General features: G+C 42.9%; 3 protein-coding genes across 9 annotated transcripts; 1 reads left to right on the top strand and 2 right to left on the bottom strand.

The window, feature by feature from the left end:
• Positions 1–37,079: 37,079 nt before the first annotated feature.
• On the bottom strand, positions 37,080–40,471 carry LOC110530467 (ubiquitin-conjugating enzyme E2 variant 2). 3 transcript variants are annotated; one of them, XM_036986098.1, is made up of 4 exons: positions 38,912–39,052; positions 38,520–38,689; positions 38,087–38,212; positions 37,080–37,933 (listed from the first exon to the last, which is right to left on the bottom strand). In XM_036986098.1, exons 2-4 carry the CDS (start codon positions 38,583–38,585, stop codon positions 37,787–37,789), a joined length of 339 nt encoding a protein of 112 aa, XP_036841993.1. In that variant the 5' UTR covers positions 38,586–38,689; positions 38,912–39,052; the 3' UTR covers positions 37,080–37,786. The 3 variants fall into 3 exon arrangements, with proteins under 3 accessions (XP_036841993.1, XP_021469222.1, XP_021469223.1); XM_021613547.2 differs by lacking the exon at positions 38,912–39,052 and adding an exon at positions 40,055–40,471 and having other exon boundaries at positions 37,081–37,933; XM_021613548.2 differs by lacking the exon at positions 38,912–39,052 and adding an exon at positions 40,055–40,471 and having other exon boundaries at positions 37,081–37,933; positions 38,541–38,689.
• Positions 40,472–40,627: 156 nt separating this feature from the next.
• On the bottom strand, positions 40,628–51,267 carry LOC110530465 (DNA replication licensing factor mcm4). Of its 5 annotated transcripts, none has more exons than XM_021613543.2 (17): positions 51,126–51,267; positions 50,444–50,525; positions 50,201–50,356; positions 49,683–49,846; positions 49,456–49,557; positions 49,223–49,318; positions 48,978–49,073; positions 48,579–48,717; positions 46,366–46,586; positions 45,099–45,219; positions 43,867–44,126; positions 43,121–43,486; positions 42,740–42,867; positions 42,103–42,310; positions 41,538–41,766; positions 41,086–41,219; positions 40,628–40,930 (listed from the first exon to the last, which is right to left on the bottom strand). In XM_021613543.2, the coding sequence occupies exons 2-17, from the start codon at positions 50,505–50,507 to the stop codon at positions 40,838–40,840; spliced, it is 2,577 nt and encodes an 858-aa protein (XP_021469218.1). In that variant the 5' UTR covers positions 50,508–50,525; positions 51,126–51,267; the 3' UTR covers positions 40,628–40,837. The 5 variants fall into 5 exon arrangements, with proteins under 5 accessions (XP_021469218.1, XP_021469219.1, XP_021469221.1 ...); XM_021613544.2 differs by having other exon boundaries at positions 50,444–50,550; positions 51,126–51,254; XM_021613546.2 differs by having other exon boundaries at positions 50,444–50,508; positions 51,126–51,201.
• Positions 51,268–52,648: 1,381 nt separating this feature from the next.
• Positions 52,649–54,156, top strand: LOC100301812 (CCAAT/enhancer binding protein (C/EBP), delta). Its single transcript, NM_001160641.2, is given in 1 exon segment — positions 52,649–54,156. A coding segment is annotated over 1 exon segment (924 nt). The 5' UTR covers positions 52,649–52,874; the 3' UTR covers positions 53,799–54,156.
• Positions 54,157–72,089: the final 17,933 nt, after the last annotated feature.

The following is a 72,089-nucleotide window of genomic DNA, read 5'->3' as shown; positions in this document are numbered from 1 at the left end:
GTTTCATCAGCTGTCGGTGCGGTTGGTATCAGACGATCCCGCAGGTGAAGAAGCTGGATGTGGGCTGGCGTGGTTACACGTGGTCTGCTGTTGCGAGGCCGGTTGGACGTACTGCCAAATTCTCTAAAACGACGTTAGAGAAGGCTTATGGTAGAGAAATTAACATTACATTCTCTGGCAACAGCTCTGGTGGACATTCCTGCAGTCAGCATGTCAATTGCACACTCCCTCAAAACTTGAGATATCTGTGGCATTGTGTTGGGTGACAAACTGCACATTTTAGAGTGGCCTTCTATTGTCCCTAGCACAAGGTGCACCTGTGTAATGATGATGCTGGTTAATCAGTTTCTTGATATGCCACACCTGTCAGGTGGATGGATATCTTGTCAAAGCAGAAATGCTCACTAACAGGGCTGTAAACTAATTTGTGAACAACATTTGAGAGAAATAAGCTTTTTGTACATATGGAACATTCCCAGGTTCTTTTGTTTCAGCTCATGAAAGATGGGACCAACACTTTACATGTTGTGTTTATATTTTTGTTCAGTATAAATGTGTTTTTCAAATAATGTGGCCCGAATCAACTACTTCAATTGGAAGTATTTGAAAGTATTTTCAAATAATTTCCTATGAATAGCCTACAATTTGAAAGTATTTTAAAATACTTATTTGAAATACTATCTTCAAATACCTAGGTTACATGCATGATAGTGTATTTGAGTCAATGTATTTGAGTATTTTCAAATACATGCCAATACTTTCCAAGTTCCAAGTTACATTCCAATATTCTACTTGTCTGAAATAAAACTTATCTGAATACTTACTTTGAAATGTATGTAAAGTAATTTAGATATTAGAAATAGTATTTGAACCCAGGTCTGATTTCAATAGCAAGAAATCAAAGCATAAATGTATCAGTTGCCTATTTATGTATTCAGCATTTGTCTACTTTTGCAGATAATCCACAATAGGGTAGGGTTGACCTAATTTACAAGACAGATGATCTTGCATGGTGGGTGCTGGGGGCTTTTACAGTTAAACGCATTTCAGTTAACCAACAGATAAAAGCATTACTAAAAAGACACAGGGAGGACCCTGTCTATCAAAGGATTCTTTGAGTGCTTTTTTCAAAGTAACCACTGTCTGCACACGAGGCCCATCCCATCCTTCTGTCTGTTCTCTTTAAACCAGATCTGACTTCCGTCCAACCCCCCCACCGACCCCCCCACTCCCGGTGTGGGAGACATTCCTACAGCAGGATGGTTGAATGGCAGCCCTGTTGCATGTCAGCCTAGGCGGCAGCAGCAGGCAATTTACAAGGTCCCTGCTGTGTGGAACTGTGACCTGGCCCTCTGAGCAGCGCTCCCAGGTGACAAATAAAACACTATCCCCCACAGGAGTAGACCAGGCCCTAAAGACTTCACAATGCTAATCTAATTGTAGCTCGAACTCCAAGTGGCCAGCTAGCACTTTAGTCCCCCCCCCCCCCCCCTCTCTCTCCCCCCGCTCTCTCCGCTAGCCATTCAGAGGACTAGGTACTGCTAATTGGGTAATAAAGGTGTGAAATAAATAGGTGGTTTTAATGTGGGGCCTTAAATGGTCACTTAATGTTCATGTTTCTCACACAGACATTGTTCGGTAGAAAAAGAAAAAGTTTTGGACCTTTTTGAAATATTACAAATTAAACACTACGCATAGGTTGTTCAACACCATTAATGGTAATGGTGTTTCGATGTGTTCTGTTTGACTGCCAAAAGGTGCCTTTACCAATACAGCACAAATCAAATAACCTTTTATTTGTCACATACTGTAAAGCTCTGGGTGTAGTGGGTGAGAAGTCCGACGCAGGAAGCAGAGAGTACAGGGTAGTGCTATTTATTGCACACACAGCGAACATAAGCCTCCCCACAAAACACAGGGCACACACAAACCATATGCCCCAAACACAGGGACTCAAACAGTCCGGAGAAAAACCCATGAACGAAACACGTCAACATCGAACGTGCTCAGAGCAACACAAAACAATCCCGCACACAGAGCAGGCGGGCCTACTGGCTAACATAGCCCGACTAATCAGCCTACACACAAAACAGGTGAAACCAATAAACAGAAAGGGGAAAAGGGATCAGTGACAGCTAGTAGGCCGGTGACGACGACCGCCGAGCGCCACCCGAACAGGAAGGGGAGGGGACGGCTCTCCAGGTCTCCTTGGAGTGCAGCACCCACTCCTCCACCGCAGGAGCCTCGGTATGACTGATGCCATGGTGCCAGGACTGGCTGGTAGCCCAACACAAACTGATATGGTGATAGGTTCGTAGAGGAGTGACGGAGTGAGTTCTGGGCCAACTCCGCCCATGGGACGTACCTAGACCACTCCCCTGGCTGGTTCTGGCAATACGACCACAGAAACCTACCCACCTCCTGGTTCACTCTCTCCACCTGCCCATTACTCTTGGGGTGATAACCGGAGGTCAAGCTGACCGAGACCCCCAGATGCTTCATAAATGCCCTCCATACCTGGGACGTGAACTGGCGGCCTCGATCAGAGACGATGTACTCCGGCACCCCGTAGTGCCGGAAGACGTGGGTAAATAGCGCCTCCGCAGTCTGTAGGGCTGTAGGGAGACCGGGCAATGGGAGGAGACGGCAGGACTTAGAAAACCGATCCACAACAACCAGGACCATAGTGTTCCCCTGAGACGGGGGAGATCGGTCAGGAAATCCACTGACAGGTGAGACCATGGCCGTTGTGGAACGGGGAGCCTTACTCTGGGCGCACACCGAACAGGAAGAGACATAGAACCTAATGTCCTTAGCCAAGGTGGGCCACCAGTAAGTACAGATAGTAACGTTAGCATAAATCCCCTCACACGGTCCCCGCAACCGGACAACTTTCTCACTGTTTCTGGAGGGAAATGCTGTAGGAATGCTCAACCGGTGTCGCTCATTCAGCCAACAGAAACTTTCAACCAGTTTTCCCCATTAAGCAACGAGTCGGAGTCAGAGGCGGAGCCTTCTCGTCTCTACTACTTCCGTTACGGGGTCTGAGATGCCGAAGCTTCCCACCATTAGCTCTGACAAATTGAAAACTTTAGTCATTGGCGACTCCATTACCCACAGTATTAGACTTAAAACGAATCATCCAGCGATCATACACTGTTTACCAGGGGGCAGGGCTACCGACGTTAAGGCTAATCTGAAGATGGTGCTGGCCAAAGCTAAAACTGGCGAGTGTAGAGAGTATAGAGATATTGTTATCCATGTCGGCACCAACGATGTTAGGATGAAACAGTCAGAGGTCACCAAGCGCAACATAGCTTCAGCGTGTAAATCAGCTAGAAAGATGTGTTGGCATCGAGTAACTGTCTCTGGCCCCCTCCCAGTTAGGGGGAGTGATGAGCTCTACAGCAGAGTCTCACAACTCAATTGCTGGTTGAAAACTGTTTTCTGCCCATCCCAAAAGATAGAATTTGTAGATAATTGGCCCTCTTTCTGGAACTCACCCACAAACAGGACCAAGCCTGACCTGCTGAGGAGTGATGGACTCCATCCTAGCTGGAGGGGTGCTCTCATCTTCTCTACCAACATAGACAGGGCTCTAACTCCTCTAGCTCCACAATGAAATAGGGTGCAGGCCAGGCAGCAGGCTGATAGCGTAGTCAGTGTAGTCAGCTCAGCTATCCCCATTGAGACTGTCTGTGTCTGTGCCTCGACCTAGGTTGGGCAAAACTAAACATGGCGGTGTTCGCCTTAGCAATCTCACTAGGATAAAGACCTCCTCCATCCCTGTCATTATTGAAAGAGATCGTGATACCTCACATCTAAAAATAGGGCTACTTAATGTTAGATCCCTTACTTCAAAGGCAGTTATAGTCAATGATCACTGATCATAATCTTGATGTGATTGGCCTGACTGAAACATGGCTTAAGCCTGATGAATTTACTGTGTTAAATGAGGCCTCACCTCGTGGCTACACTAGTGACCATATCCCCCGTGCATCTCGCAAAGGCGGAGGTGTTGCTAACATTTACGATAGCAAATTTCAATTTACAAACAAAAAAATGACGTTTTCGTCTTTTGAGCTTCTAGTCATGAAATCTATCCTACTCAATCACTTTTTATAGCTACTGTTTACAGGCCTCCTGGGCCACATACAGTGTTCCTCATTGAGTTCCCTGAATTCCTATCGGACCTTGTAGTCATAGCAGATAATATTACAATTTTTGGTGACTTTAATATTCATATGGAAAAGTACACAGACCCACTCCAAAAGGCTTTCGGAGCTATCATCGACTCAGTGGGTTTTGTCCAACATGTCTCTGGACCTACTCATTGCCAAAGTCACACTCTGGACCTAGTTTTGTCCCATGGAATAAATGTTGTGGATCTTAATGTTTTTCCTCATAATCCTGGACTATCGGACCACCATTTTATTATGTTTGCAATTGCAACATATAATCTGCTCAGACCCCAACCAAAGAACATCAAAAGTTGTGCTATAAATTCACAGACAACACAAATATTCCTTGATGTCCTTCCAGACTCCCTCTGTCTACCCAAGGACGCCAGAGGACAAAAATCAGTTAACCACCTAACTGAGGAACTCAATTTAACCTTGCACAATACCCTAGATGCAGTTGCACCCCTAAAAACTAATAACATTTCTCATAAGAAACTAGCTCCCTGGTATACAGAAAAAGCAGCATTCCCCAAGAGAGGATGGCTTTCACTTCAGCAGTAATAAATTCATGAACTTCTTTGAGGAAAATATCATGATTATTAGAAAGCAAATTACGGACTCCTCTTTAAATCTGTGTATTCCTTCAAAGCTCAGTTGTCCTGAGTCTGCACAACTCTGCCAGGACCTAGGATCAAGAGAGACACTCAAGTGTTTTAGTACTATATTTCTTGACACAATGATGAAAATAATCATGGCCTCTAAAACTTCAAGCTGCATACTGGACCCTATTCCAACTAAACTACTGAAAGAGCTGCTTCCTGTGCTTGGCCCTCCTATGTTGAACATAATGAACGGCTCTCTATCCACCGCATGTGTACCAAACTCACTAAAAGTGGCAGTAATAAAGCCTCTCTTGAAAAAGCCAAACCTTGACCCAGAAAATATAAAAAACCATCGGCCTATATCGAATCTTCCATTCCTCTCAAAATTTTTAGAAAAGTATGTTGCGCAGCAATTCATTGCCTTCCTGAAGACAAACAATGTATACGAAATGCTACAGTCTGGTTTTAGACCCCATCATAGCACTGAGACTGCACTTTTGAAGGTGGTAAATTACCTTTTAATGGAATCAGACCGAGGCTTTGCATCTGTCCTCATGCTCCTAGACCTTAGTGCTGCTTTTGATACCATCGATCACCACATTCTTTTGGAGAGATTGGAAACCCGAATTGATCTACACAGACAAGTTCTGGCCTGGTTTAGATCTTATCTGTTGGAAAGATATCATTTTGTCTCTGTGAATGTTTGTCCTCTGACAAATCAACTGTAAATGTCGGTGTTCCTCAAGGTTCCGTTTTAGGACCACTATTGTTTTCTCTATATATTTTACCTCTTGGGGATGTTATTCGAAAACATAATGTTAACTTTCACTGCTATGCGGATGACACACAGCTGTACATTTCAATGAAACATGGTGAAGCCCCAAAATTGCCCTTGCTAGAAGCCTGTGTTTCAGACATAAGGAAGTGGAAGGCTGCAAACGTTCTACTTTTAAACTCGGACAAAACAGAGATGCTTGTTCTAGGTCCCAAGAAACAAAGAGATCTTCTGTTGAATCTGACAATTAATCTGAATGGTTGTACATTCGTCTCAAATAAAACTGTGAAGGACCTCTGCATTACTCTGGACCCTGATCTCTCTTTTGACAAACATATCAAGACTGTTTCAAGGACAGCTTTTTTACATCTACGTAACATTGCAAAAATCTGAAACTTTATGTCCAAAAATGATGCAGAAAAATTTATCCATGCTTTTGTTAGTTCTAGGTTAGACTACTGCAATGCTCTACTTTCCAGCTACCCGGGTAAAGCACTAAATAAACTTCAGTTAGTGCTAAATATGGCTGCTAGAATCCTGACTAGAACCAACAAATGTGATCATATTACTCCAGTGCTAGCCTTCCTACACGGGCTTCCTGTCAAGGCAAGGGCTGATTTCAAGGTTTTACTGCTAACCTACAAAGCATTAGATGGGCTTGCTCCTACTTATCTCTCTGATTTGGTCCTGCCGTACATACCTACACGTATACTACGTTCACAAGACGCAGGCCTCCTAATTGTCCCTAGAATTTCTAAGCAAACAGCTGGAGGCAGGGCTTTCTACTATAGAGCTCCATTTTTATGGAATGGTCTGCCTACCCATGTGAGAGACGCAAACTCTGTCTCAACCTTTAAGTCTTTACTGAAGACTCATCTCCCCAGTAGGTCATATGATTGAGTGTAGTCTGGCCCAGGAGTGTGAAGGTGAACGGAAAGGCTCTGGAGCAACGAACCACCCTTGCTGTCTCTGCCTGGCCGGTTCCCCTCTTTCCACTGGGATTCTCTGCCACTAACCCTATTACAGGGGCTGAGTCACTGGCTTACTGGTGCTCTTTCATGCCGTCCCTAGGAGGGGTGCATCACTTGAGTGGGTTGAGTCACTGATGTGATCTTCCTGTCTGGGTTGGCGCCCCCTCCCCCCTTGGGTTGTGCCGTGGCAGAGATCTTTGTGGGCTATACTCGACCTTGTCTCAGGATGGTAAGTTGGTGGTTGAAGATATCCCTCTAGTGGTGTGGGGGCTGTGCTTTGGCAAAGTGGGTGGGGTTATATCCTTCCTGTTTGGCCCTGTCCGGGGGTATCATCAGATGGGGCCACAGTGTCTCCTGATCCCTCCTGTCTCAGCCTCCAGTATTTATGCTGCAGTAGTTTATGTGTTGGGGGGCTAGGGTCAGTTTGTTATATCTGGAGTACTTCTCCTGTCTTATCCGGTGTCCTGTGTGAATTTAAGCATGCTCTCTCTAATTGTCTCTTTTTTTCTCTCTCTGGTAGGACATGAGCCCTAGGACCATGCCTCAGGACTACCTGGCATGATGACTCCTTGCTGTCCCCAGTCCACATGGCCGTGCTGCTGCTCCAGTTCCAACTGTTCCGCCTGGGATTATTAGTATTTGACCATGCTGGTCATTTATGAACATTTGAACATCTTGGCCATGTTCTGTTATAATCTCCACCCGGCACAGCCAGAAGAGGACTGGCCACCCCTCATAGCCTGGTTCCTCTCTAGGTTTCTTCCTAGGTTTTGGCCTTTCTAGGGAGTTTTTCCTAGCCACCGTGCTTCTACACTTGCATTGCTTGCTGTTTGGGGTTTTAGGCTGGGTTTCTGTACAGCACTTTGAGACATCAGCTGATGTACGAAGGGCTATATAAATAACTTTGATTTGATTTGATAGTACTTCCCCATGAGACCCCACACTGTCCTCGCCACACAAGGATGACCCTAAGAGGGTAGTGTGTGAGCCCACCGAATCAATTGATCACAAACACCAAGAAGCACGTACTTGCGACCTGTCGGACACTGAGGATGCGCAGGTTCCACCCGTAACGCCCGCTCGATGTCCGAGTCCACCCCCCTTACCACCGGTGCCATCAGCCTAGAGGCTGGGAGTCGGATCGATGGGCTGATCCTCCGTGTCATAGAGTCAGGACAGCGCGTCGGCCTTCGTGTTCAGGGAGCCTGGTCTATAAGAAATGGTGAACCTGAATCGGGTGAAGAACGTGGCCCACCTTGCCTGACGCGAATTCAGTCTCCTAGCTGCCCGGATATACTCCAGATTCTGGTGGTCGGTCCAGATGAGAAAAGGGTGCCTCGCCCCCTCAAGCCAGTGTCTCCACACCTGCAGGGCCCTTAGCACCGCTAACAACTCCCGGTCCCCCACATCATAGTTACGCTCCGCCAGACTGAGCATCCTCGAAAAGAAAGCGCAGGGGCGGAGTTTCGGTGGCGTACCCGAGCGCTGTAATAGCACGGCACCCACCCCAGCCTCGGACGCGTCCACCTTCACTATGAAAGCTAAAGAGGGGTCCGGGTGCACCAACACGGGTGCATCGGTGAACAGCGCCTTCAACCTATTGAAGGCTCTGTCAACCTCTGCCGACCACCGCAAACGCACTGCCCACCCCTTCAGCAGTGAGGTAATGGGGGCCGCTACCTGGCCAAAACCCCGGTAGTAATTGGCAAACCCTAAGAACCGCTGCACTTCCTTCACCGTGGTTGGAATCGGCCAATTACGCGCGGCCTTAACGTGGTCACACTCCATCACCACCCCCGAGGTGGAAATGCGATAACCCAGGAAGGAGACGGCTCGTTTGGAGAACACACACTTCTCAGCCTTGATGTATAGGTCATGCTCCAGCAGTCTACCAAGCACCCTGCGCACCAGAGACACATGCGTGGCGCGGGTGGCGGAATAGATCAGAATATCACCGATATAGACAACCACGCCCTGCCCGTGCAGGTCTCTGAGAATCTCGTCTACAAAGGATAGACGAGCGGGAGCATTCTTTAACCCATACGGCATGACTAGGTACTCATAATGACCTGATGTGGTACTAAACGCGGTTTTCCACTCGTCTCCATCCAGAATACGTACCAGATTATACGCGCTCCTGAGGTCTCGTTTTGTGAAAAACAGTGCTCCGTGAAATGATTCCACCGCCGTAGCGATGAGAGGTAGCGGGTAACTAAACCCCACAGTGATGGCATTTAGACCTCTATAATCAATGCACAGACACAGACAAAGAAACTCGAGGAGACGGGTGAGATGGAGGGCCGAATGTACCCCTGTCCCAGAGATTCCGATTTTGCAGGTTTTCATACTTACAAAGCATGTAGAGGTCTGTCATTTTTATCATAGGTACACTTCAACTGTGAGAGACGGAATCTAAAACAAAGATCCAGAAAATCACATTGTATAATTTTTTTGTAATTAATTTGCATTTTATTGCATGACATAAGTATTTGATACATCAGAAAAGCAGAACTTAATATTTGGTACAGAAATCTTTGTTTGCAATTACAGAGATCATATGTTTCCTGTAGTTCTTGACCAGGTTTGCACACACTGCAGCAGGGATTTTGGCCCACTCCTCCATACAGACCTTCTCCAGATCCTTCAAGATTTTCTATTGGGTTCAGGTCTGGAGACTGGCTAGGCCATACCAGGACCTTGAGATACTTCTTACGGAGCCACTCCTTAGTTGCCCTGGCTGTGTGTTTCGGGTTGTTGTCATGCTGGAAGAGCCAGCCACGACCCATCTTCAATGCTCTTACTGAGGGAAGGAGGTTGTTGGCTAAGATCTCGCGATACATGGCCCCATCCATCCTCCCCTCAATACAGTACAGTCGTCCTGTCCCCTTTGCAGAAAAGCATCCCCAAAGAATGATGTTTCCACCTCCATGCTTCAAGGTTGGGATGGTGTTCTTGGGGTTGTACTCATCCTTCTTTTTCCTCCAAACACGGCGCGTGGAGTTTAGAGTTTTGTCTCATCAGACCACATGACCTTCTCCCATTCCTCCTCTGGATCATCCAGATGGTCATTGGCAAACTTCAGACGGGCCTGGACATGCGCTGGCTTGAGCAGGGGGACCTTGTGTCCGCTGGCACCCCTGGCACCCAGCCGCCGCTCCATCGTACTCCCTCGGGAGCGCAAGACGAAGGGCGCCGGAGCCGGACGCGGGAGGAGGAGGAGGTGGACTCGTCAGAGGAACCGGAGGTGAAGAGAGGAGACCACTCCTCTCCCATTGGTCCATTCTCTCCATCATCTGATCCATAGCCGATCCTATCCGATGGAGGATGGTGGTATGATGGAGGACACGGTCCTCCATCGATGGTAGGGGGTTGGCAGCTCCTCCTGCTGACTCCATTGGCAAGGTGCGGTATTCTGTAACGCTCTGGGCGTAGTGGGTGCGAAGTCAGGCATAGGAAGCAGAGAGTACAGGGTAGTGCTATTTATTGCACACACGGCGAACATAAGACACCCCACGAAACACAGGGCGCACACAAAACAAATGCCCCAAACACAGGGACTCAAACAGTCCGGAGAAAAACCCATGAACGAAACACGTCAACATCGAACGTCCTCAGAGCAACACAAAACAATCCCGCATACAGAGCAGGCGGGCCTACTGGCTAACATAGCCCGACTAATCAGCCTACACACAAAACAGGTGAAACCAATAGACAGAAAGAGGAAAAGGGATCAGTGGCAGCTAGTAGGCCGGTGACGACGACCGCCGAGCGCCACCCGAACATGAAGGGGAGCCACTTTCGGTAGGAGTCGTGACACATACGCTGAAAACATAAGGTGTAGACTTTACAGTGAAATGCCTCCTTAACCAACAATGCAGTTTAAAAAAATCTGTGTTATTAAGAAAAAATAATAATAATAAAAGTAACAAATAAGTAAAGAGCAACAGTAAAGTAACAATAGTGGGGCTATATGCAGGGGGTGCCGGTACAGATTCAATGTGCGGGGGCACCGGTTAGTTGAGGTAATATGTATATGTAGGTAGAGTTGACTACGCAACAATAATAACAGAAAGTAGAAGCAGCGTAGTGGAAGGGGGGGGAGCAATGCAAATAGTCTGGGTATCCATTTGATTAGCTGTTCAGGAGTCTTATGGCTTGGGGGTAGAAGCTGTTTAGAAGCCTCTTGGACCTAGACTTGGCGAAGCCTCTTGGTACCACTTCAGAAGTCTCTTGGTACCACTTTAGAAGTCTCTTGGTACCACTTTCCGTGCGGTAGCAGAGAAAACAGTCTATGACTAGGGTGGCTGGAGTCTTTGACCATTTTTAGGGCTTTCCTCTGACACCGCCTGGTATAGAGGTCCTGAACAGCAGGAAGCTTGGCCCCAGTGATGTACTGGACCATACACACTACCCTCTGTAGTTGCCATACCAGTCAGTGATGAAACCTGTCAGGATGCTCTCAATGGTGCAGCTGTAAAACTTTGAGGAAATGAGGACCTATGCCAAATATTTTCAGTGTCCTGAGGAGGAATAGGTTTTGTTGTGACCTCTTCACAACTGTCTTGGTGTGCTTGGACTATGTTCGTTTTTTGGTGATGTGGACGCCAAGAAACTTGAAGCTCTCAACCTGCTTCACTACAGCCCCGTCGATGAGAATGGGGGCGTGCTCGGTCCTCCTTTTCCTGTAGTCCACATTCATCTCCTTTGTTTTGATCACGCTGAGGAAGAGGTTGTTGTCCTTGCACCACATGGTCAGGTCTCTGACCTCCTCCCTATAGGCTGTCTCATTGTTGTCAGTGATCAGGCCTACAACTCTTGTGTCATCGGCAAACTTAATGATGGTGTTGGAGTTGTGCCTGACCGTGCAGTCATGAGTGAACAGGGAGTACAGGAGAGGACTGAACACGCACCCCTGAGGGGCCCCCGTATTGAGGATCAGCGTGGCTAATGTGTTGTTACCAACCCTTACCACCTGGGAACGACCCGTCAGGAAGTCCAGGATACAGTTGCAGAGGGAGGTGTTTAGTCCCATGGTCCTTAGCTTAGTGATGAGCTTTGAGGGCACTATGGTGTTGAACGCTGAGCTGTAGTCAATGAATAGAATTCTCACATAGGTGTTCCTTTTGTCCAGGTGTGATACACAATAGAGATTGCATCATCTGTAGATCTGTTGGTGCGGTATGCAAATTGGAGTGGGTTTCGGGTTTCTGGGATAATGGTGTTGATGTGAGCCATGACCAGCCTTTCAAAGCATTTCATGGCTACAGACGTGAGTGCTACGGGTAGGTAGTCATTTAGGCAGGTTACCTTTGTGCTCTTGGGCATTGGAACTATGGTGGTCTGCTTGAAACATGTTGGTATTACAGACTCAGACAGGGAGAGGTTGAAAATGTCAATGAAGACACTTGCCAGTTGTTCAGTGCATGCTCGGAGTACACGTCCTGGTAATCCGTCTGATCCTGCGGCCTTGTGAATGTTGACCTGTTCAAAGGTCTTACTCACATCGGCTGCGGAGAGCGTGATCACACATTCGTCCGGAATAGCTGATGCTCTCAGGCATGCTTCAGTGTTCCTTGCCTCGAAGCGAGCATATAAGTTATTTGGCTCGTCTGGTAGGCTCGTGTCACTGGGCAGCTCTCGGCTGTGCTTCCCTTTGTAGTCTGTAATAGTTTGCAAGCCCTGCCACATCCGACGAGTGTCGGAGCCGGTGTTGTACGATTCGATCTTAGTCCTGTATTGATGCTTTGCGTGTTTGATGGTTTGTCGGAGGGCATAGCAACATTTCTTATAAGCTTCCAGGTTAGATATACAGCTCATTGAGTGCGGTTTTAGTGCCAGCAATGGTCTGTGGTGGTATGTAACAGAGATGATGTTTGAATGTATGCCATCTGTGATGTTTATGTTGACATTCTATGTATCTCACCTGGGTTAGTTTATGGATTTAATTTAATCTGTTTTTTGGTCCTACCCTTATCGAGCTGTGTTGTGTTTCACATACTGTAATGTGAACTCAACTTACTGAATGGTTGTTCATTTAGTCCTATGCTTTCTTGGTTGGGACCATGCAAGTCTATAATTTGTGAAATTACTGAAAGAAAAGAGTAAATTAAATTTTATCAATAGTTTTGCCTCAATATAAGGGAGGCAAGTGGGCAAATGCTAGATTACAGAGTGTGGCAAAGGGAGATAGGTGGAGGTTAACTCAGGTAGTCACATGTAAAGCCAGACAAGACAAGTGCAGCTGCCATAGAAATAGAATCTCATTCCTGTTCTGTGGGCCCAACCATGGTAGGTGTTGATGGAATGGTACAGCATAAAGAGAAATTCTAGACTCGAGCCTGTAGGCCTACTGTACTGTAGTGATCAAAGTCTCAATCTGTTCTAAAATTAGACCAATAACAATTGCCAGAAACTGTAGACAGCTACGAAAAGTACAGATGAAAACACTCTGGGTAGATAGTGTGGTTTACAGCTTATCATGAAATACTCTACCTCAGGCGAGCAAAACCTCGAGGCTTCCTTAGATATTATTCAACAGCTGTTGTTTACAAATATGCATAGGCCCCCGCCCCGTTTCTTACCAGAGGCTGCTGTTCTGTCCTGCCGATGGAGTGTATAACTAACCAGCTGTATGTTATTAATGTCGTCGTTCAGCCACGACTCGGTGAAACATAAGATATTACAGTTTTTAATGTCCCGTTGGTAAGGATATTTGTTCCTTCAGTTCGTCCCATTTATTTTCTTGCGATTTAACGTTAGCTATCAGTACGGAGGGCAAAGGCAGATTAGCCACTCGTCACCTGATCCTCACAAGGCACCATGATCTCTTTCCGTTATATTTCAGTTTCCTTCTCTAGCGAATGACGGGGATGAGGGCCTGTTCGTGTGTTTGGAGTATATCCTTCCCGTCCGACTCATTAAAGAAAAACTCTTCATCCAATTCAAGGTGAGTAATCGTTGTTCTGATGTCCAGATGCTCTTTTCGGTCATTAAAGACGGTAGCAGCAACATTATGTACAAAACAAGTTACGAACAATGCGAAAAAACTATCAAAATAGCACGGTTGGTTAAGAGCCAATAAATACAAATACATATAACATTAATAAAGTCAATCATGTGAAGAAAAAAAATACATTCTCTAACCAGGTCAACAAAATGGTCCCAGTGTCCAATGAGAATCATTGTAAATAGGGTCTCTGTCCCTTGGATCAAATGGGCAGGTTCTCAGCAGGCTATCAAGGTTGTTAACGTTGGCTGTAAACCAAACCTCCCCTGGGGGTCAAAGGTTGAAATGTTCGGGCTTCAGAGAGACGCCAATGGGTGAAGCATGGCCAGGATTTACAATGAATCCTGACACATAGTTACCGCCAATGACCTCTCCCCAGCCCCAACCTTGTCCATCAGGGAGTTCCATTCTCAGGAAACACACACACTAAACACACACAAAGGCAAAAACACATAACAAACAGACACACACACGTACGGACACACACGACGTAACAGAAAGCGGAGAAAGCACAGAGATGATAAGGAATAATCTAAAGACTGATGTGGATTGTTGTTGTCAGACTAACTCAAATTTACAGTATGGAATGATAATAACAAACTCATTTGGTCATGAAATTTAAAACCATGACCACTGAAAGGGCTGGAAGGAATACTAGTGCCCCGACTTCATAATGACACCCAATGATGTAATGCTTTTGGTGAGTCACAGTTGTCAATTAGGATTCTTAGTTATGTTTCATCTAACAGAGATGATGTTTGAATGTATGCCATCTGTGATGTTTATGTTGACATTCTACGTATCTAACCTGGGTTAGTTTATGGATTTAATTTAATCTGTTTTTTGGTCCTAACCTTATCGAGCTGTGTTGTGTTTCACATACTGTAATGTGAACTCAACTTACTGAATTGTTGTTTATTTAGTCCTATGCTTTCTTGGTTGGGACCATGAAAGTCTATAATTTGTGAAATTACTGAAAGAAAAGAGTCAATTAAATTGTATCAATATAAGGGAGGCAAGTGGGCAAATGCTAGATTACAGAGTGTGGCAAAGGGAGATAGGTGGAGGTTAACTCAGGTAGTCACATGTAAAGCCAGACAAGACAAGTGCAGCTGCCATAGAAATAGAATCTCATTCCTGTTCTGTGGGCCCAGCCATGGTAGGTGTTGATGGAATGGTACAGCATAAAGATAAATTCTAGACTCGAGCCTGTAGGCCTACTGCACTGTAGTGATCAAAGTCTCAATCTGTTCTAAAATTAGACCAATAACAATTGCCAGAAACTGTAGAACAAATAGAAAATAAATGGAGATCAACAACATGCCAGTCCAAGTGTATGAATTGGAAACCACAAGAATTTAGTCTGAGACAGCAGTAGGCCATCATTGTAAAATAAGAATTAGTTCTTAACTGACTTGCCTAATTAAATAAAGGTTCAAATTAAAATTTCTAATTTAAAAAATAATAGATGGTGAATGATCCCATCCATGTTATCCAAAATAGAAAAGCCAGAATGACTTCAACGGGAATTACGGCCGACAGGGGAATTTCAAATAAAGGGAAGCACAATAGCAACTGTGTGTGTGTGTCTGAGATGCAGACTTGATAAGAGAAAATGCCTCATGAGAAAATGTGTTTAAATACCATTATAATAAAGTTCTACAGACTTTTTCAACAGAAAAGCTGCACTGATCAATGCCCAAATGAAGCAATACATTAATCTGACGTTCCCTATAACGTTTTATAAATGAAATTCCACAGACAGACGCATAGATAAGAAACTTAGCAAGCTTTCCCTCTCAACTTCCTTTTTAATAATTTGGCAAGCAGCAGACTCTGGCAAGCACCTCAGTGTGCCTCTCTCTCCAGTGTGGTCTGCAGGATAAGAGAGGGATGATGATGATCTAGCAGCAAAGTAAAAGAACATTAGGCCCAGACCTTGACTGCTAGAGTGACGTGAGAGAGGGGAGAGAGAGAGAGAGAAAGAGGGGAGAGAGAAAGAGAGGAGAGAGCGAGAAAAAGAGGGAGAGAGAGCGTGAGAGAAAGAGGGGAGAGAGAGTGAGAGAAAGAGAGCGAGAGAAAGAGGGGATAGAGAGAGGGAGAGGATGAGACAGCATCTTATCAGTGCATGGCTGGGAGCAGAGATTACATGAAACACACACCTGCTGGATCAGCGAGTTCTCATTGAACTGAACGGCTGCCCATCCAGGCACCTTGAATGGCAATAACACTAAGATTGAAAAGAGTGATTACAAATCACTCACCATGTAAATACATAATAAATACACAGAGAAGTTGGATTTAGTTCACATCATACTAGGGATTTGATTCCCCCATCTTCAGTGGCGAGTCACCTATCATTCAGGTACACACTTAGAAAAAAAGGTGCTATCTAGAACCTAAAAGGGTTCTTCAGCTGTCCCAATAGGATAACCATTTGAAGAACCATTTTTGGTTCCAGGTAGAAACCTTTTGAGTTCCAGAGGGTTCTACATGGAACCCAAAATAGTTCTACCAGGAACCAAAAAGGGTTCTACGTGGAACCAAAAGGGGTTTGCCTATTTGGACAGCTGTAGAACCCTTTTGGAACCCTTATTTCTAAGAGTGTACTTCCGAATGCTCATGTTATGGACCTCCTCAAAGATATGAACTCAAATGCTCTCACTGTGGTTCTATACTATTTAAACATCATTTACTGCTTGTGTGTATATTCATTGGTTTATTTCCCCCATGTGACAGCTTCATCACAAAATTGGTATGATCTATCATCTATCTGACTTGTCTAAGTATTTCAGCACATATTGTAGCAAATGGCAAATATCTAGATGTCAAATTAGTCCACTAATTTGACATCTAGTAAGCTGGAACAGTTAACAAGTAAAACAAAAACACAGACTGTTATGTGAGCATAAATAGGGAATAGTCAATCATTTCTGCTTTAAGATTTAGTATCAAATAATGTTTCTGGAGGGAATGATTGCCCTCTCGTCCCAGTGAGCAATGCCAGCGGAGGGAGCCCCTAGATGAGAGCTATTGTAAGAGCTGCTAATACGAACCAGATGTTAAACTTGTGTCCTCAAAATGAATGGGCCTATTGGGAAACCAAAGCTGGGTCTCCGGGGACATTCCAGTGAAGGCTAAGCTGATTGGTTCGTATTGAAACAACATGGCAAAGATAAACGAAAGATTTTCAAGAAAGGGGGTCTCTGGACTCTGAGTCTAAAATAAATCGCTAGTGCTAAAGAAGGATCTTAGCTCATCCTCTAAGGAAAAAAGAGAGTTTTGCAAGTGACTGACACACATGATGACTGTGGCGCCAGGGAACCTCGGTCTAGGGCCCAGTTGTGGGCTGCTGCCTGGGCTGCATGGGAAGTGGGGAGCATCGGGGGCCCAGGCCATGCTTCCTTTGTGCCGATGTCACATAGCATAGAGGCTACAAGGCATTACTTTTTCCAAATTGTGATATTTATTTTCCCCGCATGACTTGGACTGACTGTTTTTGGAAGAGAACAGAACTCAGCTCAACTCAAATGGTCTTGTAAAAAGAAAGAGTAGCAGCAGCATAATACTTTTGCTAATTAAATCTGATAGAAAAGCTTTCTAAATCTGTAATGGAAAGCATAAGTACAACAGCTTCTCTGATGATACATCTTCTCTTTGTTTATTTTCCAACCAAAATCCAGACAGTATCTGAACAATGGAAACAGTGTCATAGGGTAATAAATATATATAAAACCATAAAACATTCATTTTTAAAATAGTTTAAAACCCATTATTCCCAACATTTCATCATCTATTTGAATACTAATGTTGTGTATTGTCTTTAAAACAATACGAATAAGAATAGAAAGTAAATACATTTGACAATAGCTATTTATTTTCTATGATTACGGGTAACAAACTTAGATTTTATCAGACCCTGATGACTGCAGAATGATTTTTTATTAAGTCTGACTTTCCAAAAATCAATGTGTTTGTGGAGCCTCTCTTTACAGCCCGTTGGCAACAAGAGTTTGGAGGGGCTTTTTCAACACAGGAAACAGCTCTGTGGTCACAGTTTGCCCCCAAACTACCTCTAGCAGACAACAGTCCTCCCCATTTTATACACATTGCAGTTGTTGACATAAGCGTAAATTACATTTTAAACAGCCTATGAATGTGTTATGTATAGGTTATGAATGTGTTATGTATAGGTTATGAATGTGTTATGAAGTCCTAGGTACCCTTCAAATTATCACTGATAATACAGCAAAGCTTTCTGTTCCAGTGAATTAGGGCAGTGATTTGACTGTACCATCTACAGCTAAAATGGTAAAAAAAATAAAAAATAAAGTCAAGGTCACAACAGTGACATGTTAATTAGCTTGAGGCAAGCATGTAGCTACAGTAGGTGACGTAGTTACCGCCGGTGCCATGTCTCTTCCGGCTCCCAGAGCTGTGTCGGTGCTTAACAGTACAAAGGCGAGGTTCTAAAAAGAGAAGCACACTTCTACACAATAGCTGGAAAGCAGGAGTGTGGCGGTGCTTTCCTCCGCCAGTGGGCTGGCCCGCCTGTTTTGTAAGCACTTCCATCCTGTGAAAGCCCCTGGTAGACCTCCACCTGCTAGCTAGGCCCAGGGAAAGAGAGAAGGAGAGAGGGAGGGAGGTGCCTGCAAAGCCAGCCTCTCCCCCTCATTTCACTGGCGCCAGCGCTCAATGGGCCCTGCACTTTGATTATTTGTGTTAACAGTTAATGTAGCACCACAGACACATGTGCCAAAGCTGGCTTCACTTCCTCATGCATCACCAACAAATGTGACTTTTATGAGTTCCTTTACACAGGGCCACCCCCTCCACTCCTCTCGCCAACTCACTCTCTCTCTAACCCTCCACAGATGCCCCTCTACCCCTAACTCCTTCCACCTCTCTCTCTACCCCTCCACTCCACAGACACCCCTCTACCCCTAACTCCTTCCACGTCTCTCTCTAACCCCTCCACAGACACCCCTCTACCCCTAACTCCTTCCACCTCTCTCTCTACCTCTCCACTCCACAGACACCCTTCTACCCCTAACTCCTTCCACCTCTCTCTCTACCCCTCCACAGACACCCCTCTACCCCTAACTCCTTCCACCTCTCTCTCTACCCCTCCAGAGACACCCCTCTACCCCTAACTCCTTCCACCTCTCTCTCTACCCCTCCACAGACACCCCTCTACCCCTAACTCCTTCCACCTCTCTCTCTACCCCTCCACATACACCCCTCTACCCCTAACTCCTTCCACCTCTCTCTCTACCCCTCCACAGACACCCCTCTACCCCTAACTCCTTCCACCTCTCTCTCTACCCCATCCACAGACATCCCTCTACCCCTAACTCCTTCCACCTCTCTCTCTACCCCTCCACTCCACAGACACCCCTCTACCCTTAACTCCTTCCACCTCTCTCTCTACTCCTCCACAGACACCCCTCTACCCCTAACTCATTCCATCTCTCTCTCTCTACCCCTCCACAGATACCCCTCTACCCCTAACTCCTTCCACCTCTCTCTCTACCCCTCCACAGACACCCCTCTACCCCTAACTCCTTCCATCTCTCTCTCTACCCCTCCACAGACACCCCTCTACCCCTAACTCCTTCCACCTCTCTCTCTACCCCTCCACAGACACCCCTCTACCCCTAACTCCTTCCAACTCTCTCTCTAACCCCTCCACAGACACCCCTCTACCCCTAACTCCTTCCACCTCTCTCTCTACCCCTCCACAGACACCCCTCTACCCCTAACTCCTTCCACCTCTCTCTCTACCCCTCCACAGACACCCCTCTACCCATAACTCCTTCCACCTCTCTCTCTACCCCTCCACAGACACCCCTCTACCCCTAACTCCTTCCAACTCTCTCTCTAACCCCTCCACAGACACCCCTCTACCCCTAACTCCTTCCACCTCTCTCTCTACCCCTCCACAGACACCCCTCTACCCATAACTCCTTCCACCTCTCTCTCTACCCCTCCACAGACACCCCTCTACCCCTAACTCCTTCCAACTCTCTCTCTAACCCCTCCACAGACACCCCTCTACCCCTAACTCCTTCCACCTCTCTCTCTACCCCTCCACAGACACCCCTCTACCCCTAACTCCTTCCAACTCTCTCTCTAACCCCTCCACAGACACCCCTCTACCCCTAACTCCTTCCACCTCTTTCTCTACCCCTCCACAGACGCCCCTCTACCCCTAACTCCTTCCACCTCTCTCTCTAACCCCCCGCCTCCACTTGCTTGCTGCTTGGTTCAGTCCCAATCTTTTACACATCTTACATGAGGGTTATTTCTGGCTCCTCTGTTCCCAATGTTTGCATTATTAGGAGTACATTTCATGTCAATTTATGATCGGTTAATACCACATACTTTTTTATTGAGATTTTCTCTCGATCCAGTTGAGAAGAAAAACCTTAAGCCCCTGCCCCTGAAAAACAAAAAGCTTCAGTCACATTTTCAAACAACTTTTCCCCCATTTGGATCATGCCGGGCTCATGAAAATAACTGCTGGAAGAATTAAAAGAATAAGTGTTTCATAGCCTACTTATTGTCAATTACAGGCAGTAAAAGTGCAGACAGTTTATTGAAACAGTTGACTCCAAGTTTTATATTATAATAACCATAAGGACTACTGAACCCTTGAGGATCACTGTACTCTGAGAACCAAAGTTTAGAAACCTAATTTTGAATGAATATTGAGATAAAGCTGATACTCTGGCTGCACATGTTCAGTTTCAGTGTAATGGAACAACTACTGTATATAGGCCCTCTCGCTAAAAATCCCCACCCTCGGTTCTCAGTGGAACAACCCTCCCAAGGGTGTAGGGGAGAAAAGCATCTTGAATGACAATGTAAATGCCTAGTTGAACTCAGGCACTAGTACTTCCAGAGACTGGGAAGGGAAGGGAACAGTGCTGAGAGTGCTCAAACTAGCCACAGCACACATGAGCTCATGCCAGAAATATGCTAGCAGAAGGCCACAGGAGCCATGGAAATATTTGGACATATTTTTTCGCTCCCTCTGCTCGTCTGAGATGATACCAACTGCATCATCTTTTATGGTTTAGAGGCGTTTTCATGTGGCTCGAGGGAGGCAGAAGTTTGGTCTCGTGTTTTTGTCTTATGACATTGCATTTGAACCACAAAAAATTTGACCCATTGTCCCATAAGGTTGACCCATATGTCTGTATGATTACAAACTCTCCAATCAATCATGATACCATGTCCTTTCATAACTGTCAATAATGAACATTGATTCAGTATATACCATAATATTGCACAATGAAACAACAGTAAGAAGCTGAAAACTGTAAACATAGCGTCTGTTTGGCAGCTAGTTGTAAAAGGTCACAGATTGACCTTGTTTGGTGTTTTCTAGTGTGTAGAGACTCCCGCTAGAAATGGTTATGAAAACATGAGAATTACATTGACATAATCCACTTTGCCCCGTTCTGTGGCAGATGGGGTTTAGTCTGGCCGGGCACACCACTCCTCTGAGCACATGAGAGGTACCATGAAAATCAGTGCATCCATGTAGGTTTCATTTCCTTAGCAATGTGACTAATCAATGTGACTAACTAATGTGACTAAGGCTGCAGATAAAAAGAAACTGGAAAATGGCACTGTGAACAAAATGAACTTTTGGATATCAGAGCGGCGGTAACTCACCAGCATTACGACCAGGAATACACCTTTCCCGAATCAGATCCTTTGTTTGTACCCTCCTGGGCAATTTAACTGATTCGAGAGCATGTTCCAAAACACCGCAGGCAGACAAGAGGTACTCTTTGGACTTTTAGTCTGACTCAGGAGGCGCAAACACCAACCACCGCTTCCGAGTATATTACTCGCTAATTTTCAGTGTCTGGATAATAAAGTTGACGAGCTCAGGGCAAGTGTAACGGCTGTCGTCGGTGGAAGAAGGTGAGGACCAAGGTGCAGCGTCGTAAGTGTTCATGATTTTTAATATAATCAAAACTGAACACTAAACAAAATAACAACTAGGAAGAACGAACAAACGAAACAGTCCTGTCTAGTGATGACACACAAAACAGAAAATAAACACCCACGAAACACAGGTGGAAAAAGGCTACCTAAGATGATTCTCAATCAGAGACAACTAACGACACCTGCCTCTGATTGAGAACCATACCAGGCCAAACTCAAAAACCAACATAGAAACACAAACATAGACTGCCCACCCCAACTCACGCCCTGACCATACTAAAACAAAGACAAAACAAAGGAACTAAGGTCAGAACGTGACAGCAAGGATTTCCTTCCAGAGAGACATCAGCAATTGTAACATACTCTGTTTCACTGAAACATGGCTCTCTCGGGATATACTGTCCGTACACTCAGTTGGGTTCTCAGTTCATCATGCAGACAGGAATAAATATCTCTCCGGGAAGAGGAAGGTCAGGAGTGTATGTTTCATGATTAACTACTCATGGTGTAATTGTGATAACATACAGGAACTCAAGTCCTTTTGTTCACCCGACCTAGAATACCTTACAATCAAATGCCGACCATATTACCTCCCAAGAGAATTCATCTACGGTTAGTCACAGCCGTGTATATTCCCCTTCAAGCCGATACCGCGACAGCCCTCAAAGAACTTCACTGGACTTTATGCAAACTGTAAACCACATGTCCTGAGGCCGCATTTATTGTGGCTGGGGATTTGAACAAAGGAAATATGAGGAAAACGTTTACCGAAGTTCTATCAACACATTGACTGTAGTACTCGCGCTGCTAAAACACTCGACCACTGCTACTCCAACTTCCAGGATGCCTACAAAGCACTCCCCCGCCCTCCCTTAGGAAAATCTGATCACGACTCCATTTAGATCCTTCCCTCCTATAGGCAGAAACTCATACAGGAAGTACCTGTGCTAAGGACTATCCAACGCTGGTCTGACCAATCGGAATCCACACTTCAAGATTGTTTTGATCACGCGGTCTGGGATGTGTTCCAGGTGTTCCAGGCCTCTGAGAACAACATAGACAAATACACTGATACAGTGACTGAGTTTATCGGGAAGTGTATAGGAGATGTTGTACCCACGGAGACAATTAAAACCTACCCTAACCAGAAACCGTGGATAGATGGCAGCATTCGCGCAAACCTGAAAGCGTGAACCATCTCATTTAACCATGGCAAGGTGACTGGGAATATGGCCAAATACAATCAGTGTCATTATTCCCGACGTAAGGCAATCAGACAGGCGAAACATCAGTATAGAGACAATGTGAAGTCGCAATTCAATGGCTCAGACACGAGAGGTATGTGGCAGGGTCTATAGACAATCATGGACTACAAAGGGAAAACCAGCCACGTCGCGGACACCGATGTCTTGTCTCCGGACAAGCTAAACACCTTCTTCGCCCGCTTTGAGGATAACACAGTGCCATCGACGCGGCCCGCTACTAAGGTCTGTGGGCTGTCCTTCTCCATGGCCGACGTGAGTAAGACATTTAAGCGTGTTAACCCTCGCAGGGCTGCCGGCTCAGACGGCATCCCTAGCCACATCTTCAGAGCATGCGCAGACCAGCTGACTGGAGTGTTTACGGACATATTCAATCTCTCCCTATCCCAGTCTGTTGTCCCCACATGCTCCAAGAAGCCCACCATTGTTTCTGTACCCAAGAAAGCAAAGATAACTGAATTAAATGACTATCGCCCTGTAGCACTCACTTCTGTCATCATGAAGTGCTTTGACAGTCTAGTCAAGGATCATACCACCTCTATCTTACCTGACACCCTAGACCCACTTCAATTTGCTTACCGCCCAAATAGATCCACATACGATGCAATCGTCATCGCACTGCACACTGCCCAATCCTATCTGGGCAAGTGGAATACCTATGTAAGAATACTGTTAATTGACTATAGCTCATCATTCAACACCATAGTACCCTCCAAGTTCATCATTAAGCTCAAGGCCCTGGGTCTGAACACTGCCCTGTGCAACTGGGTCCTGGACTTCCTGATGGGCCACCCCCAGGTGGTGAAGGTAGGAAACAACCTCCACTTTGCTTATCCTCAACACTGAGGCCCCACAAGCATGCATGCTCAGCCCCCTCCTGTACTCCCTGTTCACCCATGATTGCATGGCCACGCATGCCTCCAACTCAATCATCAAGTTTGCAGATGACACAACAGTAGTAGGCCTGATTACCAACAATGATGAGACAGCCTACAGGGAGGAGATGAGGGCCCTGGGAGTGTGTTGCCAGGAAAATAACCTCTCACCCAACGTCAACAAAACTAAGGAGCTGATAGTGGACTTCAGGAAACAGCAGAGTGAGCACTACCGTATCCACACCAACAGGACCACAATGGAGAAGGTAGAAAGTTTAAAAGTTCCTCAGAGTACACATCACTGACAAACTGAAATTATCCACCCACACAGACAGTTTGGTGGAGAAGGCGCAACAGCGCCTCTTAAACCTCAGGAGGCTGAATAAATTTGTCTTGGCACCTATAACCCTCATAAACTATTACAGATGCACAATTGAGAGCATCCTGTTGGGTTGTATTACCACCTGGTACGGCAACAGCACCGCCCGCAACCGCAGGGCTCTCGAGAGGGTGGTGCGGTCTGCCTAACGCATCACCGGGGGAAAGCTACCTGCCCTACAGGACACCTACAGCACCCGATGTCATAGGAAGGCCAAAAAGAACATCAAGGACAACAACCACCCAAGCCACTGCCAGTTCACTCCACTATCATCCAGAAGGCGAGGTCAGTACCGGTGCATCTAAGCTGGGATCAAGAGACTGAAAAACAGCTTCGATCTCAAGGCCATCAGACTGTTAAATAGCCATCACTAGCACATTAGAGGCTGCTGCCCTATATACATAGACTTGAAATCACTGGCCACTTTAATAATGGAACACTAACACTTTACATATTTGCATTACTCATCTCACTCTTAAAGTGGCCAACTGATAGAGATTTATATCCATCCTGCCCTGCATTTCTAAAGTCTTCGAAAGCCAAGTGAACAAACAGATCACCTACTATTTCGAATACCACTGTATATTCTCCCCTACGCAATCTGGTTTCAGAGCTGGTCATGGGTGCACCTCAGCCACGCTCAAGATCCTAAACAAAATCATAATCCCCATCGATAAAAGACAGTACTGTGCAGCCATCTTCATCGACCTGGCCAGGGCTTTCGACTCTGTCAATCACCACATTCTTATCGGCAGACTCAACAGCCTTGGTTTCTCTAATGACTGCCTCGCCTGGTTCACTAACTACAGTGCCTTGCGAAAGTATTCGGCCCCCTTGAACTTTGCGACCTTTTGCCACATTTCAGGCTTCAAACATAAAGATATAAAACTGTATTTTTTTGTGAAGAATCAACAACAAGTGGGACACAATCATGAAGTGGAACTACATTTATTGGATATTTCAAACTATTTTAACAAATCAAAAACTGAAAAATTGGGCGTGCAAAATTATTCAGCCCCTTTACTTTCAGTGCAGCAAACTCTCTCCAGAAGTTCAGTGAGGATCTCTGAATGATCCAATGTTGACCTAAATGACTAATGATGATAAATACAATCCACCTGTGTGTAATCAAGTCTCCGTATAAATGCACCTGCACTGTGATAGTCTCAGAGGTCCGTTAAAAGCGCAGAGAGCATCATGAAGAACAAGGAACACACCAGGCAGGTCCGAGATACTGTTGTGAAGAAGTTTAAAGCCGGATTTGGATATAAAAATATTTCCCAAGCTTTAAACATCCCAAGGAGTATCAGACCACTGCAAATCTACCAAGACCTGGCCGTCCCTCTAAACTTTCAACTCATACAAGGAGAAGACTGATCAGAGATGCAGCCAAGAGGCCCATGATCACTCTGGATGAACTGCAGAGATCTACAGCTGAGGTGGGATACTCTGTCCATAGGACAACAATCAGTTGTATATTGCACAAATCTGGCCTTTATGGAAGAGTGGCAAGAAGAAAGCCATTTCTTAAAGATATCCATAAAAAGTGTTGTTTAAAGTTTGCCACAAGCCACCTGGGAGACACACCAAACATGTGGAAGAAGGTGCTCTGGTCAGATGAAACCAAAATTGAACTTTTTGGCAACAATGCAAAACGTTATGTTTGGCGTAAAGGCAACACAGCTGAACACACCATCCCCACTGTCAAACATGGTGGTGGCAGCATCATGGTTTGGGCCTGCTTTTCTTCAGCAGGGACAGGGAAGATGGTTAAAATTGATGGGAAGATGGATGGAGCCAAATACAGGACCATTCTGGAAGAAAACCTGATGGAGTCTGCAAAAGACCTGAGACTGGGACGAAGATTTGTCTTCCAACAAGACAATGATCCAAAACATAAATTAAAATCTACAATGGAATGGTTCAAAAATAAACATATCCAGGTGTTAGAATGGCCAAGTCAAAGTCCAGACCTGAATCCAACCGAGAATCTGTGGAAAGAACTGAAAACTGCCGTTCACAAATGCTCTCCATCCAACCTCACTGAGCTGTTTTGCAAGGAGGAATGGGAAAAAAATTCAGTCTCTCGATGTGCAAAACTGATAGAGACATACCGAAAGCGACTTACAGCTGTAATCGCAGCAAAAGGTGGCGCTACAAAGTATTAACTTAAGGGGGCTGAATAATTTTGCACGCCCAATTCTTCAGTTTTTGATTTGTTAAAAATGTTTGAAATATCCAAAAAAAGGTTGCAAAGTTCAAGGGGGCCGAATACTTTCGCAAGGCACTGTACTTCTCAAATAGAGTTCAGTGTGTCAAATCGGAGGGCCTGTTGTCTGGACCTCTGGCAGTCTCTATGGGGGTGCCACAGGGTTCAATTCTCGGGCCGACTCTTTTCTCTGTATATATCAATGATGTCGCTCTTGCTGCTGGTGATTCTTTGATCCACCTCTACGCAGACGACACCATTCTGTATACATCTGGTCCTTCTTTAGACACTGTGTTAACAACCCTCCAAACGAGCTTCAACGCCATACAACACTCCTTCCATGGTCTCCAACTGCTCTTAAATGCTAGTAAAACTAAATGCATGCTCTTCAACCGATCAGTGCCTGCACAGGCCGCCCGTCTAGCATCACTACTCTGAACGGTTCTGACTTAGAATATGTGGACAACTATAAATACCTAGGTGTCTGGCTAGACTGTAAACTCTCCTTCCAGACTCACATTAAGCATCTCCAATCCATAATTAAATATAGAATCGGCTTCCTACTTCGCAACAAAGCCTCCTTCACTCATGCTGCCAAACTTACCCTCGTAAAACTGACTATCCTACCGATCCTTGTCTTTGGCGATGTCATTTACAAATTAGCCTCCAATACTCTACTCAGCAAATTGGATGCAGTCTATCACAGTGCCATCCGTTATGTCACCAAAGCCCCATATACTACCCACCACTGTGACCTGTATGCTCTCGTTGGCTGGTCCTCGCTACATATTCGTCGCCAAACCCACTGGTTCCAGGTCATCTATGAGTCTTTGCTAGATATAGCCCCGCCTTATCTCAGCTCACTGGTCACCATAGCAACACCCACCCGTATCACTCGCTCCAGCAGGTATATTTCACTGGTCACCCCCAAAGACAACACCTCTTTGGCCACCTTTCCTTCCAGTTCTCTGCTGCCAATGACTGGAACGAATTGCAAAAATCACTGAAGTTGGAGACTTATAGCTCCCTCACAAACTTTAAGCGTCAGTTGTCAAAGCAGCTTAACGGTTGCTGCAGCTGTACATAGCCCATTAGTAAATAGCCCATCAAACCAACTACCTACCCCATCCCCACATTTGTTTTTCTGCTCTTTTGCACACACATATTTCTACTTGCACATCCTCATCTGTACATGTATCACTCCAGTGTAAATTGCTAAATTGTAATTAATTTGCCACTATTGGCCTATTTATTGCCTTACCTCCTTACTTCATTTGCACACACTGTATACAGATTTTTCTATTGTGTTATTGACTGTACGTTTGTTTATCCCATGTGTAACTCTTTATCTTGGCCAGGTCGCAGTTGTAAATGAGAACTTGTTTTCAACTGGCCTACCTGGTTAAATAAAGGTGAAATAAAAAAATATATGTATATACTGTATTCTATCCTATTCTACTGTATCTTAGTCTGACATTGCCTGTCCAAATATTTAAATATTCTTAATTAAATTCCTTTACTTTAGATATTACTTGTTAGATATTACGGCACCGTTGGAGCTGGAAACACAAGCTATTTGCTACACCCGCAATAACATCTGATAAACTGTTGTATGTGACAAAATAAAATGTTCTTTGATATGACAGATATGGGCCTGTTACTAAATAACAGGTGCATTTCATTGAAGAGAACAACGACAGCTTAATGTTGTGATGTTGTGTCAGCTCTGTGTCAATGCTTTGGAATAGTCTCTTGAAAAGAATAAAGGAACAACAAATCATGAAACATTAAATCAAAGACATTGGGAGGTACCAGAGACAGAGAAGCCTTTATTATCATTCACAGAGCACGCAACGAGACGAGGCAGAATGATGACCAAGCTAACTCAAGCCAAGCCTCGAGGGACAGTGAAGAGTCATTCATGGTGGAAAGCTCTTCTCCTCGTATCCTTTCTTCACTCTTCTCTTCAAGACAAGCCCAGGGGGACAGTGAGTAAGGAGTCATAGGGGGGGGGGGAAGGCTCTTCTCATCAAGACAAAACAGGACTGATGATGATCACTAGCTTCCATCCAACACAAAGCCCAGGATTCCCTCCTCTTCCTTCCCAGCATTGTCTGACATCCTGCAGGGCCAGGTTCCCTCTGTGGCCCTGTGGACGCTGCATGCCACAATAGCACCAACCAACCAACCAGTAGGGCCTGGGCATGGGGGGGGGGGGGGGGGGGGGGGGGTGACCACGGGGACAGACAGCAGCAGTCAGCTCAGCTTGATGGGATGTAACCAATGACTGTTGGGGATGTGACACACTTCTTTTCCTCAACAATTAACTACACTACAAAGCAAAACGCCTGACACGACATGAAAGTCTAACGTAACATTATAGTCATGATGGACTCTAGTTGACAGGTCTACAGTACTATGAAGACAAACTGTTTATCACGCAGTATGTACAAGTGGCCACATACTATTACATAATTTGGTGCTGAATATTAACAAAATGTGCTCCCCTTATAAATGTCTTTAAAAAAAATATGACACCGATCAATGCGGATATAGAATAACAAACGTTTTAAACATAAGCTACATTATATAAAACACTGGGGGAAATGTCATGATGGACTGAACCATCTCAACATGTTGCACATTCCATGTGGCGGTAGGGCTAAGAGAAAAGGAGGCTGGACAGTCAGTCTGACTCCTCCAGACTTTGGTTACCATTGCACACAGTCCTCCTCTCAATATTAATAATAATATTACTGATGGCACCGCGCTGAGAGAGCAGGATTAGTCTTTATACTGCTGGATGAGAGTGGCCGGCCACAGCGCTCCCTGCTTTGGCTGCTATACATATGGGATTTGACTTGACTTTCTTAAACACAGCAAAATGGGAAGTCAAACATATTTTTCATTTAAAAGCAATTAAGTGGATACCAGTCAGAATCACTGGCTCCAGCGCGCAGCGGAGCGAGGGAGTTTTTCTTTTTCTGGGTTTTATTACCCATTTCCTTTCCCCTTGCGCCAGCAGAAGGAATGCTCACTTTTCTCTCACTAAGCCACAATTCCAATGCCAGAAACACACATACAGGGAGCACCATGAGCCAGTGTTTCCCTAAACATGTGAGGAGACAATATAAGGGCCCTCTAACACTTGAGAAGTGTTGTGTTCCAACATTTATAGTGAGGTAATTAGAAACATCCAGCTGTAATTTAATAGTTCCCGCAGAGTAGAGACATGAAGTCTAGTGACTTTTCTTCCATCCGTATAAATAGCTTGAAATGCAATAAGAACACAGCTCATTTGCTAATATATATTTTTTATCTTACCCCCTTTTTCAAAATTCTGTCAGTTGATGTGAGGCCCTCTTTAATATCACATTGGCCACATATTAAGTGGCAATAAATAGGCAATTTTAATTGATGTTTCAGACAGTATGTTTATTATCATAATACAACATTGGCCATGAGATAGAGAACTTCCCTTTGACTAGCTGATATATCGTTCTATGGATTCCAATAGCCGTGAGCGGTAAGCACAATGGGTCAGAGTATACACAAGCTGACTGAAGCCTAGCTATCTGCATGATTATTGCACTCTGTCTGTGAAGTGCATGTCAATTGCCCAGGGAGCCAAGAGTGCAAGCAGACATGTGGTTCTAATCTGTCCCTTTTCTCACAGTGAGAAGAGGCAATTCATGTACTAGCTCACTGTAAATACAGCACTTAAAACACACAACAGACCTTCCTTGTTTTCACAGCACCACACATTTTATATGTGAGCAATTCCCCCATTGGGAGTAAACAATGCCATTTTTTGTTATCATCAACATCATTTTTTCACATCCAAAAAATAGATAAACAATTACCCTAATACTGGGAAATATCATGTTCTCTGTTGTTCCACGTTGCCATTGTTGTAACAAATACAGTCTGTGCATCCATTCTTTGAAAATGGGCCTCAAATTGCTTCAAGCTCAGAACAAGTAAATTATCTTTATTTTTTTTTAATTTATCTTTTTGTTTGTTTATTCACTTCAACTAGGCCTATTATATGTTCAGACTCAATTTGCACAAACTCAGCCTCAGACAATCATGGGTAAATCCTGTGAAATGTATACAGAAATGTGCTTCTGATAGACAGACATTCTCCATTTCCATTCATTCCTCCTATCCTGTGGGCTGTAAAAGAGCCAAAGCTTTTTACAGTACTGACAGACGGAAGACGTGACCTTTTGGCCCCGGGGGGCAGAAGGTGAGATCTCTGGGAACCCACTAAGGAGGGCTGGCTCCAGCAGCCAGTCTGTAGACTAGCCTCATGTCCTCCTCACCACATTCCTTCCCAACTTAGATCACTGAAACACTCTCAGGCTGCATTGAAATCAGTCACTCAAACCCAAACCAAGATTGATTAATTTCACACGCTTTTGAACGGTGAGATACTGGTTGCCTGACTGCATGGCTGGAGAGCTGAGACTGAGAGGACAGAGACACTGTGGGTGTAAAAAGTGAACTAATCTCAGTATAAGCCTCCATTTGAGATTCCTGCAGAGAGAAAGAGCCTTGAGAAAATAAGAAAATGGATTAAATTGATGTCTTTGTTCAGCTGTTCAGAGCTAAAACTCAGATTAGAATGGTTAAAGAGTCAAGTGTGGATTTGCGGCTCCTATTATTAAGATGAATCTCTCTTAGGTTAAATACTTTATTATATGGAAAGCTCGTTGTACGACAGGTTAAATGGTAAATACAGTGCTGATTATCTTCAAACTGCTGCCTGTGCCACAGCTATCTCAGCGGGGATGCCATTTTTTACCCCAGAATTTCTGGGGACCCCATTTATACCCCCAAAGTTCCCCAAATGTAAGGGCACAACCTTGAAATCGGCAAATTTAGATTTTTACATCAACAAATAACTTTCAATTCATTGCATTTTCATCTCTTATCAAAATGAAACCAATAAATACATTTACTCAGTAAAATTATATTTTTCAAATAATCTTTCTCAAAAATAATTGTATATTGTACCATACAATAATCTGTACTCTTCCTTTTTTGTTCCAAAAAAAGTTTCTATTTTTTATTGTATATTGGCGAACTCGACTTTGAATATCACCTCTGTAAATCAACACATTTCACTGCACCTATCCTGTGTATGTGACAATAAAACATGATTTTTTATGGTGAATAGTATGCATAAATATATTCCTGTGTGTGTAACTGGGAATTGGTGGAGAGCTCTTCAGATTTGGGTTAAGTAAATCAGTTACAGTGAAGACTTTAGATTAATGACTTATAATAAAAGTATGCTGGTTGTCCCTACCTCCCACTAGTATATTTGAAAAAGAAGCATCTAGTCATCCAGCCTCAGCAGCACACACTGTACTTGTCCAGACAGAAAATTATTTATAGCATGTTTGAATAAAGTATAAATAGCATTGTATTGTAATGGAAAATTACTAGTAAAAATACATGTTGACCTTACTCTGTTCCAGTGATTGCTAATCCATATACCAACCAACAGCATATGCACTCACCTCCATATGTATTTGGACAGTGAAGCAAACATTTTAAAATGTGGCTCTATAATCTATAGCATTTTGGATTTGAGATCAAATGTTTCATATGAGGCGTGACAGTACAGAATGTCACTTTCTGTTTTACCGTTTAGAAATTAAAGCACTTGATGTATCTAGTGTCCCCCCCATTTGAAGAAGTCATAAGTATTTGGTAAAACTTCACTTATAGTGTATTAGAGTAGTCAAACATTTAATATTTGATCACATATTTCTGGCATTCAATGACTACATAAAGCGAAAAACTAGTTGAATGGGCATTTGCAGTGTGTTTTGGTTGTGTTTCAAATTACTCATAGTGCTACTGGCCTGGAACTTCCCTCAGAGTACTGTCAACCACTCCACAACCAGCATGTCACATCAGGTCAGACATTATACTATCAATACTTTCAGTAGGTTACCATCCATTTAATACTATTGTACCATACTTCTCTCATTTCCCCATGCAACCATCACACCCTCTATGGACACAAAACCTGGTAAATAGAAATATATCAGCACACGGACCAAAACTACAGTACCAGTCAAAGGTTTGGACACACCTACTCATTCAAGGGTTTTTCTAAATTTTTACTATTTTCTACATTGTAATCTAAAAATCTATGGAATGACACATATGGAATCATGTAGTATCCAAAAAAGTGTTAAACAAATCTAAATATATTTGGATTCTTCAAAGTAGCCACCCTTTGCCTTGACAGCTTTGCAGACGCTTGGCATTCTGTCAACCAGTTTCATGAGGAATGCTTTTCCAAAAGTCTTGAAGGAGTTCCCACATATGCTGAGCACTTGTTGGCTGCTTTTCTTTCACTCTGCAGCCCAACACATCCCAAACCATCTCAATTCGGTTGAGGTCGGGTGATTGTGGAGGCCAGGTCATCTGATGCAGCACTACATCACTCTCCTTGGTCAAATAGCCCTTATACAGCCTGGAGGTATGTTTTAGGTCATTGTCCTGTTGAAAAACAAATGTTAGATAGATAGATGGGATGGCGAATCACTGCAGAATGCTGTGGTAGCCATGCTGGTTAAGTGTGCCTTGAATTATAAATAAATCAGACAGTGTCATCAGCAAAGCACCCCTGCACTATCACACCTCTTTCCTCCATGCTTCATGGTGGGAACCACACATGCAGAGATTATCCGTCTCACAAAGACACGGCGGTTGGAACCAAAAATCTCAAATTTGGACTCATCAGACCAAAGGACAGATTTCCATCGGTCTAATGTCAATTAGATGGAATATTTCTTGGCCCAAGCAAGTCTTCTTCTTATTGGTGTCCTTTAGTAATGGTTTCTTTGCAGCAATTTGACCATGAAGACCTGATTCACAAAGTCTCCTCTGAACAGTTGATGTTGAGCTGTGTCTATTACTTGAACTCTGAAGCATTTATTTGGGCTGCAATTTCTGAGGCTGGTAACTCGAATGAACTTATCTGCAGCAGAGGTAACTCTGGGTCTTCCTTTCCTGTGACGGTCCTCATGAGAGCCAGTTTCATCATAGCGCCTGATGGATTTTGGGACTGCACTTGAAGAAACTTTCAAAGTTCTTGAGATTTTCCAGATTGACTGACCTTCATGTCTTAAAGTAATGATGGACTGTCTTTTATCTTTGCTTATTTGAGGTATTCTTGCCATAATATGGACTTGGTATTTTACCAAATAGGGCTATCTTCTGTATACCACCCCTACGTTGTCACAACACAACTGATTTGCTCAAACGCATTAAGGAAAGAAATTCCACAAATGAACTTTTAACAAGGCACACCTGTTATTTTAAATGCGTTCCAGGTGACTACCTCATGAAGCTGGTTGAGAGAATGGCAATCATTTATTTAGATTATTTAACAGTTTTTTGGATACTACATGATTCCATGTGTTATTTCATAGTTTTGATGTCTTCACTATTATTCTACAATGTAGAAAATAGTAAAAATAAAGAAAAACCCTTGAATGAGTAGGTGTGTCCAAACTTTTGACTGGTACTGTACATTCAAAGCCTTCTGACAAAATTATGGAATAATAGTGTTCTCTATCTGGTTGCATTTCAGTCTCCACCGAGGACATCTTTTGAGAGAAATAATCAGTCATACTTTATTTGGATAGTCCTGATTTTGCCATCTTTAGATGCGCCAGATGGCCATACTTTCAACAAACTATCTGTGGATAAGCAACTACTTGCTAAGGTTACGGTTAGGTTTAGAATAAAGGTCAGGGTAAGGGTTAAGGTTAGGATAAGGGTTAAGGTTAGAGCTAGTAAATAGTTAGTTGAACTGTTACTGACAGTCTGCAGAGCATCTACAGGTGGACTATCCAAATAAAGTGTTACCAAATAATCACTTGCGGGTGTCCAGAATGATGACTTAATCCCATCAATTAATAATTTATAGCTTGTGCTTGGACACCAATTCAAAGACACAATGAGGAGGACACACAGTGACTGCTGGCTAACAGGCTGGCTGCACTGCACAACACGAGTAGCTAGTGCAATCATACTTCCCTTTGGCAATCAGTTCAGTCTAAAGCATGTCTCTTTCTTAAGAGTAATGTAAACATGCAGCAATGGAGGCCCTGGAGACAAACCTAAGCAGCATCACGCTGCTGCCCCTGCCTTTTAGAACCGTCATGGCCCCTAGAGCAGAAACCACAGCTAGATCACCCAGTAGTATTATCTCACAGGTATATAGCTCCCTCTAGGGGATGATGATGTCACAGCTGATTTATTATAGAAGGGCTGAAGCTACAGTATGTAACAAGAAGGGGTGAATCTTTAATCGAATTTCCTTGATTCGTCAAGAATTTAAATTTTTTCCTTGATTCCCACTTTAGCTCCTTCTCAAATCACACCAGAGGGGAAGATCCAGGATGGAGAGGACGCAAAGAATCAAGGAAAGATCATTGAGATTCAGTCCATCAGGGAGAAGAGATCCTCCACCAGGTCTTCCCAAAGCACCTTTTCAAAGCTGGTTTCTTCCCAGCATCAGCACAAATGAACAGACAAATGATAAGTTGTACAGTAGTGACTCCATGATGTGTAAATCATACCAAAATATGGACTCAAGACATTACTGACATTTTTCCTGTGTACTCCTCCAGTAGATATTTCCTTTGTATATTTAGGTTGCTTTAATGAGTTAATATGCTGTTAGTGAGATGACCAGGCTGGTGTATAGTTCAACACCAGTGTTATTTACAGTAAAGGAAATATTCAGGAATGGGATATTTCTTTGTTTTCTTCCTCATCTTTTGGGATACCATTTACCCTTTTTTCTGCTGAGAATATATATCCATTGTTTATGTAAACCTATCATCTTGAGTTGGGATCTATAAACAAATACAGCAGAGAGAATGCATGAATACATTTAACAAAGGAAATGTTTGTAGTTATGCTGACATTGAGCTCTCCCATACTGAGGTTATGTGGTGTGTGTGTACACTACGTGTATGTGTGTGTGATGTCCAGTCCACAACGATATGGGCGGTCTACCCTGCAGTGAATGTGATGCTCAGCCACAAGACAGTCAAGCTGCTCTCAGTCAGGCCACTGCAGTGGGGGAGATTTATGTGGTCAGGTCATGTGGAGGACTGGCACGGTGGACTTGCAGTCACTAACCATTACAGTCACCCCCGAGTCTAACGTCACACAATCCTCTGTAACATGAAAGCTGTACTGTACTGATACTGACCCTCTCCTGCAATCCAGAGTTCTGACAGTATAGGAAAAGGGTGTTAAATAACTGTCCAAAATCATGAATGTATCAGTATTGTTAATCAGAATGTATTGCCTTTAACACAAACAGCTCATAACTGTATGAAGAAGAAAAAGGGGCTCGTAAAAACTCAAGCTAACGGATAGTTTTATAATTATCTGCTAATACAATAACTTGACTATGGCTTGGCAAATGGCTATTATACACTATCCAAATGGCCTGACATCCCCCTTGTAATTGTTTAGGTGCCAATTGCTAGTGGTTAATCCCCGAACCCCATTTAAAGCATGAAAGCAAATGTCTTAAGGCTAACAAGTGCCAAACCATTCTATAAAGCATTCTATACAGCATCACAGATGGAGATAAAAAGCTAGAAAATATATTGCTGATCTATGAGAATTGTTGAGAGTCCAAGGCATTATTCAGAATGTATTCAATATACAGTGGGGCAAAAAAGTATTTAGTCAGCCACCAATTGTGCAAGTTCTCCCACTTAAAAAGATGAGAGAGGCCTGTAATTTTCATCAACGGTACACTTCAACTATGACAGACAAAATGAGAAAAAAAATCCAGAAAATCACATTGTAGGATTTATAATGAATTTATTTGCAAATTATGGTGGAAAATAAGTATTTGGTCAATAACAAAAGTTTATCTCAATACTTTGTTATATACCCTTTGTTGGCAATGACAGAGGTCAAAAGTTTTCTGTAAGTGTTCACACACTGTTGCTGGTATTTTGGCCCATTCCTCCATGCAGATCTCCTCTAGAGCAGTGATGTTTTGGGGCTGTTGCTGGGCAACACGGACTTTCAACTCCCTCCAAAGATTTTCTATGAGGTTGAGATCTGGAAACTGGCTAGGCCACTCCAGGACCTTGAAATGCTTCTTATGAAGCCACTCCTTCGTTGCCCGGGCGGTGTGTTTGGGATCATTGTCATGCTGAAAGACCCAGCCACGTTTCATCTTCAATGCCCTTGCTGATGGAAGGAGGTTTTCCCTCAAAATCTCACGATACATGGCCCCATTCATTCTTTCCTTTACACGGATCAGTCGTCCTGGTCCCTTTGCAGAAAAACAGCCCCAAAATATGATGTTTCCACCCCCATGCTTCACAGTAGGTAAGAAGCATTTCAAGGTCCTGGAGTGGCCTAGCCAGTCTCCAGATCTCAACCTCATAGAAAATCTTTGGAGGGAGTTGAAAGTCTGTGTTGCCCAGCAACAGCCCCAAAACATCACTGCTCTAGAGGAGATCTGCATGGAGGAATGGGCCAAAATACCAGCAACAGTGTGTGAAAACCTTGTGAAGACTTACAGAAAACGTTTGACCTCTGTCATTGCCAACAAAGGGTTTATAACAAAGTATTGAGATAAACTTTTGTTATTGACCAAATACTTATTTTCCACCAAAATTTGCAAATAAATGAATTAAAAATCCTACAATGTGATTTTCTAGATTTTTTTTCTCAGTTTGTCTGTCATAGTTGAAGTGTACCTATGATGAAAATTACAGGCCTCTCTCATCTTTTCAGATATTTCATTATAGATTGAGTAAAAAGGAATCCAGTTTGCAACATACAGTATTTCTCAAGACAGTGATTTTAATGTCAGAGAAATCGCAATGTCATAAACTTGTAATTTTCTTTAGAAGTTAAATACATGGGGTATTTTTTTCAGAACAGAACAGGCTTGAACATACGTTACAATTCAAAGAGCTGCAGAACAGAAACATTATTGGAATCGTGTCAAATACAGATATACTTTTTTAAATCCTTCAAAACTTGTGACACTACTTCTGGCCTAAAGCCATTGGTTAATCTTCATCTGCATGATATGTCAACATACCTCCTACATTTGACTAAATTACAATTTAAATGTAGCTTTTGGTCAACTATTTATTTGTTAAAGCATGCCATCATACACACATTTCAATTATTTATTTTAGTCACCTGCCATTCGAAACATAAATTGTTTGACTTGGGTATACACTTGGTGCCATTCTTCTCTTGTAAAGCCAACTTGATACATCTCACAATCATAAAGTGAATGGTCACACTAACTTCAATAGAAGAGAAATAACTGTGTACACTTGTGGTCTTAAAAACATAATTTCACTCGCAGTGGGGACGTTCTAGAATGACCATAGGCTAACTAAAAGGAATGTCCAATCTTGCTCAGTCTAAATTCTTAAAATAGTGGAGTGAGAATCATCACGATTGTGATGGCCTACACAATCATTTCAAGGAGAATACGATTTAAGACAATAGGGGTCAAAAGTAAACAACAGTTAATTACTGTAGGTTTGTCCTTCTGGTGGTTGTGGAAGCTTCATATTCTCTTTGGACATCATTAGACGCCTTAACTCTTGAAGAACAACTTTAATGCTATAAGAGGTTTGCCATTTAGATAGAATTGGTATGCTACGTGTATCCACCTGAGAGAGAGAGGAGAGGCAAATTAGTGATCATCCTTTGATGAGCACTAGGCACTGAGTTTACCAAAAACACATGTACATTAATAATTATATAAATATATTTAGACCTGTTTCATTTGTAAGGGCAAAAAATGTAAATGTGATGTTACTTACCATCCCATTGGAATTGTTTATGCCATTCATGCTAACTTTTGTTACAAATCTAACAATTGGAGGTGATTCAGGATATTTAGGACCACATTCCACTTTCAGACTGTATATCCTGTTCTCATAATTAGTCTGGAAAACAAAACACAGAAACAAACATTGCTTGGTCCGGGTAATGGTGATGAGCTATGCTCATTACTGTGCCTGTCTTGACTTACTGTTTTTTGTTGTTGTCTTAAAGCATTTTCAACAACAACATTTTGCCAAAGCGTGGTCTTAGAACACACAACTATTACGGAAATGGCACGGTGATGTGCTTATATTACAGAGGTAGTTTGGTAATCAAACCTTGAGTGCGGTGTAACCTTGCCTGAGACTTTTGTTACTTTAGCTCAGCTGGCTAACACGGTCATGTGACGCGCAGATGTCTCTTACTTACTCCTGCTGCGGTCACACTTACTCGTGCCGGTCCGATGATCATGCCTGTCCACCGTGTTAGCGTCATATCTTCATCATCTTCAAGGCCCCAGCTGACTGTCCCATCTCCAACACCTTTCTGACCCTCTTCAAGCTCTTCCAACAAGCGAAAATTACGTGGAACTTTAACTCCTGAAATAAAAACAAGACAAGATTTTAAAAACTAGAAGAGGCAATCCTGGGGAGGGTTTGTCCATGCTACCCTCAACTGTTCATGCAACACAATAACATATCAAACTGCTCACGCAAGTTAAATGCAACAAATTCTTAGAACTTGCTATTTGCTTGTGGCTGAAAACAGGCAACCAACTGTCACTATCCCTTGTGCTGTATGTCACTGGAATGAATACTTACTTCTAATGGGTGATGTCAATGCAGGGTACCATTTCAACTGTACACTGATGGTAAAACATCAGTCTGACCTGGCATGATCTTCCCTATCTGACCCCATGAAAGTTCATAAATAAGAGATCATCCTAACAGTCATGAACCTTATCTATATGTAGCCTATTGAACACTGGATAATTAGTGATGATGGCCTGGACTAACCTCATCCTACATGAATCCAGGGGGGATGATGAGATACAAAGATGCATATGTGCGATTTTGAGTGGGTGTTGTGTTCTGGATCATTCTGTATGCCAGGGTGGAATCAGAGATATGGAACCCTCGTGCTTGGCTATGAAACTTATGGGATGCAGGCGTCATGATTCCTCAAAATCCACCAGCGCAATATCAGACCTGACATGGGCCAACTTCCTTTATTCTTACAGGCACAATACAAACAGCGAACTGAGAAAGGTAATGTATTAATAAAAATGGTTGCATAGTAAATGTGTGATATGACGTTTCCTTCAATTAATACGAAACTTTGGTCTGGCATGCATAATAAAATGCAGCAACTTCACGCCCCACGGCTAGTATATACAAATCTAGTTAGCTACCTAGTACAACAGTTGCACGAGCGCTAAACCAGCTTCCTCTCCTTGCTGCATGTGAGTAGCTAGCGAACTATTATGAAAACCAGTGGTCTCTTCTAAAATGATGCAAATTCTGTTTGCTACTAACTAGCGAGCTTATTGTAAAAATCTGCAACTTCATAACCAAAGTTAGCAAAGCACCCAAGCACCTAACGTTATCGAACTACTGTACTAGCTAAACGTAAATATATGCTACTGGTGGAAGGCTAACTAAATTATCCTAATCCCAGCAAATACTTATGCCAGTTTGTGACCAACTTTGTATAGATAATGAAAATATACATATAACATTCTGGTTTGGCTAAGTTACAGAGTAGTGAATACACCACTGAATTTTGCTAGTCTAGCTTGCTAACGTTAGCCGCCACTCGATTTCTGGCTAGCATGCTGCAAGCATTTCAGACCCCAGGTTTATCTTCTAAACATTGTTTTCGCGTAAACATAGTATTTTTATATTCTGACTTCAATTATATAATATTGAAATCTTTACATATTTCCCAAAGTGAAGCAGACAAACCTGAGGAGGCCGCCATCTTCTTCAGCCAAATCCAGAAGCACACAAAAAGTGCCATAAACGAGGGGTGTGTCAGGTTAGGTGTCTGCAGAAAACGCTCCCACCGGTTCCTTCCTCGTATTCGACTATACACTACTAGATTCTGTACAATATTTTAAGATGCATGTGGCTGACAAGGTGGTCAATAGCAGGAGGTGCGCATTACACAGCTACAAAATAAGCTGAAGAATAATGCTGAGTATATACACAGGACCTCAGCTGATACAGCCAGAAGAGGATGGACCACTCAAGACTAAATTTAGGGAGTTTTTGCTTGCTCTTTTTGGTCTATGCAGGGTAACTAACACCCGACTGCTGAGAAAGGTCTTTAAAATAATATACAGTATTCCAAAGTGTAAACTACCGGTCACCATGGCACACCTTGTCAGAGTTGTGCATTGTAGCACTGGCATGTTTGTCATCAGCATTTGTCCTTGATTAGCATGAGTAAAACTGAGTCACCCTTCTCTGTTGGTCCAATGTTCATTGAAATATTATAGACAAATCAAAAAAATAAAATAATAATAAAAGCAACCCTCAAACATAGCATTTATTTATTGCGCACCATAATAAACATCTGAGACACCAAGCACTACCAGGAATCACAAAGCATACAAAGCTAGCCATCATCATGGTCAAACATTCTTTACACACCAGTATTCAGTACAGAGAAAAAGCTGTTGCTACAGGGAAATACATGTGAATTCAATGACTGTACAAGGAAAGAAGGGAGATGCGTGTATTTCTTTACAGCAGGCGAACAGTCTTTCCAGTGACGGTCAGATAGTCTTCATCTGCCAGGGCACGCAGAGCCTCTTCAAACATGTCCTTCGTTATTGCCTGAAAAAAATATAAATAATTGGGTCAGATATACACCATATTCAGAAGATATGCCTGCCATCCAATTAAAATACATATCTAAATATAGTTTAAAGGTTTTTCTGTATAGTTAGTTCTCATCAATAGGAAAAGCAGAGCTGGTAGGTACTACTTACGGCTTTAGACTGTCCTCTGAGGTCATCAAACAGCTGCTGGTATTTCATTGCAGGGGTCTTTCCCCTGGACTGGATCATTTTTTTCAGAGCTTGGGCCACTTCCTCCTTACGCTTACGGGCCGTGGCACTCATTCCTGGGTTGAGTAAAAACAAGACAGGTTAATACTTGCTCCACAATACACATTTTTTAAGATACTGACTAAGGTTGGGTTTGCATAGTCAACCAATTCTAAACATTAAACATGGCATGGCAGACAGGAATTTGAAGAGCTGTCATAGCACTACACAGACATTTTAGTCATTTAGCAGAGCGACTTACAATTAGTGCTTTCATCTGAAGATAGCTAGGTGAGACAACATCACAAATCGTATCAAGTCAATGTTCCCTTAAAGTATTTATCAGCAGCCAGTGCTAGTGGAAAAAGTGTCGTTTTAGACAAAGGCTTCCATACCAGTTGTGAGAATGGAGATGTCTACGAAGCCAGTCCTTGGGTCTGTAGCAGACTGCTTGAGGGCCTCGCGGTGTAGTCTCTTGGCCTCCTCCACGTCGACCGTCTCCACCTTGTCAGAGAAGCGCACCTTGGCATGGGCCTCGGCCAGTCGGATCAGAGACTCCAGCTGCCTGGGGTAGGCAGACACCATCCCCCGCCCGCTGCCGATCTTCCTCATGTCCACATAGGCCTGGGAGAGAAAGATACCCATACAGTCAATCCAATTTCTTTATAAAGCCCTTTTACACTTTTGAATGCTCTGGCATGATATTTTAGTGCAATGTTTTGACCAGAAGGTCTTTGTCTGGCATAAACCTGGAACCAGCACTTCCACACAACTCGGGGCCAGAATCAAATATTTATCTCCAGCAGCCAGTGGATGGATGACATTTGTTTACTAGCCAGTCACTGAATACTTTTTTTTTTACCCGTATTTATCTGGTGGCATGGCGCTAATGTCAGGCCCTGAAGTTACATCTACATCACAGCCACTTTCAATTTGGAGCATTTTATTTAAATATCGTACTTCAATGAGTGCCTGGCTGGCTTCTTCGTTCAGTCTGGGGTTGATGTAAGTGCGAGCATATGCAATGTAGTCCTTCAGCACTGCCATGTCCAGGAACTCTTCCTCGATCTGCTCCTCGCTCTGGTAGTAGAGCGCCACCAGGTGGTGAGCCAGGCGACGGTCGTACGCCTCGTCTTGAGGATCCAGCATCAGGAAGATCAGATCAAATCTGTAGGGAAGAAAATGGTATTTTGATTTGTTTGTTTGTTTGTTTGTTTGTTTGTTTGTGTATATATATATAAAATAGTTAACATACTTCAACCTTATTTACAACAGTTCATAAGAGTGTTGAGCCAGTAACCGAAAGGTCGCCAGTTTGAATCCCTGAGCAGACTAAGTGAAAAGTATGTTGTTGGGCCCTTGAGCAAACCACTTAACCCTAATTGCTCCTGTAAGTCACTGTGGATAAGAGCATCTGCTAAATTTCTAAAATGTAAATGATATGCATATTGTGAGTGCAACATTTATCTATGCCAATAAGGCTCAGTTGTTAGGGGTTCAGTGGCCGCCAGTGAAGCGACCCAAATAGGATATTATTAACAATTAGCACCATATATCAACAGTGTTCAGGGCTGTTAAGCTATCAGGTAATATTTACCTTGACAGCAGTGTGTGAGGGAGCTGGATGTTCTCGATGGTCGTCTTCTTGGGGTTCCACTGAGACTCCACGGGATTGGCTGCTGCCAGGACAGAGGTGCGAGCATTGAGCTGGCAAATAATTCCAGCCTGCACAAAGAGAAGAGCTTAGTGAGAAACTACCCTGTCGTTCACCGTTACTAACAATCTATCAAAACACAAACAAATCAGAATGCTTCTACAATAGTAAAACTTTTAATCATTCTGTTAGCAACACCACATTCAAAACACAAATTTAACAGAGGCCTATACGTTTCTCAGAAGTGCACTGGTCATTAGGACTAGTCCTGAGCATTGCGCTGAAACTTCAGTCTCAACTTGTTTTGTCCTTCTCTAAACCCACCTTGGCAATGGAGATAGTCTGCTGCTCCATGACCTCATGCAGCACAGAGCGTGTGCTGTCGCTCATCTTGTCAAACTCATCAATACAGCATATCCCGTTATCACTGAGCACCAGGGCTCCGGTCTGCAGTACAAGCTGCTTGGTCTCTGGGTCCTTCATCACGTAGGCTGTGAGGCCCACAGCACTGGAGCCCTTCCCAGACGTGTACTGACCGCGGGGCACCAGGTTGAACACATACTGCAGCAGCTGGGACTTGGAGGTACCGGGGTCTCCACAGAGCAGGATGTTTACCTCGGCACGGAAGTTACCGCGGCCTGTCTGGCTGAAGTCTTTACGGGTGCCCCCGAACAGCTGGAGAAGAATACCCTGTGGAAGAGAACGTTTGTCCTGGTCATGACTTTAATTAAAATCTGAACGCAGGCAAAAATCAAACAATTGCTGCAGTAAAATGCCCTGGGAAAAGAATGACAAACTTTATAGTACTGTTCATAGATGTTGCATAAAAGCAAAATCCACTAATATGAAAGACTGCAGTTACACATCCCTGGCAGCAGAGGACGCCACATTGCTATGGTCATCTGAAGGGATCGATGGGACAGTTGTCCTGTGGCAAGTTTCCCCAAAAGCATTGTCGCACAAACATCTTATAACCACAGCAAGCAATGTAGAAAATATGATCTTAGAGCTGCAATGTTGCTTCTGGGAAACTCATCCTTGACTGATAGTTGATAACCATCCCCACTGACCTTCTTGATATCCTCTTGTTCGTAGATGCTGGGGGCCAGGGCGGAGGAAAGACGCTCGTACACGTCTGGTTTGGCGGCCAGCTCCTTCAGTGTCTGGACGCGCTCCTCAGTGAAAAGCTTCTGGTCTGAATCCTCATCCAGCCCATGAAGGCGCTTCTCGTCCGTCTTACGGAAGTGGATGACGTCGATGTGGGTCTTGTACACCGACTTCACTGTGCTCTGGCGAGGGTTCTCACGCATAGGAACCGCTCTGTAGATACCTGTTGTGGAGATGAGTTTAGTAATGACGACAGTCATTTTTTGTTTACCATCCAATGTCAGGTTACAGTGATGTACTCGCATCCTGACATCAAAAAGCTCTGCAGAAGGATAGCTAACACTGTTGGGAGTCTCATAAATCTTGACAAACACAAGGCTGATGGCTATAGCCATGTTCAAAGAGTATATTATTCTTCTGGTTTTATCAAGCTCTATTTGGGATATATTACCCTGCCTTGCTGGCTTGCTAGGTAATCAATCCTCTGATGACATCTGCAATATTGTAGATGATACCCATTTGATGACGTGTTTGTTTAACTTGCACAAGCTGCATTTTATGTTGCATGTGATCATATCCACTGCTGGGTAAACAAAGAGGTTTCTGATGAACTGCGAGCGCAACTTTTCATGACAAGGACAGAAAATGAGTCTATAGGACCAAACTGCAGTAAGTCACAGCAGCAGTATGCATGACAAGGGCCAATAGCTTTACCTGACGTGACAGGACCAGGAAAACTAGGCCCATGGTTATAGGCTTTAAAGGGGCAATCTGCAGTTGAAACAATAAAGTAGGCACCCCACCTCTGTTTTTCTTTTTGTTTTTTGAAGCTGAGAAATGTAACCATCCAAGATATCAAAATTATAGCTTTAAGCATATTTTGAGGTTTTACAGTGTATACAAAGATTGAAGTAAAACAAGCTTAAATTTTGGTTTCTGGCAGTTAAACTAAGCTCATGAGGCACTTAAGTTATATTCCTCAAAAATCAATAAGTATATATAATTAATTTACAATCAGAAAAATTGGTGTAGCAACTGCGGATTGCCCCTTTAACTAGAGCAGAGTCTTTCTTGGTCAGATCACATGGAAAGTTAAAACTCTTAGCCCTTCATAGCCTGTGTGACCATATCACCAACAGCAAAGCTATACAGCCATCGGTTCACAGCTATTTCTTTTAGGGGTCAAACAGCTCACCAGTGATGTTGATGCGGTCTCCTGGCTGTACTTTGTCGACCAGGTCGTTGTGAGCGTACACTATGGTGGTGTGAGGGGTCTGCCCAGCAGGCATGTCATCAGGAGACTCCTGAACTTTGATCTGAAAAAGAGAGGAGAAAATGAATCAGTGAGAAATAAAGGCGCTCTTGCTTTAGTTGTGGCTGGGAATACACTAGTATTGTACTTGTGAACAAACCCAGGAAGATGAGCTCTAATGGGTAACAACCATTATCTCATCAGTTCTGTTCAGCAGCATCAAAGAAAAGTATATCTTCCATTGAAAGTAAGCAGACTGTCGTACAGTATAAAGTCATCCCCTCTCCTTGGTAGAGGGAGGTTTTCAAGGATCCACCTGAATACCTGAGATCCGAGCGGGTCCGGATCCAGAATTCTAAATAATGTCAACGGTCTGGGTTGGATCTGATTGTCACGGGTATGTGTAACTTTAACTTAGCTGCAGTAGAGAGAGAGAAATTGTTGCATGTGAACCATTTACATTTATGCTGCTGCTCTTTTCATAATAGTGGTGCGTGTACCTTGTTGTTGGACAATCATAAGTCAAAGCGGCAATATGCTACAAATCATGTCATGTGTCAAATACAACAGGTAGACCTTACTGTGAAATGCTTACTTACAAGCCCTTAAACAACAATGCAGTTCAAGAAAGTCAAGAAAATATTGATTAAATTAATTAAAATAAAAAATGAATACCAAGGCTATATACAGGGGGTGCTGGTACTGTGTTAATGTGCGGGGGTACATTTTACCTCTGTGTTGAAAAAGTTATGAGATATCTAATAAATGGAAGATGGAATTAAAATGACAGAATTCAAAGTGAAAAGGAAGTACAGGCTAACAGGCAGGCTGCTACTTAATATTTTGAATGGGGTGGTTTGTTATTGTGTAGGACGAGAAAACGCATGCCTTGATTGGCCTAGCTAGCTTAACTAGTTTCTCCTGGTTTGATGCAGTTAAGACAGGTACTACGTAATCATATTGGATGATAAATAACCTAGCTATGGGCAGATATTAGTCTACTGTAGCACGAGTCGGCTTGGTTGGTTGTCGTCTCTCCCACGTGTCACTTGCTCACACTCACTGTAGCCTACACACACAGCACGGCCACTGGATCGACCAGGTCTATACGGAACGGCTCTAGTTGCAGATGGTGCAGTAGTTCATGTATTGGCGTCTTGTCCGATTATAAAAAAACAACTAGTGCCTTCTTCCTCTCCCCATAGCTCACCATCTGTTTGTCGGAGAAGGCAGAGCGGTTATGGATGAGGGCCAGGCTGTGGGTGGTGTTGCAGTTGCGGCACACTGCAGGTTCTGCGATGCGGCCACGGTCCACCTCCACACGGGTAGAGAAGGCACACACCTGGCACTGGAAGAAGGCCTCCTGCATCTCTGGGATCAGCTGGGAGGTCCTGATCACCATGCCGCTGATGGTGATCATCTGATCAATGTCTGGGAGGAGAGCGACAGCGAGGCAAGATTGTATTAAAAACGAATCATTAAGCATCAGACCTGGGTTCAAATAGATATTTAGTTCCAAAAGTTTAAACCATTTAGCACTTTAGGACGCATAATCAAGTGCTTGAAATTGAAAGAAAACAAATACATGATTCACTCTTCATATGATTGTGTAACAGATCTGCATGAGTTGTTCAGGGAAGCTAGACATCCATAATATGGGGCGGCAGGGTAGCCTAGTGTTTAGACTAGTAACCGGAAGGTTGCAAGTTCAAACCCCCGAGCTGACAAGGTACAAATCTGTCGTTCTGCCCCTGAACAGGCAGTTAAGCCACTGTTCCTAGGCCGTCATTGTAAATAAGAATTTGTTCTTAACTGACTTGCCTAGTTAAATAAAGGTAAAAAAAATAAAATAAATAATATGACATGGCCTAGGCCAGGGGTCTCCAAACAGCTAGATCTTTTCCCCACATTGTTACGCCTTAATCTAAAATTAAATAAATTGTTTTTTTTCTCTCATCAATCTACACACAATGAATACACAATACCCCATAATGACAAAGCAAAACCAGGTATTTATACATTTTGGCAAATTTATAAAAATATAAAACTGAAATATCACATTTACATAAGTATTTCAGACCTTTAACTCAGTACTTTGTTGAAGCACCTTTGGCAGATTACAGCCTCGGGTCTTCTTGGGTATGATGCTACAAGCTTGGCACACCTGTATTTGGGGAGTTTCTCCCATTCTTCTCTGCAGATCATCTCAAGCTCTGTCAGGTTGGATGGGGAGCATCACTGCACAGCTATTTTCAGGTATCTCCAGAGATGTTTGATCAGGTTCAAGTTCAGGCTCTGGCTGGGTCACTCAAAAACATTTGAGACTTGTCCCAAAGCCACTCTTGCGTTGTCTTGGTTGTGTGCTAAGGGTCGTTGTCCTGTTGGAAGGTGAACCTTCGCCCCAGTCTGAGGTCCTGAGTGCTCTGGCGCAGATTTTAATCAAGAATCTCTCGGTACTTTGCACCGTTCATCTTTCCCTCGATCCTGACTAGTCTCCCAGTCCCTGCCACTGAAAAAGATCCCCACAGCATGTCATGTGCCTTTTACTTAGGAGTGGCTTCCATCTGGCCACTCTACCATAAAGGGCTGATAGGTGGAGTGCTGCAGAGATGGTTGTCCTTCTGAAAGGTTATCCCATTTCCACAGAGGAACTCTGTCAGAGTGACCATTGAGTTCTTGGTCACCTCCCTGACCAAGGCCCTTCTTCCCCGATTGCTCAGTTTGGCCGGGCGGCCAGCTCTAAAAACTGTCTTGGTGGTTCTAAACTTCTTCCATTTAACAATGATGGAGGCCACTGTGTTATTGGGGACCTTCAATGTTGCAGACATTTTTTGGTCCCCGTCCCCAGATTTGTGCCTCGGCACAATCCTGTCTCGGAGCTCTACAGACAATTCCTTCGACCTCATGGCTTGGTTTTTGCTTTGACATGCACTGTCAACTGTGGGACCTTATATAGACAGGTGTGTGTGCCTTTCCAAATAATGTCCAATCAATTGAATTTACTACAGGTGGACTCCAATCAAGTTGTAGAAACATCAAGGATGATCAATGGAAACTTGATGCACCTGAGCTCAATATCGAGTCTCATCGCAAAGGGCCTGAATACTTATGTACAGTGTTTATGCTCAGACCATCCATTTTCGTTGTTTGTCTATGAATAATTATAATATTAAGAGTAAAAAAAGAAAAAAGAAGAAAACATCCCAAACCAGGGAAAATAATATATATATAAATAATTTGATAGGGCCCCTTAAAGTTGTTTATTACCATTATTTTACCAGCTATATTGACAGACACAGCTATTGTACACCAGAGAAGAATGTGCCTATTTGAAAGCTATTTTTTAAAAGACGCAGTAGCTCGACATTTTTTTTGTAGCTCTCACACTAAAAAAGGTTGGAGACCCCTAGTCTAGACTATTACCTTCAGGGTTTAGGCTCCTCATGTTCCTGGTCTTCAGGGCGTTGTATGGCCGCACCTGGATCTGGTGTTCCAAGATGGAGTCTGGGAAACGCTCGAAGAACAGCTCATTGACGGCCATGTCAAATGTAGGTATGACTTCCTGTGATATAGATTTAGGAGAAACATTATGAATCACCATTTATATTGGTATGCCCACATCATTAAACATATTGTGTCTCTATGGGCAGGACCATGGTAATAAATGGCAGATGAATAATGAAAACCGCCTGTGCATGCTGTCACAATTGGATTTAATACGGTCATACGGGAATTTGTTTTAAACTTTGCATTCATAGCTCACTATCCTCCATTAATATTAATGTGCAAGACCATCTGGCACATGTATGCATGTTTATTTACCTGGGGGTAGGAGATGAGCTGCCTGTACAGGTCTGCATCAAAGGACTGCACATGGCTGCAGTTGACATTCAGCACAGGGTCACCAATCACACTGATCTAGAGGGACAACAGAAAAAGAAAATGAACATCACTGCAAAATGACAAGCAAAATGTTGCATTACTTTTCTCAAGAAAACCAAATACAAGATGAACTACAGGTAAATGGTTGATCACAGTTTTGGTGTCACACAGATGGGAGACCCTACCTCCTCCAGCTTCTGCATGTAGAGAGGCTCATTCAGGTCCAAACCAGCATTCTCATCCTCATTAGAAGTGGGGTCAATGAACCTCTGCAGGAATCTCTGTAGGAAAATTAACAATAGAAGCATTCAGATAACGAGCTTCTATCAATTTAAATAGATTTAACTAAACTTTTCTTTATCAATTACATTTTCATTATTTATTTTTCTACACCAATGAAGGCACACAACTTCCATACCTGAAACTTCTCCTTGCAAGTTCCCACATTGACATCAGTGCCCCAGATAACCAGCTTCTGTCCCGCTGCCTGCTCACTGGCTACTGCACCATCTGCACTTGGCTGGTGGAATAGAAAATGTCCTAAAGTGTTAGAGATTTGCTAATGGTATCATTCTATATCTATGTAGCATTAGCAGTTCTAGAATTCCTGACTATAATTCTCCATATAGGAGTTTCCCTACTCACCAGCTCTGTGTGGAGGTCCACCTGGGGGGCCTTCCTGGCAGAGCCCAGGTCAGGGCGCTGTCTGACTGGGGTGCCACGCACACCACTGCGGGGGGTACCCTCCAACCTGGAGCTAGGAGTCCCGTACATCAGAGGGGAGCTCATGTCCACCTCACTGGGGAGAACTGGGGAGAAGAGGATAGGACATTGACATGACATTCAGAGTGATATCATAGGGTCAGCATCTCAGTTCTTTCAAGTACAGTTCCAGTTTATTTTTTTCAGTTGTTGCACAAATTATCTGGGCCCGTATCCACAAAGCATATCAGAGGAGGATCTTTCCATATAAAACTGATCCTAGATCAGCACTCCTATTCTGAGACGCTTTGCAGATAAGGGTCCAGATGTCAAAGCCTGGAGAAGTGTTTCCGTACCAGAAATGGCAATACAGCAGAAATAACATTTTTTTGTAACTGCAAAAAGGGCTCTCAAATAGCATCTTGCAGCATTCTGTGTGTCAATGATGGTAAAGCAGTTACCTGAACGGCGTGGGCTGGAGAACAGAGAGGTGTCATGGACTGCAGGGCTGGCAATATCTGTAGCTGGAGATGTGGGCATGGCTGGCAGATCCCCGTTGGATGAGTCCTGACCTCGTCGCCGCTGGGAAGGAGGAGAGGCCAGGCCATCACTGCTGGCTACAGACAGAAAAAATACATATCCAAGTCAACAATCAACATAACTCTGTAAATATGACTCAGATAACCTGTTTCTGTATAACTTACGAGTGACTGGAATGTCATCCCTACTGCGCTTGCTTCCAACGGGAGTTGATGTTGGTGAAGACATCCTGAATGATCACAGGTCCTAGATATAAAATCTGGTTGAGTAGCTAAAACAGTCAAAAACTAAAGTGAAATACATGCATGCGTAATTTACTTTTACAAAAACATTATGCAACCAGCATGTAACATAGCTGAGTTGAGCTACAGTTAGATAATAATAACGCCAGACTAGTTGTTGGTACTTGCATTCTTTTGACATGTGCAATGAAAGTGAAACAATGCACACTAGCCAGCTAACTAACAACGCTAGCTAGCTAGCTAGCTAGCTGAACAATTGACTAGAAACTCCCGAAAAACTTGTAAACTATAAATAAATATTTTTTTCTAAATCCTAAACTAGCTACTTCCTCTAAATTAAGCATCATCATCCTAATCATGTTGAATTAAATAACATAGTGTCTGGCATGTTCAAGACAACTGTAAACAGTAGCTAGCTAACTTTACAGCGTGCAAGACACTAATTTAGCCGAGGAAACCCAGTAGATTACTGAGTGACTTTACTTTAACTCCCAAACACATATACGTAATCTGAATTCTCTTTAATAGCATACAATATTCAATACGAAATTACCCATATCGTTAATTTATCTTCTGATACCATAGAAATATCTTACAATCTTACCTTCTGTAGGATGTAGCTATGTCGTGCGGCTGCAATGAATTTGGCGCGAAATTGTGGTTGACACGTAATATTCCCGGGAAACTTTGCACCAATAGCAAAGCAAAACTACTTGAGCGCTAACCATTAGCACTTGCACATCGAGGGGGTTCAGGTGTCAATGTCTTAGATCAGTAAATACGGTTGTTAACATTTTTCATGAAGTACATTAATAATTGTTTTTGTTGTAGCCTTTAATTCTTATTTTCAGTACTAGACCCATTCTTTTCACTGCAATAACTGTGTGTGTACCTAAAATTGCTGGGTAATCACCCCTTCTGATTTCGTTTAGCCCTACATATATTCCACTCAGGGGCCATAGTGTCAATGTTTGCCAGAAGGTTGCATATGTGTCACTAGAAATGTCTATGTGTTTTGAATATCAACCCTGGTAAAAATACGGAATGCATATCCGTGGGAACACATCAAACATGCAGAATTCCTCTTATTAGTAATGACTGCATTCCCTGATATATAAAATAAATTAATAATAATCATTTCCACGGTCATCATGGACATTGAATTTCATTCACGTAGATAACTGCGTATTTTGAACAGCAAATGTTTAACACCAAATGTGTGATTACAAATATACTGAACAAAAATATAAACGTAACATGCAACAATTCCAATGATTTTGATGAGTTACAGTTCATATAAGGAAATCAATCAATTGAAATAAAATTATTAGACCATAATCTATGGATTTCACATGACTGGGCAGGGGTGCAGCCACGGGTGGGTTTGGGAGAGCATAGGTCCACCCACTTGGAAACAAGGCCGACCCATTTTTTTTTATTACAGACAGAAATACTCATCAGCATGACCTCAAACCTCACTTGCCTGTTTACAGGTGATTGATGCCCGTAAACCCTTTTCAGTACACTACACACTGACGTCACGCGCGACTCTTGGCTGCAGTAAGAAAGCCATCTCCAAATGTTTTTTTTTGTAAAATAATTATTTTGGATGCAGCAGTTGTTATCTAGAATGCTTGTGCTCATTGGCATAAACTGTAGCAAAAGTTAGCCAATGCGCCATTTTACTGGTTGAAGTTGAAGTGTTTTTTAAACATAATGCAGTTGATTTGCGATTATGACACACACATTATATTAAGCAGGACATTCATACGATCCTTTAACATCCAATTATAATCCAAAAGTAGTATGAAATGCACTCATAAACAACATGTAAATAGAGGCTTTTTTGCTGGCGTTCTATAAGAACGTGTTCTGCCACTAATTTGCCCGCATCGCCCTCTTGCGGCAATGTTTGCAAATACAAAGGGGTCTATAAACTCTGGCTTGGTATACGCAGCATGAAATTATGCACTTGTAAATCAATCCACTCGTAGTAAAGAGGGTGGCGTAGTAAAGAGGCGACCACGTGATTCAAACTCAACTCTACTGGCTTGTCAAAGGGGGAGTTAAACCTTTGACGTAAGCAGGGGAAAGTACAAAATACACTCCGCGAAATACAGACGCTTCAGAGAAGTTAGAAACAGGTCATAAACCTACAGTGACTATGCAGCCACTATTTTAGGATAAACCTAAACACCACTTGAAAGAAGCAACGGTGTGGAAAATAAAAAGAAGCTCCATTAATACAGAGTGAGCGTGATACATTGTTGCATTGTATCAAGCTTGTTCCAACTACTTGACTACTAACGAAATATATTGACGTCCGAACCCACGAGGGCAGAAAGCAGAGTTCATGTGCGACATATACAGCCTGGATTCTCAGTTCGTGTCTTCACAATGCAACATGAGTTGGGCGGTGGAGCCTATCAACTTCTACGACAATAAACTGAGCAGCGGTCTCCAGGGGGTCTGTAAACCCGGTAGAGGTGATCATGGCACGGCCGAGGAAAGCACCATGACCGAGTTAAGTACAGCCCCTGCAATGTACGACGACGAGAGTGCCATCGACTTCAGCTCCTACATCGAGTCGATGACAGCAGTGCCACACCTGGAACTCTGCAACGATGAACTTTTCCTTGACTTATTCAACACTGTGAAGCAAGAAAAGACCGATTTATGCATGTCAGCCTCGACTACATCGCCCAGCAACATGCAACATATGTCAAGTTGTTCAACCAACGCATACGCATTTGGAAGCCAAAAAGAGTTCGAGAGGAAGCTCAAGGGGGGATTTGACAAGGGGGCCTTCAGCGCACCGATCAAGCAGGAATCGGACTGGAGCGACAGTGACATGTCCTCGTCGTTACCTTCACAGATAGAAACCTGCGACAAGACCTCCGTGAGCCGTCTCATGGGACAACCAACTCCGCCAACAACCCCAGAGCCCATCTCAAGCCACTCCAGTGTCAGCTCAACCCAGTCCTCCCCTCGGAAGGTCGGCAAGGACAGAGGGAAAAAGAATGTTGACAGGTACAGTCATGAGTACCGCCAGAGACGCGAGAGGAATAACGTTGCGGTGAGGAAAAGCAGGGACAAGGCAAAGCAACGCAACGTGGAAATGCAGCAAAATATGCTTGAACTGGGTTCAGAGAATGACAGATTACACAAAACCATCGATCAGCTAAACCGTGAGCTCACTGGGCTGAGGGATTTCTTCAAGCAGCTTCCCAATCACAATTCCTCGTTTGTGGGGACCACGGGTGGGGACATCCGGTGACAAATTGTCACTTTCTAATGAACTGAACTGAGCTTTTGAAATACATACCTCAACAGACTTTTATTACCATCTGTGTAACAGATGCATTACAAACAAGCGTACATTTATGGCACTGGAAATGTACTGGAAACCGGAGGCCTACTCCCATATTGCTGCCATAATCGTTTTTGGGAAAAATGTTTTTGTATATTAAATTATTTTACCACTTCATTTACATATTGTTATACCAGATATGATACATGTTTTTATAATTCAAAACTTTGTATAAGAGCCAGAGCATGCTCACATTTTTATATAGTTTGTATAAAAAACTTGAAATATTTGGCTATATGGAATCTCTAATAAAAGTGCTGAAAAGTCATACAAATCATGGTCTATGTGTGTGTTTGGGATGCATAGATTATTAGTATACATCAGTGATTATAAATTACTTGGAATGGTTAAAGTGGGTTTTATTTGGATCTGGTGGTGCCAAGAATCTACCTCAGTTGGAGTTGGGCCACCTCTGTAGAATGACATTTTCACGGCTATTTAAATAAAGACCCGAAAAAGGTAAAATATTTTTTTTTTAATTAAAAAATAACTATACATACACTAGCATAATACAATGTTTATTGACAGAGTATAAGTACCATTCATCTTCAGAAATATATTAGGAGGTAGATATTCAAGGAAACACAGAGAAACGTGTGGCTATTTACAGCAAACAGGCATATTTTACAGTCACCAGTTGCACCCACGTGGGCCAAGTTTGACATATGTTGCTCCTCTCTGGTCTGTCAGTTCTAGCCTTGGGCTGTCAGCTCCTGGGTCCTAACCCATCAGTAACACACAAACAGATCTATTTTTTCACCAATTATTCACATTCTGTACAGAGAGAGCTTGTGGGGCTGGGCTGAGGAGGCCTCAGTCTTACAGATTTATTTCATGGGGTCCCACTCCCCACTTTGACAGCCTCAGAGGCAGATGTCTTCCAGGCCGATGCACAGGGCAGGTTTCCTGGTGACCACACGGATGTAAGCGCTGATGGGGCCCACCCCCCTCCCCAACACATTCTCCATCTTGCAACCTGGAAACTCCAGCACATGGGCAATCAAAACCTAACCATGGATCAATAGTCTTAGGATATGGTCGTACATACAAGTTAGACATGCTCAATGAGAACAAAAGTTGGAGCTAAGCTAGCCATCAAATGTCAATGTTACTCGTATAATATAGTTTCTGACGACAAAACACAGTATTGTTATTATTAGATTGGTGGGGGGAAAACACCCAATGCAAAAATTCAATAGACAATATATGTATTGAATACGGTATGTGGTGCTGATCCACTTCAGTTAACCTGGGTTGCCCGGATTCTCAATAATGGATGTAAGCCAAGAATATACCAAGAATGCTTGATGGTATATGATGGTCAGAGCCATACATTTAGATATATGGCTCTGATGGTGGTATGTGGTGAAACTAGTGGTTATATATTAGAAGGCAATATAGAGCCAACTTCAGCAACACTAGTATCATGTGGCTTCTCTTACACTATTGATCTGTGTGAGTGAGTGAGGCCATTGTTCTAAACAGATTGTCACGGATCCCTCCGGAACTTTCATTGCGCACACCTGGCCCCTATTCCCACTGATTGTATTTGTATATATATGTCCCCTTTGTTCATCATGGTGCTGTCCATTATTGTTACAATGTACGTTGGTGCGTGTGAGTACCTGTACTGTGTGTTTTGGGCTTTTGTGCACTTGTGGATTGCGCAGATGATTACGGGTCTAGTCCCATGTGTTGATCATTGTGCGTGTGTGTATTTATTTGAGGTACTCCTCGCTCTTTTGTTTGGGTTTCAACCCTGTGTTTTGTGTACATGTTTGTTTGGTGTTTGTCCCCGTGCCTTTACACGCTGTAATATGGGGTATAATAAAAAAAACTATTACGCATTCCTGCGCCTGTCTTCCAAATCATTGTTACCAACGTGACACAGATCTCTTATCACAGTCTAACTACGGGACATTGGACAAATGACAATGATGTCACTGTGTCAGCAAATATACTGAGTTTGTTCTGACACATGGGAGGATCCAGATGCTGTACTGGTGCACTTAACCATACTTAACTGAGAGACAAGCACTGTCTACATAAATAAAAGGAAGGTAATGTACCGTATATTACATAACAGGTGAGCAAGAGAGAACTCCCCTCATGGCCAGAGGCTGCAGAGTAACACACAGGCATGATGGTGCTCTGCTGGAGCTAGAAAACAGCAGAGAGAGAGAATAGTCACCATACTAGGTGTTTGAATGGCCTGTACTGGTCCATCAAACTACAGTTCTTCATATATTACAGCACATGCATTATAAGAATGTTATAAGATATTATAAGCATGGACTTTATTTCAGAGCATTTTTTGACAGTTTCACTTTCTCATAACGATACAGTCAAAGACTTTATTTGACAGCGACACTGTAAGAAAATACAGAAGTATGAGGATACCCTTAAAGTGATACGATGTTTTGAGCTCACACCTTGATTAAGATTAGATTTGATCATACTTCAATTTCTGCTACTATATGCGTATATACTGCTATCACACATTGAAAATACAGACATTTGCCAATACACATTCACATAACTAGAACTCAAAATCACAGACTCTCACCAGGGAATCACAAGCCACACAATCGAATGCTTGACTAGAGACAGCACAGGCATAAGGTGTTATAATACAGATGATGACTTCACATTTCCCAGCCATCCCGAGTTTCCGAGACCCCTCTGGGAAAAATGCAGTTATTATATTCTATTGTATTGGTAAACCAATAATTCAATCAGTTTATTAGGCTTATCCACTATAGCTTTTCAGCAAGTGCATTGAAGACTTACAGCTTTTGGGGTGCCATCTCCAAGCAGTCACTCCCACATAAGCTGCAGACTGGCCAGGAGTAGGCTATGTCCTCATCCACACCAACTATCACACCCTGCAAACACCAACACAACCATCAGTACCAGCCAGAGAAACAAACCACTACAGGACACCACACTGACCAACCTGGTTCACATAGGCAAGCAACAAGGGCGGAAACTGAGAATTAGCGGTTTAATCATCTTATCAATATTCCACTGTGGTTTGGCTTAAAAACGAAAGATATAACTAGCTCTGTAAGAAAATAAAAATGCAATTCTTATCTGTGAGATGATAAGGATAGCAAGCGTTTACTCCCTTAACCAAACTGACACATTCTCAGTTAATGGCCCGAGATGAGTCCGGGACCACACATGCACACCAACTTATGTAAGATACAGTGCCGTCAGAAAGTATTCACACCCCTTGACTCCCCCCCCCCCAAATTTTTTTTTATTAGAACCTCAATAAAAAATGTATTAAATGTAGATTTTGTATCACTGGCCTACACACAATACCCCATAATGTCAGTGGACTTATGTTTTTAGAAAATTGTACAAATTATTTAAAAAGTAAAAGCTGAAATGTCTTGAGTCAATAAGTGTTCAACCACTTTGTTATGGCTAGCCTAAATATGTTCAGGAGAAAAAGTGTGCTTTACAAGTCACATAATAAGTTGCATGGACTCACTCTGTGTGCAATAATAGTGTTTAACATAACTTTTTTTTAATGACTACCTCATCTCTGTAGCCCACACATACAATTATCTGTAAGGTCCCCAGTCAAGCAGTGAATATCAAACAGATTCATCCACAAAAACCAGGGATGTTTTCCAATGCTTCGCAGAGAAGGGTACCTATTGGTAGAAGGGTAAAATAAAAAAAGCAGACATTGAATATCCCTTAGAGTACGGTGAAGTTATTAATTATACTTTGGATGGTGTATCAATGCACCCAGTCACTACAAAGATACAGGCGTCCTTCCTAACTCAGTTACCGGAGAGGAAGGAAACAGGTCAGGGATTTCACCATGAGGCCAATGGTGTCTTTCAAACAGTTACAGAGTTTAACAGCTGTGATAGAAGAAAACTGAGGATGAATCAACAACATTGTATTTACTCCACAATACTAATTAAAATGACAGAGTGCAAAGAAGGAAGCCTGTACAGGATAAAAAAAATAATGTGCACTGGTGTTGGTAACCAAGTTACAGTTTTGACTTAAATCTGCTTGAAAATCTATGGCAAGACTTGGCTGTCCAGCAATGATCAACAAGCAACTTGGCAGATCTTGAAGAATTATAAAAATAATAATGTGCTAATATTGTACAACGCTTTTAAAAAAAAGCTTTATTTAACTAGGCAAGTCAGTTAAGAACAAATTCTTATTCACAACGACGGCCAGACCAACATATATTTTCCCTTGTCAGCCCGGGGATTTGATCCAGCAAACTTTCAAGGTTACGGGCCCAATGCTTTAACCACTAGGCTACCTGCCGCCCGAATATATGAGTGTAGATAAAGACATATTAAACCCTTTTCTATACTACAGAGCTGTACTGTGCTGGCCTGGTTACCATAGTTGCTGGAACCGTGCTGGAAAGGACAAGACCAGCTTACCCAGAAAGACTCAGAGCAGTAAAAGCTGCCAAAGGTGATTCTAACATGTATTGACTCGTGGGTGTAAATATTTATGTAAATTAGATATTTCTGCTTTACATTTTCAATAAATGTGCTAACATTTCTAAATACATGTTTTCATTTTGTCATTATGGGTATTGTGTGTAGATGGGTGAAAAACAAATACATTTAATACATTTTGAATTCAGAATTCAACACAACAAAATGTGGAATAAGTCAAGGGATATGAATACTTTCTGAAGGCACCATAGATAATTTCCAACTTGATTAAAAAACTCTGAGCCTTCACACAGAGCCAAGGCAAGCTGCCAAAAGTTAGAAGGTACTTACGAGTGTAGATGAAGATATATTAAACCCTTTTCTATACTACAGAGCCAAGCAGAGCTGTACAGTGCTGGCCTGGTTACCATAGTTGCTGGAACCGTGCTGGAAAGGACAATTTGAAGAAAAAAAACTATCTGAGCCAGGACAGCATGGTTCAGGTTCGTGTAAGTAGTGTGATTCAGGCATTGGTGTTTGTTGTATTATTCTGCCAGCTGATCAAACATGAAAGACCAGTGAGAGAGTCCTGAACTAATCCAGAGGGTTCACAGTTTGATCCAACATGGAAGACAAGGGAAGGAGACCTGAACTAATCCAAAGGGTTCACAGTTTGATCCAACATGGAAGACAAGAGAAGGAGACCTGAACTAATCCAAAGGGTTCACAGTTTGATCCAACATGGAAGACAAGGGAAGGAGACCTGAACTAATCCAAAGGGTTCACAGTTTGATCCAACATGGAAGACAAGAGAAGGAGACCTGAACTAATCCAGAGGGTTCACAGTTTGATCCAACATGGAAGACAAGGGAAGGAGACCTGAACTAATCCAAAGGGTTCACAGTTTGATCCAACATGGAAGACAAGAGAAGGAGACCTGAACTAATCCAAAGGGTTCACAGTTTGATCCAACATGGAAGACAAGGGAAGGAGACCTGAACTAATCCAGAGGATTCACAGTTTGATCCAACATGGAAGACAAGGGAAGGAGACCTGAACTAATCCAGAGGGTTCACAGTTTGATCCAACATGGAAGACAAGGGAAGGAGACCTGAACTAATCCAGAGGGTTCACAGTTTGATCCAACATGGAAGACAAGGGAAGGAGACCTGAACTAATCCAGAGGGTTCACAGTTTGATCCAACATGGAAGACAAGGGAAGGAGACCTGAACTAATCCAGAGGGTTCACAGTTTGATCCAACATGGAAGACAAGGGAAGGAGACCTGAACTAATCCAGAGGGTTCACAGTTTCACCTTTGATCTCTGCTGTGACACAGGATGTTAACAGATGCAGCTTGTCGTGATTTACTCAACTTTCCCTACATTTGCACATAAAATAGGCTGTAGTTCAGACAGACAGTGAATGGATTTGTTTCCAGTACCTTAAGGGCTTACATTACTCTTTAGTTTGATTTGATCACTTAAAGGACAACTCCACCCAAAAACGATATATTTTGCCATTTGTTTCAATAGTACATTGTTGATATGTTGATTGCATGTCAGCAATCAAGTTTTCAAGATATGTAACTTTCAAAAATCATAAATCTGGCCCGTACTATGCATGATGGCCAGATTTCTGTGTTTTGAAAGTTACATATCTTGGAAGCTTGTCTATTATCTCTTAATTACCATTAGTAAATAGAGAAAGAGCAGCTTGTCCTGATTGATAAGTCATTCAATAAACACATACCAAAACATATTGGATTAATCCAATAAAAAGAACACAAACCAGGTAAATTTTACTCACAAATGACTTTGCATTTATACCAACAAGGTGTGAGTGTTATAAAGTACATTCCTTGAATGATTTGTTCTTCAGTCCACAGCTAGCTATATTGGAGGGCTTTAAAAGGTTGTCAGAATCAGTGGCTCAACTGCTTGAGGGAAACTGTGAATAACAGCGGAAGAACACAATGCATTCGACTAACCACAAGAACGCCTCTCTGTTTCTCACAAAGCAAGATATACAGATAGGCTACAGCCACAAAACACTCAAAATAACAACTGTTTGTCTTTCTGTAACAAAACAACATCTGGGCCAACCCTGAAAATAATTGATAAAGGAAGACAGCGTGACTTTCAAGCCACAAAGGTGAATGACGTGTACAGTATATATACTGACCCGAGAACATGCAAAGAGAGTTAGGTGGTGTTTCTGGGCTCAGAGGATCCAGCCTCACAGGCTATGGTAAAGCCTGGGCTGGGCTTGAGGTAGAGGCTGAGGTAAGTACTGGGTCTCAGACAATGCTAGTGACCATGGGCCCACTGTGCTCTCAGTATCTGGGCATCACACAAATGACTGCTCCACGCACAGGATCCACGCACAAACCTGAACATGGAGAGAAATAATGGCATGGCATCATAAAAAAGTAGTTTGAACCTGACATTGGAGGTGATAAATGACAACAACCTGGCACTTGTCTTTTCCTACTAGCACTGACTTTGCTGATATTTTCTTTATTGAGATAGTGTACTGACTACGACTGTGATATGTGGTTGTCTCACCTAGCTGTCTTAAGATGAATGCAAACCCCCGGGCTGCTGCTGCAGACTGACCCACATCACTACATTGAGACTGGAGGGGAGAGCGATGGGTGGAGAGTGAGAGATATAGTGGGGGATGGGTGGAGAGTGAGATATATAGTGGGGGATGGGAATAGGAGGTATCATTCATATATTAGCCAATATCATAATAAAGAGAACAAGAGAAACGGGAGAGGGGATCATTCATTACTGCAGATTAATATATATATATATATATAGAGAGAGACAGAGAGAGAAAGAGTATGAGAGAGAGAGAGAGAGAGTGAGTATGAGAGAGAGAGTATGAGAGAGAGAGAGAGAGAGAGAGTGAGAGAGAGAGAGAGAGAGAGAGAGTGAGAGAGAGAGAGAGAGAGAGAGACAGAGAGACAGAGAGACAGAGATACACAGAGAGAGACAGGGAGGGAGAGAAAGAAAGAAATGGGTGTGAGAGACTATGAGCTTACTTGGAAAGTACAATCCTAAGTGTGCAGCACTCCCTTATGTGCTGCCTCAATAGACACACACACACATACTGCTGACTCCAGTCCCTTAGTCAGTGTAAGACACTTATCAAGTGTCTTAGTGAATAAACACATTTCTGTCTAACTGTCAAATAAAAAGCACAAGGCTCTGCTGGTTCAGTGTGGTTGCTCTGATTCATTTATTTGATGACTGACATGAAAAAGAGTGGTATAGACAGAAAGCATTGGACTTTGCCACTCACTTTATTCTGGGCTTTTACTGTTTCTCCCTCCCAGAGGTCAAAGTGTAAAGGTTTCACAGATCAATGGAAAAGAATGCCTTTGTAGATATTTTAGCATGCACACAGATAGTGAAGGCTGCTCTCTACGTCAGTTGTTGCCTCTTGTCTTATCAACAGCCAGTTCAAATCACCAGCGTCTGTCCACCACAACAGGACGTGATCATGTTCCTGTCAACTCTTCAGTTGATTTACATCTACACGTCTCTAATAAGATACATATCACAGATGACAGTTTCTCAGTGATGTCTATACACTCTTATTGAATTGCAAGATGCATTTGAAAGTACCTGCATTTTATTTGTGCATGACAGCTAAAGCGATGGCTGCTCAGCTCACACTGAAACATATAACAGGTAGTTACTTACAACAATGCATATTTGATATCTACAGGTTCAACAAAGAGTCAGAGTAAAGGAAAATGGTGTAATCTGGAGTTAACAACTCAATACACGTTTGGAGGAATAGTTGGGGAGGTAAAAACAAGGAGGAGAGACGAAAGCATCTCAAACTGTTGAGTTGGGTTAGACTTCAGTTCTGTGTGTATGTGTGTGTGTGTGTCACTAGTTACCTGGAGTATGTCTCAGGATTTGTTGTGTAGGAGGCAGGTATAGAGGGGATAAAAGCTGTCGAACACAAAAGGGGATAAAAGCTGTTTGAACACAAAAGAGATTGACTTCCGACACTGTTCAGAGGTGCTAAGTACTGTCGGCAGGCAAACGTTTGACAATCCTACCGGTGTGTCTGAGCTTTAATTCAGTCAGTACAGAGAGTTTGCATAGGCAGTTTCTTATGCTCACATAAATGAACCACAATGCCATGGGTTCTCAATATAAATTAGAGTGGTATCACAGGTGGCCAGACTGTCTGTCAGGTAAGAGTCTGTTATACCTGCGAGAGAGAAGATGAAGAAGACAGTGAGGTACAAGCTATACAGGGAGGGAGGTGCAACAACATCACAGTTCATTTCACTTCCATGGAATCACAGATCTGTTAAGGCAGGGCACTTTATAGTTTCACAGAATCAACAGAAAGCATGCAGAGACTGGTGTGATACACACACACCTCCCTTTATCACTATCAATCTCACACACACTGAAAAGTGGAACTTAGAACAAACACCCTATGTAAATCACACACAAAAACAAGTATGGCTTCTATTGGTTTCAATTGACAGTTTTGATGGCTCAGGGTCTGGATGTCACAAAACCTGAAAAAAAGAGATTGCATCCCCACCCCAAAACCAAACTGAATTTAACTTGTCCTTTTTGAGTTCAGGACCACCAGTTAGTCAGTGTGTGAAAGGTGGAGTTGACGTTGCTATTCCTCCTCATGCTGTCACTCAGTCTGTTGTTAGGAACCAGTTCCCCAGGTCCTAATCACAGGGTATCTGTGTACATAACTGGCTCTGCAGCCCAGGCTGGTCCAACAGGTCAGGGTAAAGACTGAGCTCACCTCACACATTATTTTGTTACTAAGATCTGAATGTAGCGTTTTGTAGCTTTCTACATGTGGGAGTATGTGAGTACTGAAAAGGGGGAGTCAAGGACAACACTAACATTTATCTTAAACTGACTGTACATCATTACATCAGCGTTATGTAATTGTTGATTTAATGATGGTTAAAATATGGAGGTTTTTAAGTGCCAACAAATTATTAATAACACCTGTTTAAGCCTTGATAGAGAGGCCTTTTAAAAGATTGAACACCAGCTATTGTATATGACATAGATGTTTTCTTTTGCACAGAGTATAAGATGGTGGCTACATCTGTTTGGTGCAATCCCAAATTGACCCCTAAACCCTATGCACTTCTGGAGATCTGAGAGGATTTAACAGGTGTACGTAATATGGTTATCACACCACCTTGACCTCTGATAGGCTAGGTGGAAGTTTCACCGTATTGCTTTCACCTGTCCAATCCTCTCAGATCTCCACATGGGCACAGGGCTTAGGGGTCGATTTGGGATTGGGCCTTTGTTTTTGCTCCTGAAGGTGATATATCCATCATGGCTGACTGTAGACAACAACCCTGCGAAATTATGGGATGCACTCTAACCCCTCCTCTAAATGTCCCCACACCAGTTCCTAAACTGTTACTAATCTGAGCTCCTGACTGTGGAAAGTAACTCATAGGTTCAGTGCGTGCACCGATGATGTATCACTTTACATGTAAACATGGGACAGTGACATGGCAGGATGATCAGTGGGCGGCCATCTTGAACTCAGGATGGAAAGTTATTATGAGAGGTACATAGGTTAAATGAGTGCAGTGGAAACTGTCCATGGCTTTCATATTGACGACACATTTGGCAGCTATTGATCATTCACAGTTCACACCTGTTTTTGTAGCTTTAGCTTCAGGCTTGGATATCAGATATCACAGGCCTTAGTCCAGAGCTGTGTTGGCCCTGCTAGGGAGACTCGCAAATAGTCACTAAAATCTTAATAAATACATGTGTACAGGAAAATACAAACCTTGGACTAACAATAGTCTGTAGCCCTAAGTTGAAGTTCAGGTGAAACGGCCTACATTAGATGGTGTGTATGTGTGTGTCTGTGTGTGAATCTGTGTCCGTAGGTGTGTGTGTGACTCTCTCTGACCTCCTGGTGTAGAGGTGAAGGAGGCCCTGGCAGGGTGTGGAGCTGGACCACACTGAACATCCCCTAGCAGTCCTGGACCAGCTCACACAGCCTGGGATCAATCCACATAGGAACAGGGAGAATGGAGGGAAATAAATTGAGGGTTGCAAGAAAAGGTTGTCGTTTGCCAGTCCATTGACTATCATTTATAATCTGTATTCATATAATAATTTATGTTGGTGATGGCGTAAGAATATAATATTAATTGAACCAACATTCTGAACCAAACCCACTGCTTTGAACCAAACCACTGCTTTGAACCAAACCCAAACCCTCTGCTTTGTGAATAGGGTTTGTGTTGAATTGTGTGAGGTTGGTGGCTAGTTTGACAGGCTGGCTGCTGAGAGAGAGGACCTTTGGCCTAGTAAACAAGATGTGCTGCTCTGCTACTGCATACTGCTGCTCCCAGCGACCTAGGAGTAGAAGGACATAGCAGGAGGAGTTACTAGTACTCACAGAGAGATATCAGAGGGAGTTAGCAGGAGGACTTACTAAGACAAACAGAGAGATATCAGAGGGAGTTAGCAGGAGGAGTTACTAGGACTAACAGAGAGATATCAGAGGGAGTTAGCAGGAGGAGTTACTAGGAGTAACAGAGGGATATCAGAGGGAGTTAGCAGGAGGAGTTACTAGGACAAACAGAGGGATATCAGAGGGAGTCAGCAGGAGGAGTGTCTAGGACTAACAGAGATATCAGAGGGAGTCAGCAGGAGGAGTTACTAGGACTAACAGAGATATCAGAGGGAGTCAGCAGGAGGAGTTACTAGGACTAACAGAGATATCAGAGGGAGTTAGCAGGAGGAGTTACTAGGACTAACAGAGATATCAGAGGGAGTTAGCAGGAGGAGTTACTAGGACTAACAGAGAGATATCAGAGGGAGTTAGCAGGAGGAGTTACTAGGACTAACAGAGGGATATCAGAGGGAGTTAGCAGGAGTAGTTACTAGGACTAACAGAGATATCAGAGGGAGTTAGCAGGAGGAGTCCGCAGGAGGAATTAGTAGGAGGAGTTAATATGAGGAGTTAGCAGTACGTTTTGGCAGAAGGAGATAGGAGTCAGCCCTTCAAGTCCAGACACAGCCCCTGTACTTACCAGTCCTAAGAGGGAGGTGAAAGACAGGTTAAAGACAACAGGGAGGGGACTGCTTCTCTTAGTGCTCTATGCCCTCCGTTAGGAGAGAGGGAGGAAAAATAGGGGGAGGAGGAGAAGGGATAGGCTCGTAACAGACAAATGTTCAATTTTTATTTTCCAGACATTAGGAATGTTTTGAGTCTGTTGGTTTCCATTCTAGTCACATGATTGGATATATAAACGGTGTTGGTAAACATTGGTCTGTCTGTGTTCATTTCAAGGGACCTGAAAATATCTCACTACATTCTTCACATCACATTACTTTCCTAGGGAACGGTATAGTGTTAAATTAAGGTGTTGTTTTAACTGGTTTGGCAATTGACAATTACCAATCTAAATCCTACTCAAGTATAGGAGACAATGGATGAGTCCAATAAAAAAATAAGAAATATCAGTCTACTACACTCTTTGGCAAAGTTTCAATTACTCAATAAGGCAAATGAGGTAATCATCATCCATGCTTATACTGTCATTATTTATAATAGTATATACTTATCAGAAAATAGTTGTGACAATTTTCTTTTAATAATATTTTTTAATAAAAAAATGTTTAAAAAACATCCAATGAATATACAAACTTACACATACGAACAACAATTATAAGACGCACACAAAAAATAACTACATCTATTCTGCCCAGACCCACATGTTCACACCCCTATCCTTAGTGCCTGAATTATTGTTTGCCACGTTGCCTAACACTGTATCAATTTGTTTTTCCTTGGTCACCCATGCTAGTGTTGAAGTCGGAAGTTTACATACACCTTAGCCAAATACATTTAACCTCAGTATTTCACAATTCCTGACATTTAATCGTAGTAAAAATTCCCTGTTTTATGTCAGTTAGGATCACTACTTTATTTTAAGAATGTGAAATATCAGAATAATAGTAGAGAGAAGGATTTATTTCAGCTTTTATTTCTTTCATCATATTCCCAGTGGGTCAGAAGTTTACATACACTCAATTAGTATTTGGTAACATTGCCTTTAAATTGTTGAATTTGGGTCAAACGTTTTGGGTAGCCTTCCATAAGCTTCCCACAATAAGTTGAGTGAATTTTGGCCCATTCCTCCTGACAGAGCTGGTGTAACTGAGTCAAGTTTGTAGGCCTCCTTGCTCGCACACACTTTTCAGTTCTGCCCAAAAATGTTCTATAGGATGGAGGTCAGGGCTTTGTGATGGCCACTCCAGTACCTTGACTTTGTTGTCCTTAAGCCATTTTGCCACAACTTTGGAAGTATTCTTGGGGTCATTGTACATTTGGAAGACCCATTTGCGACAAAGCTTTGACTTCCTGACTTATGTCTTGAGATGTTGCTTCAATATATCCACATAATTTTCCTACCTCATGATGCCATCTATTTTGTGAAGTGCACCAGGCCCTCCTGCAGCAAAGCACCCCCACAACATGATGCTGCCTCCCCCGTGCTTCACGGTTGGGATGGTGTTCTTCGGCATTATGGCCAAACAGTTCTATTTTTGTTTCATCAGACCAGAGGACATTTCTCCAAAAAGTACAATCTTTGTCCCCATGTGCAGTTGCAAACCATAGTCTGGCTTTTTTATGACGGTTTTGGACCAGTGGCTTCTTCCTTGCTGAGCGGCCTTTCAGCTAATGTCGATATAGGACTCTTTTTACTGTGGATATAGAAACTTTTGTACCTGTTTCCTCCAGCATCTTCACAAGGTCCTTTGCTGTTGTTCTGAGATTGATTTGCACTTTGTGCGAAAAGTGCAAATCAATCCCAGAACAACAAGTACGTTCATCTCTAGAAGACAGAACGCGTCTCCCTCCTGAGCGGTGTGACGGCTGAGTGGTCCCACAGTGTTTATACTTGCATACTATTGTTTGTACAGATGAACGTGGTACCTTCAGTTGTTTGGAAATTACTCCCAAGGATGAACCAGACTTGTGGAGGTCTACAATTTGTTTTCTGAGGTCTTGGCTGATTTCTTTTGATTTTCCCATGATGTCAAGCAAAGAGGCACTGAGTGAAGGTAGGCCTTGAAATACATCCACAGGTACACCTCCAATTGACTCAAATTATGTAAATTAGCCTATCAGAAGCTTCTAAAGCCATGATATCCTTTTCTGGAATTTTCCAAGCTGTTTAAAGACACAGTCAACTTAGTGTATGTAAACTTCTGACCCACTGGAATTGTGAATTATAAGTGAAATAATCTGTCTGTAAACAATTGTTGGAAAAATTAATTGTGCCATTCACAAGGTAGATGTCCTAACTGACTTGCCAAAACTATAGTTTGTTAACAAGAAATGTGTGGAGTGGTTGAAAAACAAGTTTTAATGACTCCAACCTGTGTTGGAAAAAAAAAGTGTATGTAAACTTCTGACTTCAACTGTATATCAATATTTCAATAACAAATCATTTGATATTTCCATTGTGTTAATGATGGCGGAGGAATTTATTTCCAAGTTTTTAGTCCATGTTTCTTCAAGATGAGTGATGAGACGAGAATCGTCCAGCCCATTAGCTATCTCACTACTCCCCCATGTACCATGCCTTGAAATGAAGCAGACACACGGATTAAAAGTAAGTTTACATTGTAATACTTCTGACAGCCAACTTTTTAGCTCCGCCCACAACTTCTGGACTTTTGTGATTTAAAAACAAACAAACAATGAAGGCAGGGACAGAGAAGCAGTCTAATATTAAATTGTTTACAGTGACACTAAATATAGTGTTGACATGTCTCCTGTTACAGCTAGTATGTCTTTGTGCTGTGGTCAAGACATTTGCGCATTTGTGTATCTTAGTGCATATTAGTTACCAAACACATATTTATAGCTACATTAATTTGGAAGATAGATAATTTTGGGTAGAACTAAATAAAAAGACCCCTTACTCTCTGATTTAAACTGACAATCACTTCTAATTTTTGAATGTTAACAAAATTGACCTGAAATCAGAGTCTGATCCAGAATAGCTCACTTTGTCCACAATGGCCAGTCTAAACAGTCACAGTTTTAGAGTTAACTGTGGCACAAAACTTAAGCCAAAACAAGTTTAGAATTTTGTCGACAGCAGAGCAGGTTCAAACCTGAAGACCTAAAGTGAGTATATAAAGATAGAGTTGGGGAGAGGGGTGAGAGAGAGAGAGAGAGAGAGAGAGAGAGAGAGAGAGAGAGAGAGAGAGAGAGAGAGAGAGAGAGAGAGAGAGAGAGAGAGAGAGAGAGAGAGAGAGAGGAGTCACGTGTTATTACCATCTTGACATAAACAACCACCCACCCAGCCTCTAAACTAAAACTATCCCCCATTCAGCCCCTCTTTTAGCCTTCTCCAGAACCACTTCCTCAAACAGTCACAGGCTGATTTTGGGAATTTGTGAGCAATCACAGGAATACTCAGCAACTCGGGGGTTCTTCCAGGAATTAAGATCGATTGAGCACACATACCTCCTCACACATTGACTCACCCACACACCACTTGGCAGGCCCCACAGTAAGTAAGCGACCCACACACTAAGAACACAGCCGAGAGGACTCATTGGCAGGAGGTGTGGAGGCGGGATTCCTTCCTCTGTGAAGTCCACCAATCATGTCACAGAGTGTGATAAACATGCATGTAACTGGATCCCTGCAGCACATTGTGTTCCCTGCTCTACTGCGAAAATACCCACCCTCCTCCTCCTCTCCTCTCCTCTCCCTCTCCTTCCCTCCCTCCTTCTCCTCACTCCCCTCCTCTCCCCCTTCATCCTCTTCTCCCACCCATCTTGTCCTCCTCTCTCCCTCCTCTCCTCTCTACTCCTCACTCCCTCTCTGCAAACAGTTAATCTTCTTGTTTATTCAATTCCGAATTTACTGGAACTAAACATCTTCTTCTTCGAGCATAAATATAATCCTGGATTCCTCTGTCCCATGTGTATGTGAAAGGAACAGTCTATAAATCCAACAACAACAGGACCAGAGAAAATTAGCTGAACAGAAGAGTGAGTCATATATATTGGGGACTGAGTACAAGGTCTTCAGGTCACCCATCCTACTTCCTTTAGCCAGACCAGGGACAGGCAACTTCGATGGGGGTGGGGGCAACAAAAAAAATCTGAACTCATCATGAGGGGCCACAGTGGCTCGCGGGTTTGCAAACTCACATCCATACCCACACATGCAGTCAGGGCCGCCCCTAAGCCTTTTGGAGGGTCCTAAGTGAAATTTTGTTGCGCCCCACCTTGTGAGAAAAACACTCTTGCCAGCGAAGAGAAAAAAATACATTTTAAAGTTAATTTCCTGCAATTCCACATAGTTTGCCATAGAATGGAAAGAAACATTTGCAGTTTTTTATATAATATCTTAGTGAAACTGACTAACAAAATCAGTCAGTAATCCGACCATGTTTACTACAATTTTAGATAGCTTGCCACTAGACTAACTAACTAGTATAAAAAATGTTAGCAGACAAAAAATGCTTATGTACAACCGAATGTCGAAATTGAAGCTTGTGTATTCTACTATTCTAACTCTCAACAGTAAGTTGAGACCATGACTGAGTTCCAAAAAAAAATGCTTTATTCGTGGGCCTACAAAACTGCGACGGCCGCCAGTTGCCCATCCCTGAGCTAGATGACTTAAGGGGGCCATTGGGCCAGACTAGGCCTACATTGGGTTATAGACTAGGCCTACATTACACTAACATACAGTACCAGTCAAAAGTTTGGACACACTTACTCATTAACTGGCTTTTCTTTATTTTTTATATTTTCTACATTGTAGAAAGCTCCGCTCCCAATCCATCAATAATACTCGGCTCCCAATCCATCAATAATACTCCACTCCCAATCCATCAATAATACTCCACTCCCAATCCATCAATAATACTCGGCTCCCAATCCATCAATAATACTCCACTCCCAATCCATCAATAATAACTTCTTAAAACAAACAATAAATAAAAAAACAGAACCAAGATTCCTTCAAATATTGCATTACTACACCCCAAAAACACATGACAACATTATCACTTCAGTTGACTAAATGGAAACAATATTTTAAAATTGGGCAAATTCCTATTACTCAACACTGGACACTGAATAACAGGCTCAAGCAGAGAGGCAGGCAGGCAGGGGTATAATCTGAAATCCCAGACCTCAATGCCATATCCTTGAGCCCCCCACCTGAGCCAGCTCAATCTGGTTGTGGACTAGTGAGGCTGAAGCCTGTGCATTGTGTTCCAATGTGTGCATGCATGTGCCTGTGTGTGTGTTTCCTGTGTTTATCAGCGGTAGCAGCATGGCAGGAGCAGAGGTGTCAAATTACTACCGCTGGTCCGGTGACAGCTTAGTCAGCTGACCGGGACTCTCCCCTTCCTTATACCCTAACATACCACTCCAATCCTCACGTGTGCCTCACTGTGTTCCCAACGCACAGACACACAGACACCCCGCCCCAAAAACCACAGCCGTACTTTTCAGCAGCAGGATAGAACAAAAACAACAGGCCAGGGAAAGGAACAAAAGGTCATATACTACATGCATGCGTAAGGCAGGCAGGCCAGGATTGGGCTGTAGTGTGCTAGTGTGTTCATTAACCAACACGACAAGACTTTAAAGTCACCGGGAGTACTAAAAGTAATAAAGCATGGTAGCGATTCAACAATATGACTCCTAAACAAACATAATACTGCAAATGGCCATGTTCTCACATCCCAGCACTTTATTCCTTCCAGTGCAATTTGTAAATATATATATATATATACACACACACTGTAGATGTATGGTTTTTGCTGCAAGCCATTTCCCATTGTGGAATAATAAAGTGAACTACAACTAGTACTTTTAACGACCATCCCTTCCATTTTGAGCTCCAGTCCAGGGTCCATATTCAGGCAACTGTCAAGCCTGCCTAAAATAAAAATAAATAAAAAAGCTATCCCCTAAAGCAAATAGCCATTGCTCTCTGAACAACAGAAGTAAATGGACATATGGGGGTGTAATGAGATAGCCGATGTGTTAGACGATTCTCTTCTCATCGCTCATCTTGAAAAAAAGCGTAATAAAATGTGGAAATCAAATAATCCGCCATCATTAACACAATGGAAAAATCAAATGATTTATTATTTAAATATGGAAAGTGCTTGGACAACGAAGAGAAACAAAATGGTGCGGTTTCAGACCATGTGGCAAACAATAATGCAGGCACTATGGATGGGGGTGTGAGCCTGCGGGTCTGGGCAGTTGAGAAGTAGTCATGTGTGTGCGTCCGTAAGTTGGTGTTTGTTGGTATTTGGTGTGAAAAAAAATATATAAAACATTAACAATAAAACATTATAAAAATCAATAAATGGAAATTGGTTTCATGTAGGCTGCCATTTAATCAAAGGTTAGAGTGGGCAATACTGGGCATCCCCTCCCTCATCTCTGGGATGCTGCAGCCCAGCCAGGCCCCAACGGGACCCTCCCTAGAGCTCCACAACACAGCATGCTGTCTTTAGTTCCAGAGAATTGGCCTGGTGGAGCACGACTCACAGCACAGCAGGGCTGGATTAAATTAGAAATGTTTGTGTCCTTTGTCAAGCAATGCCATATGGCTGGAGAGGGGAGACAGAGAGAGCCCTCTGTGGAGGGGGTCTGTTCAGTTAACAAAAGCTAGAAACTTAACTGGGGCACATGTTGCCACCAAGGAGAGCCAAGGCAAA

This window comes from Oncorhynchus mykiss, chromosome 8 (genome assembly GCF_013265735.2).
Source record: "Oncorhynchus mykiss isolate Arlee chromosome 8, USDA_OmykA_1.1, whole genome shotgun sequence".
In the NCBI taxonomy this organism is placed as follows: domain Eukaryota; kingdom Metazoa; phylum Chordata; class Actinopteri; order Salmoniformes; family Salmonidae; genus Oncorhynchus; species Oncorhynchus mykiss.
Note: the sequence above shows the minus strand (reverse complement) of the source record. Positions and strands in the feature narration are given on the sequence as shown.

Excerpts from the sequence above, each read along its gene's own strand:
- LOC110530467 (XM_021613547.2), bottom strand. The coding sequence starts at position 40,109 with ATGGCACTTTTTGTGTGCTTCTGGATTTGGCTGAAGAAGATGGCGGCC. Across the intron at positions 38,690-40,054 it reads GAAGATGGCGGCCTCCTCAG|GAGTTAAAGTTCCACGTAAT; the intron begins GTTTGTCTGCTT and ends TTTTTATTTCAG. Across the intron at positions 37,934-38,086 it reads TAAACAATTCCAATGGGATG|GTGGATACACGTAGCATACC; the intron begins GTAAGTAACATC and ends TCTCTCTCTCAG.
- LOC110530465 (XM_021613543.2), bottom strand. The coding sequence starts at position 50,507 with ATGTCTTCACCAACATCAACTCCCGTTGGAAGCAAGCGCAGTAGGGAT. Across the intron at positions 42,311-42,739 it reads CCTCACACACTGCTGTCAAG|ATTTGATCTGATCTTCCTGA; the intron begins GTAAATATTACC and ends TCTTCCCTACAG. Across the intron at positions 41,220-41,537 it reads CATCTCCATTCTCACAACTG|GAATGAGTGCCACGGCCCGT; the intron begins GTATGGAAGCCT and ends TACTCAACCCAG.